Source organism: Phalacrocorax carbo, chromosome 1 (genome assembly GCF_963921805.1).
Source record: "Phalacrocorax carbo chromosome 1, bPhaCar2.1, whole genome shotgun sequence".
Taxonomy (NCBI): Eukaryota; Metazoa; Chordata; class Aves; order Suliformes; family Phalacrocoracidae; genus Phalacrocorax; species Phalacrocorax carbo.
The window spans coordinates 142,308,296-142,370,904 of record NC_087513.1 but is presented as its reverse complement, the minus strand read 5'-3'; the positions used below and the strand labels follow the sequence as shown (position 1 = coordinate 142,370,904).

Here is a 62,609-nt window from a genome sequence, read left to right as displayed (position 1 = left end):
ACAAGTTGCTCCTGGACAAAAACACAAAAAGAAAGCAAGGGTGGAAGCAAGGGCAGGTACCCTGGGAGGAATACAGAAAAATTGTCCAAGCAGCCAGGGATCAGGTTAGGAAAGCTAAAGCCCTGACAGAATTAAATCTGGCCAGGGATGTCAAGGGCAACGAGAAAAGCTTCTATACGTACATCGGTGATAAAACAAAGACAAGAGAAAATGTGGGCCCTCTGCAGAAGTAAACCGTATCCTGGTTACCTGGGATATGGAGAAGCTGAGGTAGTCCGTGACGTTTTTGCCTCAGTCTTCACTGGCGAGTGCTCAAGCCACACCACCCAATTTGCAGAAGGCAAAGGCAGGGACTGGGATAATGAAGGACTGCCCATTGTAGGAGATCAGGTTCGAGACCATCTAAGGAACCTGAAGGTGCACAAGTCCATGGGACCTGATGAGATGCATCTGTGGGTCCCGAGGGAACTGGTGGATGAAGTTGCTAACCCACTATCCATCATATTTGAGAAGTCGTGGCAGTCCAGTGAAGTTCCCAGTGATCAGAAAAGGGGAAACATAACCCCCATTTTTAAAAAGGGAAAAAAGTAAGACCCAGGGAACTACAGGCCAGACAGTCTCACCTCTGTGCCTGGCAAAATCATGGAGCAGATCCTCCTGGAAACTACGCTAAGGCACATGGAAAATAAGGAAGTGATTGGTGACAGCCAACATGGCTTCACTAAGGGCAAATCATGCCTGACAAATTTGGTGGCCTTCTATGATGGGGTTACAGCATTGGTGGATAAGGGAAGCGGAACTGATGTCATCTACCTGGACTTGTGCAAAGCATTTGACAATGTCCCGCATGACATCCTTTTCTCTAAATTGGAGAGACATGAACTTGTTGGATGGACCACTCAATGGATAAGGAATTGGCTGGATGGCTGCACTCAAAGTGTTGTGGTCAATGGCGTGGTGTCCAAGTAGAGACCAGTATTGGGACCACTGCTGTGTGTCAGTGACATGGACAGTGGGATTGAGTGCACCCTCAGCATGTTTGCAGATGACACCAAGTTGTGTGGTATGGTCAACGTGCTGGAGGGAAGGGATGCCATCCAGAGGGACCTTGACAGGCTTGCAAGGTGTGCCTGTGTGAACCTCATGAAGTTCAACAAGGCCAAGTGCAAGGTCCTGCACCTGGGCTGGGGCAACCCCAAGCACAAATACAGGCTGGGCAGAGAATGGGGTTAGAGCAACCCTAAGAAGAAGGACTTGGGCATGTTAGTTGATGAGAGGCTCAACATGACCCAGCAATGTGCGCTTGCAGCCCAGAAGGCCAACTATATCCTGGGCTGCATCAAAAGAAGTGTGACCAGCATGTCAAGGGAGGTGATTCTGCCCCTCTACTCCACTCTGGTGAGACCCCACCTGGAGTACTCTGTCCAGCTCTGGGGCCTTCATCACAAGAAGGACATGGAACTGTTGCAGCGGGCCCAGAGGAGGGCCGCAAAAATGATCCGAGGGCTGGAGCACCTCTCCTATGAGGACAGGCTGAGAGAGTTGGGGTTGTTCAGGCTGGAGAAGAGAAGGCTGTGGGGAGACCTTATGGCAGCCTTCCAGTACCTGAATAAGGCCTATAAGGAAGCTGGAGAGGGGCTTTTTCACAAGGATGTGTAGTGATAGGATGAGGGGTAACAGTTTCAAACTGAAAGAGGGTAGATTTAGATTAGTTATCAGGAAGAAATCCTTCACTATGAGGGTGGTGAGGCACTGGAACAGTTTGCACAGAGAAGTTGCACATGCCCCATCCCCAGAAGCGTTCAAGGCCAGGTTGGATAAGTCTTTGTGCAACCTGGTCTAGTGAGAGGTGTCCCTGCTCATGGTAGGGGCATTGGAACTAGATGATCTTTAAGGTCTCTTCCAACCCAAACCATTCTATGATTCTATGAAAATTAGATTTTATTATGGGTAGCAGTGACTTGAGAGCAGAATTGAAAGTTTACCTTTAAAAACATTTTTGCTCAAATAATTAAAAAATACTAAGAACCTAGGGAAATTATACTAATTTGAAAATGGAAATAAAATACTTAAATACAACTGTGAATGTAGACAGCTCTCCCCAGCAAATCCATAATACTAAAATATTTCTGGGATAGCTGGAGAGCTAACTAGAAGGGCCTGTGTGAAACAGAGAGAGGACTAGTCTGTGCTTGTCGTAGAGCTTGTCAGAAAAAATTCACTGCTCTTCTTTCAGGGCTGTGAACTGGTACACTGCCTCTTATAAATAAGGAGGCTTGAAAGATACTACAGAAATGGAAACGAGTACCTTTCACAATATACTAATATAATTTTTGACTGAATAGAAGGACATGGATCTCATCAAGTAACAGAATCCTGTTTCCTGGCACACATAGAACAAAGATGCGGAGTAATTCCTCTTATATTGCATCCTTCCTCCTAATGTCTGCAAGTGTAACATAATTGTAGATCCTAGTATGTGTACATCTTCAATGTGACTGCAATACTAACCAAAGAAAAGGAAACTGCAATTGTATGAATGCTGCTAGAATTTGAGACACACTTATCCAGCGTTATCCTTCTATACTATGCCTTACTTTGTGTGGGGTATAAACAAGCTTGATAAACTAAATTCAGACACTCCAGAGGAGTAAGACTATAATGCAGAGTTTTCTATCTCTAACCAATGGGCCTGATATTCTTCTTTTTATCATTTTATTCAGTCTTTCAGTGTAGTTTCACTGGCATAAAAACAAAGCAATAAAGTTTTTACTCCAACCAAATGCATGTATATGTATAAAGAACAGTCTTGACACAAAAGAATGCCTTCTGTTCCTGCCAGCTTGTTTTGATAGACAATAACAGAACACATATCTGTCTCTAGTCATCTGCAGAGGCTGTAGAGATTCATGCAGCATAACTCATCTTTCTTACGTGCAGCGTCCCATTAACTCCAGAGTAAGACAAGTACGACTTGCCTCCCTTGGCTGAATTCTGCTTGTATACTGCTCCTCTGATTTGCACAACAGGCTTTTTGAAGGTAAAGTAAATAAATAAATAAAATATGTGGAATTTCTATAGATTCTTTTCTGTGAAAGATCAGACAATTTCCAAAATCAGACATCACTGAAAGAATTTTTTATGTGAAGAAAATGAGATGTGGCTTTGTTGTTATTATTTTTAAGGAGTGGTAATTACTAAATTTGTTATTCTGGTCAACTTACATGACACAGAGTGATTTAGTTTATTTAAAAGACAAAACCATAAAGCTGTTGAAATATATGTTTTCATTTACCTTTATCTTATTTATGCTGGTCTAAATGTCAATCCAAAGAACCCTCTAAGAAAAGCTAAACCACATCATGTAAGCTACCACAGTTGGGAGAGGTCTGGCAAGTAATCGTTATTACATGCTGTCTTGCAGCCTTCCAAGAGTCAGGCAGAACGAGTGTGAGGCTGCAGTGAGCTGACCGAGGTGAAGATCAATGACACCAGCAGTTATCAGAAAAGTTTCTGTCTTGGCTGACTATGCTAGTCAAAGATTAGCTTGTCCAAGGTTGGTTATGAAACTGTTGACTTTTTCACATACCCAGGGTATTTTGAACAAAGGCAAAATAGCAGTTAGAGCTCTGAACTGCAGAAACCTTTCCTCGATATTTTTGTTCTGGACTTCTCTGCTTCTGTGCCGATGTATTTATGCTATGGCCATCACAGTAATACCTTCAAGCATGTAAAGAACACAATGATAATAAATTTTTTGTGCCTCTCTTCATGTATATCACAGAGAGTGTATGTATTTCAAACTGGATGCATTATTTGGCTGAGTCACATGTGCAAGCACAAGATCAACTTGTTTGGGGAGCAATGCATTTCCACTGAGAAGAAGTTAGAGTATTCTAGGGACGTTGCAATGAAGGGAATGAATGTTTTGCCTTTCACAAGGCAGCTTGGCATTTCTAGGATAACCTCATTAATTCCGAGAGCTCAGAGTTAGGTCTTTCAAGGAGCCTCTTTCTGCCATTGAAATCCTTGCCATAGTCCAATGGGTCTCCACAGTTCATGAAGTAATTAACATCTCTTTTTTCTCTTACTATAGGGAAAAAAAATTAGTGATTTAAAGATGGGTTCTGTTTCATCAGATAATCATCAGGGTCTCTCCTCTGTTTAAAAACATTGTTGTACCATTCAACATTACCTATATTTAACATGCTATGTTTTATTTTTATATTTATATTATATTTATATAATATATATTTATATATTTTTATTTTTATTTTTATAGCTAGCAGTCTTCTGAGCAAAGAGTTGCCCAGTTCGTAAGACAGAATGTTGTCTATCTCCTTGATCTGTTAAAATTGCTTTACCCATTCAACAAGGTTTTTGGGTTTTTGAGTTTTGAAGGGGTATTCTAGATTTTTTTAATAAATTCAGATCCTTGTAAGTTGTATGAAACAGAAGTACATATTGGCTCTCAGATTATTTTGTCATTGTTTCTTAAAAACTAGTGCTGAAGTTTTACTGGAAATTTGTAAGACTTTCAAGTGCCATTTTTCCAGACTCAGGAAGTGCTTTCGGAATGGGTACCCTAGGTTTCTTTCACCAATCTTATTGTTTAGGTCTGTGTTCTCACCCTCCATTTTTAAGAATCCCTAACAATTCCATTTTCTTCAGTTCAGGTCTAAATGCTCCTTCCTCCTCTTCTATCCAGCTTGGAAGACCTGCAATAGCTCAGTGTGTCTACATGATCACTTCCCATAATTTCCTTTCTGTTGAAGTAGAGGGGTGTTACAAGCATATAGAGGTATTCCGGGGAAACCACAGGAAGCCAGATTAAATAAGATTTTAAGTTAAATGCGTGGGCTGTACAGTATGCAATGTCCCTGTAAATGTTTTTACATCTACTTCATTTGAAGATGCTTGTCCCACATAGCAATCAACTGACGTTATACCTTGCCTTGTGAGGAAGCTCCATAACTGCTGAGGGAGTGCGGTATATCTAGTACCAGAGGAATACCAGCCTGTCTCTCAGGCAGCATCATGTCCATCTCATGGGACAAGGAGAAGTAGCTACATCAAACATGGGTGTAGCAATGGCCGGGGGAGGATGTGGCCATTCACAAAGCATCTTTTAGCCACACAGAAATCGTTATCCAAGCCCTGGTGAAGCATCCTTGGCCAGCATAATTAAACAGTGTAAAGAGTTTCCTTCCAAGAACCATTAAAGAAGGGATGTCAGGGAGTCAGACTAACTGCTTTGCTTTTGGCCTCTGCCACAGAGGAGGTATTGCGAGGTGGAGAAGCCTAGAACCTTGAAGAAAATCTTGCTGTGAACACAACTAAATCCCAGTCAGAGTAGCAAAGCATGACAAGTTTTGTCCCTGTGTAATCCAGTGGGACGAGCTGCTAGGTCCACAGCAGCAACACAGGGCAGAAGAAAGAAAAGAACACTTCCTTCCCGCTAGTTTCTCTCTGATATCAAATGTGTGCTATAGCCCCTTCTGGGATGAAATGGTGTGCTGCAAGCACATCCCAATTTATGTGATATAGAAGCAGCATCACAGTTACATATGCTTCCAGCGCTGTCTTTCCCAGCTGTTGCCACATAGCGCATCTGCCGCTGAAAGCAGCTTCGGAGCTGCAGCTTGCTTTCCCTGTGCTGTTGCTTGAGGCCAACAATCAGCCTAGGAGGAGAAGACGGGACAGTGCCTAACAACCCTGTAGTCACTGGGGCAGGAGGGTAAGTGTTTGCTGACAGCATCCCTAGTTATCTGTGTGTTTGAGGGGTAGCAGATTATATCAAATCCCTAAGCCCCTCTCAAAGTCACATGGCTGGCATGTACTGCAGGGGTAGCTCCACCTCTACTCTCAGCATTGCCCCAGTCTCATGCCTGCAAACACTTACATTATATGTAGTGGAAAATAAATAGTACATCAGACTATAAAGACCACTGTTTCTGAATTGTTTAGATTTGAAAAACACATAAACAAGTTCATAAAATATTTTCAGAAAATGTGTGTGTGCATAATGGATATATTATATACACAACATGCAGATGCTGTATATGTGTATTTATATAAAACAGATGTACACTATATATATAATGTAAGGTACAAATACCTATTTGCCTAAGTATGAAAAGTCTTCCTTCTACTTGTACGGTATAATGCTCACTGCAAAGGCAACGGTATAAAGTTAGGGAAAATGAAGATAAGATGCAAAGAAGAGAACGTTTATTGGCTCAGGTGGAACCCAGCTCTTCCAGAAAATTACTTCCGAGGCTCCAAGGTTAAGAACGTTTGTGGAGCTCTTAAGAATATGTTCGTTATTGAAATCTCCACAAGAGGGCAGTGCATCCCATAGTTTTTCTACGTATTTCCTCGCTTTAAGTTTCAAGTAGCTATAGAGAGCTGCAGCTTCTAAGAACCAAAGACCACGCATCACAAACACTCGCAGCCTTGGTTTTCAGGATAAGGATTACTTTATATAACTGGGTATGCATGCATGTGTGTACAGAGGGACAGTCAGAGCTAGTGTCAATAGGTCTAGCAGTATCTCGAAAGAGATGCATTGGGATTGGACATATAAAGGGACATCATAAACACATTAATAGGTACTAAGATATGTTTGTAACAGAGCTTAAGGCCCCTCCAGCAAATTTACTTGGTTGTAAGAACAGGAATAATTCCATGCTGTGAACCAAATAACTTTACTGAATATGAAACGAAAACATTAAAGCAAATATTGTCAAGATTAAAGGCTTTATTTTTGTCTTCTATCTCCTCAATCTGATCAGGTTTATCAATTGAAGAGAAGTTATTTGCTGTACTTTATCTTATTTTTGTACTCCTTTAAGGGTTTAGTCTTAGCAGCAATATGTGGAAACACTTGCCTTGTTAAAAAAGCTCAAATATATTGACATTTTAGGTAAAAGTGTACAGAGTGGTTTGCATTATTCATCAGAATGGGGTGAGGTACTGATGTGTTCTGCATATACTATGGAAATCAAGGTGAAACAGGGAAAGGAAAAATGTCAGCCCGTGGACAATAATGAGGAACTGTAGAAACAGAACCATCAGTGTTGCAGTGCTGAAACTTTTTGAAGGAGAAAAAGTCATTGCACCTCCTTAGAGAGTTTCTAACTGAGAAGGTGGTACAGTCTCTTTGTAGAGGCAAATGATGGGAAGAGGCTTCCAGTCATTTAACTTACATATTTGCCCTTATTTTCTGAAGCCATGTGGGTTTGGGGAGGTGAGAAAGACCCACAGCTTATTTAAGTGTTTACTGAGGTCCCCAGGAATATTATTTCCCAGGTCGTGAGCTGACATGGACTTCCATCAGATGAACAAGCTGCTGTTACAAGCATGAAGATGGCACAATCCAAAGACAGCTGTCAAGAAGAAGGTGGTAAGAGTCCCGGGATACCAACATTGCTTTTGTTTTGTGGGTCTGTGGTAACACAGAAGTCTACCAATGCCTGGATGTCTGAATGCAACAACAGCCAACGCAGCTATCGTATGTTTTGGAAATGGAGGAGGCAGTCAACATGAATGAACAATAAGCAATAAGGTGTTTAGCACAACATTTAACATCTGCTTTTGATCAGATAAGTTGCACCTTTTGTGCCTGGAAAGCCCACATTTCCAGAGATCTGAGCCACTTTGAGATGTTTGCTCAGTATCTAGGTAGTGGTTTATTTGTCTGCTAATCACATTCCTTTCCTTACAGCAGAGATCTGGAGATTTTGCTGCTGCTTCCAGCTTTCACAATGAAAGGGCTCCATGTTTCTAAAACGAAACTGACTGTTTATAAAGAAAACTATTTACAGACATTCTCTAAATGAACTTGGCCTCTTGCAGAGACTAACTTTCTGGATCTTTTTCCAAACTCGCACTGACTGTATTCCTCCCCGCTGCTGCCACAGAGATTACTTCTTCAGCCTCTCTCCCATCTCTGTTTTGAATCTGTTTCTACCTCCCTTAGTCTGTTGTCCTTTTGTCTTTGACAAGGCTGCTCATTTATACAGCAGAGGAGCCAAACCTTTGAGTTTCCTCAGATTTAAGGCACTCAACAAAACACTTCCCCATTTTCCTAGTACCTCACTGTATCCAACAACAGCAGTTAAGGGTGTGGAAGACATTGGGGAAAGCTTCAAAGAACAATTGGCATCTCCCAGCAGGACAACATGTACACTTTTACTTTCTGCATCTGACTAATACCAGTGTCGTTGTTTAGCCCCAGTTAGCAACTGAACACCACACAGCCGCTCGCTCACTTCCCCCACCCCTGTGGGATGGGGGAGAGAATTGGAAGAGTAAAAGCAAAAAAAAACTTGTGGGTTGAGATAAGAACACTTTAATAATTAAAATAAAATAATAATGATAATAATTATTATTATTATAGTAATAACAATAATGATAATATAATAAAAAGGAAAACAGGGAAAAAGGGGAAAAAACAGAAAACACAAACAATACAACCGCTCACCACCTGCCGACCAATGCTGCCGGCCCCTGAGCTGCAATTGCTGCCTTCCTCCCCTGGCCAGCTTGTCCCAGTTAACATACTAGGCATGACATTACATGATATGGAATATCCTTTTGGCCAGTTTGAATTCGCTCTCTTAGCTGTGCCCCCTCCCCTCCCGGCTTCTTGTGTACCCGGCAGAGCATGGGAAGCTGGAAAAGTCCTTGACTGGTACAAGCACTACTTAGCAACAACCAAAACATGGGTGTGATAGCAACATTGTTTTCATACTAAGTCCAAAGCACAGCACTATGGCAGCTGCAGTGAAGAAAATTAACTCTATCCCAGCTAATACCATAACACCAGCAAGCCAGAGCCAGGTGATGTAGGCAGCGGTGCAGAAACTGGGGAAAGAGGACCATCAGTGTCCCCATGCTAAAAATTTCTGCAGAAGGAAAAGACTGACTGCAGGCCGTCATCATGAGCCAAGGTCAAGCAGTCAGCAGAGGTATTTATTTATGCTAAAAGCTAGAAATGTATTCTGTCTGGCAGCTCTGAACTTCTTATTTTATAATTAGAGAGGCATGAGAGTCTCCTCATTTGATAACATATGCCAGCTGTTTAGATTTTTAGGAAAAATACTAGAAGTCATTAGACTTGCAACCAAGTAATGAAAGACCAGGAGTTCAGTAGACCAGGAATTCAGTAGGAGTCCAGTCTTCAGACAGGCAGAGGTTTTTTTGTCAAATAAAAAAGCAAGCTTTACAAAAGATATTTCAAATAAATATTATGCTCTACTCTATTACACGGTCCATAATTACACTTCATAGGTTTGACAAAAGAACACTCACTTGCAAAAAAAAATAATTCCAGAATTAATGTAATGCAAATATATCAAGATGAAAAGTATGATTGAAATTTTGCTCTCAGTAATTCCTTTTAAGACTATGAACTGCAGCATAAATAAGGAATGACAAGATAAGATCTATTCCACTAAAGAGTTCCTCTTTTTTTCAGGATGGAATTACTAAGTACAATAACCAAGGCTTATATCCTAATTATTCTTGTGAGAGTCATTTTATATTAGAATTTTCACTTTGAGCACTTAAAAGGACTGTGGTTTTAGCTAAATCTGAAAAAATTGCCAATAAAACTGATTCTCCTACTGGACTTTGCCAGGACAAGATACTGTCAGAATATCTTAAATCAGCTTCTCTGGAGGAACTTGTCAGGTCTTTGAAAGAGACTAGTGTTACATGCTTCTTCAGCAAAAGGACACTAGAGGTCTTGCCTTGCCAGTGTATCTGTGACAGTTCACGCCAGGGAATCATACTCTCTGACTAATGCAGCTGTGACAGCTTTTAAGAGTAGACTAGGCTGCTACCTGAGAAGTTGAAAGAGAGCCAGCAACTGCAAATGGCCCTGCCCCAAGAAGACAATGAGGTCTGCTGCTAGTCAGCTCCAACAGCAGCAACCTTCAAGAGTCAGATGATGGAAAAATGAGAACAGAGGTGAGAAACGATGTTAGAAATGCAATTAATAATGAAATGCTTTGAAGAAAAAATGAGTTAATCATTACGAGCAGCCAGAGGGGTTTATTGAAGGATGATACATGAGTTTATCTTTACCTGAATGTGAGGGACTGCTTGATCAGAGAGGTTGGACAAAGTGACCTCCAGAGGTCTCTTCCAACCTCAACCATCCTGTGATTCTGTGACTTGTCAACAGGGCTAAGTTAAAGAGGGCCAAGCTTGTGCCCCAGGCTCCCCTGGAGTACTCTCTGCTCCCTTCCTGACTCTGGGATATCCTCTTCCAATACAGCAGGAGGCAAAGCTCCCTGCTGAATCCCCAGTAGGCAGGGTGGAAGAGGCCAGGCTCCAAGGCAGTTCTGGCAGGGCTTACATGGGACCATGAGACTGACTAGAGTGGGTCCAAAGGTCTGTCTAGCTTACAGTGTCATGCCTCAAGCACTGGCATTTCAAGAAAAGGAAGAACAGGGCAATCACATAATGTCACTTCCCCTTAATACTCCTCCAACCTCTGACCATTTTAACCTTAGGGGTTTTCCTGATTCTGTTGTTTGTCTGTTTAGGTAATCTACAGTGGATTTCTTTTTCAGGTGCTTTTCCAGTCTGTCTGTGGACGCATGTACTATGTTCATCCACAACATCCTTGGCAAGGTGTTCCCCGATTATACTATGTGTTTTCAGAAGTGATACTAACTTTTCCTGGTTTTGAGCCTAGATCTGATAAGTTTATGTATTGGGTTTGCATGGCAAAGATTTTGTAGTGAAGGGACTAGAGAGGTGGCTTCTTTGAGAATCTGCTAGAAGCTTCCTCCATGTCCAACAGAGCCCCCATGTCCAACAGAGCCGGCTCCAAGACAAACCTGCCACTGTCCAAGGCTGAGCCCATCAGCGATGGCGGTAGCACCTCTGGGATAAGGTATTTAAGAAGGAGGAAAAAAAAAACACAAAAAATTGTGCAATAGAAACTGCAGCCAGAGAGAGGAGTTAGAATATGTTAGAGAAACAACTCTGCAGACACCAAGATCAGTGAAGAACGAGGGGCAGGAGGCACCAGAGCAGAGATTCCCCTGCAGCCTGTGGTGAAGACCATGGCGAGCCAGGCTGTTCCCCTGCAGCCCATGGAGGTTAGTGATGAAGCAGATATCCACCTGCAGCCTGTGGAGGACCCCACGCCAGAGCAGGTAGATGTGTGAAGGAGAGGCTGTGACCCCCTGGGAAGCCCATGTTGGAGCAGGCTCTTGGCAGGACCTGTGGACCCATGGAGAGAGGAGCCCACGCTGGAGCAGGTTTGCTGGCAGGACCTGTGACCCCGTGGGGCATCCATGCTGGAGCAGTCTGTTCCTGAAGGGCTGCACCCCATGGAAGGGATGAACATTGGAGCAGTTCGTGAAGAACTGCAGCCCATGGGAAGGACCCAAGTTGGAGGAGTTTGTGGAGGACTCTTTCCCATGGGAGGGACCCACACTGGAGCTGGAGAAGAGTATGAGGAGTCCTCCTGAGGAGCAAGGAGTGGCCAAGAGAACCTGTGATGAGCGGACAGCAACTCCCATTCCCCATCCCCCCTGCCACTGTGAGGGAGGAGGTAGAGTATTCAGGTAAGCCCAGGAAGAGGGGAGGGTTGGGGGGAAGGTGTTTTAAGATTTAGTTTATATTTCTGATTATCCTACTCTGACTTGATTAGTAATAAATTAAACAGATTTCCCCAAGTTGACTGTTTTGCCTGTGACAGTAACTGCTGAGTGATCTCTCCCTGTCCTTATCTCGACCCACAAGTCTTTCACTATGCTTTTTCTCTCCCCTGTCCAGCTGAGGAGGGGAGTGATAGAGCAGCTTGGGTGGGCACCTGGTGTCCAGCCAGCGTCAACCCACCACAGCTTAATATGTGATTCCCCAGTTCTTGCTTGGGCAAAGGCAGTGAAACTCATCACTATCAGCTTCTGCATTCCACTGAGGATTTTGTAGACTTCTTTCCTACCTACCTTACCTTGTCTCTTTTCTCAGCTCAAGAGTCCTAAGCTATTTAACTTATTGGGTTTTAAATTCATACCTTAGCTCATCTCACACGACTTTCTCTTGACCTTTTCCAGTTCCTGTAGATCCTATCTGTGATGAAGAGACAAGAAATGCATGAAGTAAGCAAGGTCTGGATGAACCATGGATTTCTACAATGCTGAGTTGATGCAGGGAATTATGTATTACGATGCGTAGTGGTCACTGCCAAGCAACATCATTTTGTACACAAAGCTATGACTGGATTTCCCCCATGTGTGTTCACACTTAGCAACGCTGAATTTCACCCTCAAACATTCATGCTATCATGCACACCCTTGGGATGTAACATATACCCTAAGCATCTCCTTAGAGAAACACCGCTCTGGTGGGTATCAGTGTAGACCTCATGTTATTTTAAACACTTTGAACTGGAAAAAATGACCAAAAAATTATGAGTGACTTTAGGATGATCTCTGGCCCTCTCATGAATCAGCGTAGATGTAGCCAAACAATGAATTGAAAATGGAGCATACTCGGTCTAGGGCCCCCCGCCAGGGCCACCAGCCCCTGCCTGCCCCAGCGACGCCGCAGCAGGGCCGGCCTCCAGCTCCCCACAGCCCCGCCGAGCCGGGCCCACCCGCGGGCCCACGGCCTGGCCCGGCCCCATCCCGTCCCCGTCCCCAGGGAGGTGTCCAGTGGCGGGGCCGGGGCTGCCCCGGTGCCCCCCGGCTGCCCCGCATCTGGCTGGGCTCGGACAGGCCCAGGCTGCCAGTCCCCTTCAGAAATCCATTGAAATTTTAAAAAATATGCAATTGGTGCACCTATTGGGCAAGAAGAAGTATTCCAAATTAGCCAACATCTCATTCAAATATTGCTGCTTTTAAAATTTGTGTGAAGGGGATATGCCAATGCGAGCTTCTAAGATACATACGAAAAAAGAGGAAAAGGAACAAGTATGCAAAGAAAAAAAGATCGATCTTCAAAACACTTGGGAAAAATAAGAGACAAAACAATACAGAAATCTAAAAAAAGCACAATAGCAATGGGAAATGGATTAATTATATTTCATGACTTGGTTTCCCTACCCTCTTCTAAGCTTGCAAGTTTCTCACACATGGTAGGTGCAAACAAATGAAAGAATCTTAAATCATGTCATTTTTATGGGTTTTTTATTATTATTTATACAAAAAATATAAGCACATTCCTAGATTAAAATGCTAAACAATAATTAAAAAAATAAACCACAAAAAGCCAAAAGTCAAAACCAAACAGAAGCCTATACATTCCTGTCATCTCAGTAAATTTACATTAACCACAGAGGCAATCAAGTAAGCATGTTGCCCAGGACCCGTATTCCCCAAAACAAAGGCAATATAGGCATGAACTTCTTAATAACCTCTCAAAATGCAATCTGTATTTATGTGTATATATTTAGATATTTATATATATATATATATGTTTGTGTGCGTCAACTCACACCCACTGACCAAGGAGGGTAGAAGTCTCGCTGCTTGTCCTTCTGGGGCACCAGAAGAACATGTTTCCAGTGTCAAAGAACAGTATGTTGGTCCATTTCAATGATTTCTTCTCCTCCTCTCTAAATGCCCTCCCCCTGCCAAAACTTCACAGTATACACTATCAAACTCAAAAGATTGCAGTTGTTGGGAACAATCCTGCTGATCCAAATAGGAATTTTGCCTAATCTGACCTATTTAGGGACTAGTTAGTAAAATGGCATGAAGAGCTATCTGAAGGAGGCATCCTTCTTGTTCCTTTTTAGACAGTGTTAGAAGAGGGATGAAAGGCTATAAAGAGCTGCATGAGGCTGGAGAGGAGAACATTTTCAGTCATTTGTGAGCACCTTTTCTCTCTTGCAAAAGGAGCAATTTGGTATTTCTGAAAATATAGAAGTTGATGTCCAAAGTGCAAAGTTTCTGCCCTTTGGGCTCTCTTTGGTGTCAGTTACAGTTCAGGCACATTGCAGCACATTTTAGCAGGCACCAAGATCTTGAGGATCAGGTTCAAGATAAAACAGAGTGAAAACCTGCATTAGAACTACGAAAAGTAATGGTTTTCATTGTAAAAATCCTTGCAAGTTTAAAAAAAAAAAGGAAAGAGCTTTCAGTATAACGTCCAAAAAAGTTTCTGCCACAGTAAAATGCTGAAAACAGTTTTGGTAGTGAGAAATCTGGAATTCTGTGAAGGTAGGTGGTGAAGGGACTTGAACTGCAAGGTGAAGCCATGTACTGCTAAATTAATATGCAGGTTTGCAAAACATAAGTAAACTAAATGAGTTTCTACCTGATGCATGTGGGACAGCTTAGGAAGAACCGTCATTCTTTCTTTGGAGGTCCTGGCACAAACAGGTATTTTGGAGCATGTGCTAGAGCTGACACAGGAGCTCAGAGCCCCGGACTCACACAGGAAAATATTCAGTGGGCTCCTCTCTTTCGGCACACACAAGGTGATTTAAAGCAGCAAGCCCATCTCACAACACATATGCATGCAGCATGCAGGCTGGTAATACAGGGTAGCTTCCAGGCAAATTGATGGGGAGGCTTGGATGGGTTATGTATCACTAAGCTTGGCCTTGGGGGCAGAAAATGTGCAGGTTAATTAAAACTAACACTGTGAAATGCCACAAAACACTTCAGATGGCTTTTGAAAAATAGAACTAGGTCCACTCACATTTATCCTGCTCCAATAACTGACGATACTTCAGCAGAAGATAGGACATACAAATATCTCACAGCCAATTTCATGGTTATCCAGCCTCAATTGTGAAGAAATTTGTGGTGATTAGTGGTGGAAAATTGTGTTTTAATCATGTCATACACAAAGAAAAAAAGCACATTTTTAAGGGCCTTGGGTGTTGTCTTTTACTTAGGCTCAGGAGCTCAGAAATCAGTATAGCATGAGGTATCTGAACCAACCATCCACAATTTCAAAGAAAGCATCCTACTCCTTTTTGGATGGACTCGCAGTGCAGCAAAAGGATACCATATAGCTTTGCTTGCTTGTAGAGGAAACTTGCCTGGCTCTGCCAGGTGGTTTTTGGCTCTTCATTGTCAATGAGGGTAAAAGGTAGGTAAAAAGCTGTGAATACTAACAGTAAAACCTTGCCTATGTCTGACCCCAGTACATATTCTGTAGCAGTTGTCTTTCCAAGCACAAAGGCAATTGTTGAGATGTGAGAATAATTAAAACATGACACAGCATATGCAAACGAGCTAGAGAAGGATATTTCAGAGAGGAGCCCCAAACATGGGACTTCACAATCAACTTGACGTAACCTGTTTCCAGCTTATTTGGTACATCTCCCATTCTCAAGCCTTGCTTTTATTATTTTTGTTTTCTTTCTCTTTGCCTGCTTGAAAGAAGTACATTTCTGACATCTGGCCATAGGGACAGATTTTCAGCTGGTTTCTGCTGGCACAGAATCACTCCAGCCTGTGGTTGAATTCTCATATATCCAGCTGAAAATGTGGTAAATAATCCACACTATCACCACAAGGAAGATAAGATCACTGTCTGTGCACTGTATAAAGCTAAATTCTCTGCTGAGGGGGATGGTGCTTCTGCATATAGCCTACAGTGAATTGAAAAGGACTTGTTGATACCAATCACATATGAGCAGCAGCATTATTACTGTAGTAGGTCAATGTGAGAAAATCTGTTTTCTTAAATCATCTGCTCCCCACTGTCCTGAGACATTAATAACTTCAAGAAATGAAAATATGATCCACTCAGCAGCTGAAGTAGTCTCAAACATTGTTAGTTTCAGCTCTCCTTTCTTTGTATGAGATATTTTGCCATATAATATTGAAATAAATAATATAAGTCAACCTAACCTTTTCAAAGGTTAGTGTGGTTTGATTCTGATAAACAGTTGGATGAGTGTTATGGTGACTTCACAGTGGTTATGCATTATGTATTAATGGTAAAATGACAAGCTATTTTTACTCATTCTTTAATAGAAATACAACAAGAAAAAAAGCAATACATTCAAAACAAAACCAAACTAAAAACTCGGCACATTGCTTAGAGGAATAACTCCCCTACCCCAAATCTAACTTCAGTTTATGCTCTGATTGATATGCAATAATATTTCACATTCACTAAGAATCACAAGGGTTTGGTTAAACACTGAGTTCATAAAACCTGAAAGTAATTTTTGTTCTAAACTTATCCCTTAGTTTCATGCAGCAGGACTAGTTCCATTTCAACCCCTAATTATCAATATCGGGTTTGCTTCAGTGCCTTCTTGAATAAACTCAGTTCCTTTAATGCTTTCTTACCAGAAAACACTGAAGTAGGATGTGCAGTATAAGTATGGCCTGAGCTCTGTCACTGGAGCAAGGTATTTTGAGGGTAGCCATTCAAAAAGAAACGTCTTCTGTGTCTACTCAAGGATCTCACAGGTGCCTTTTTTTCTGGGGGTGTCTAAGGCTAAAAAACACTTTCCTGTCTTTGCAAAGAGACCTTTACTCCCTCTAACCCATCCATAGGTCCGCTTGACATCGACCTGGCTGACATGGTCCTGCCAGAGAATAAGCTTTCCCTTCTGTTTTCCAAACTATCGTTGATCGGTACCTTAAGGCGAAACACTTGCATGGATTTCTGGTAAAATTCTTTGCATGCAAAATAATAAATGAAGGGATCTATGCAGTTGTTGAGGCAACTGAGGCACAAGGTGAGCTTGTAGGCAGGGTACAAACTCCTGTCATAAAATAGGCGGATGATCACATGCACCAGTAGGATAAAGTTATTGGGGGCGAAGCAAGTGATGAATACCAAAAGGACTATTATCGCCAGGTATATGGATCTAGTCTTCTGCTTGTTACCGTATCTGTTCGACGTCTGAATAAGCTTCCGAATGATGCCAATATAGCATCCAACTGTTATAACAAAAGGGATCAGGAAGAGCACGACAAATAGCGTGAGGAGAAAGGCTACCCAGGCTGCGAAGCTGGGCAGCATATTCCATTTGAGGACGTCAAAACAGGTTATAATCCCCAATTCTTTCACTTCATAGGTCAGATCTGTGCTTTCAAGTGGGTATAAGGCTATTAATATGAAAATCCACATACCTAGGCAGGCAGCCAGGGCATATCTTTTTCTTCTCCATTTGATCAACTTCATGGGATGTACCACACCCATGTACCGCTCGATGCTGATACAGGTCATTGTCAGTATGGAAGAATACATATTGGAGTAGAACATCACAGTCACGAGGCTGCAGAGAGTCTTGCTAAAATTCCAGTGATTGCTATGGACGTGATAATAAATCTGGAAGGGAAAGCAGCTGGCCAGCATGAGATCTGTGACGCTTAGGTTGATCATGAAGATAACAGAAGGTGTTTTGGGTTTGATGTGCCAGCAGAGTACCCAAAGGGAGAACAAGTTGCCAGGGATACTGATCATCGCCACCAATGAATACACAACTGGGAGGGTGATGGAGATAGCTTTATTCTGGAGCATTGCCAGCGTTTCAACATCCAGGTGGGATCTGTTTTCAATCATTATTCACAAGGGGGTTGTAGATCCCTATAAGCCAGCTGGATCATATCATGAACACTTGGTTTAAAAACCTAGAGAAGAAATGTCAAGAGAGAAAAGTGATATGTCAAAACAGAAATTAAGAACATACTTCTTCTATTAATCAAACTAAAAAAAAAGCCCTATACAGTTTGACAGATTATCTCTGAATGAACTGAATCCATTAAAATTATCTCCTGCAAATTCTCTCTGCCCTTAGAATCATGGTAATATTTTACCAGTCTCACTTTTTCCTAGGTTTGAGTAGCTACTTTTTCCCTTCTGAATGGCTTTCTGATACTTTTTGCAGTCTACATGTTATCACACCTCTTATGTTATAGTAACATAAAGAAAATCACATCACAAATTGAAATTAAATTGATGTCTGCTTGAGAACACGATGCCATAGGATGTCCATAAGCTAAATCCACCCTATCTACTCTGGATGTCATGACCTTGCTTCTTGTATTACACAGTATTTTCTGCCTTTTTTCATCCAACTAAACAATGATCTGTTCCAAGTAAGTGCTGGATTTTTTGTTTGTTTATTTTTTGTTTTCATTTGGGGAAAGGAGAACATGCAATCAATTATTCTTGGTATATTCATGATATAAACAGAATATAAGGAAAACACCATGTAAAATCAAGAACAAGGGAGAGATTGCAGTTTTTTGGACTGGTATACAGGCTGAAAGGACTAGGCTAAAGAAATAAGGACTCCTCTTCTAACAAAAAAAAAAAGCTATTGAGTTTCAATTTCTGCAAGATATCAGCTATTAAAAATGTTCTTGTTTGCAGCTGTCTTATTCGCATCACCTGTAATTCTGCAAAATTGGTTTCGGTTTTGCAGTCTGCAAAGCAAATCCATGCTTTCAGTGTCTGGCCTATATAGATCTGTCTTGGCAGACACAACAGTGTATAGTTTAGCTTATTTACTTTATCCAGCATAGCTATATTGAGCAGCTGCAAACAAGAATTCATGCCTCAATGTGCTACATGCATGCATGCTTACTTTCATTATGCTGCAAGTACAGGGACACAGTTTCACAAAAGTACAGGGTTGAAAAAGTGAAGAAATGGCAATGAATGACCAGAAAGGCAGAGGATAGAGCAACAGTAAGTTCTGTGAAGAGTGGCAGTAGGGGCCAGAAAAGGATGCTAGCCCAAGCCAACCGATAACTCTGGGCCTATCTATGCTGCTTAATAAAAGAGGGTCAGAGAGTGGATTCAGGCAGACACACCTACTTGTGAACTCTGATCACCTGCACTGTTTAATTGAAGCATCTCTTTGCAAGGCACACCTCCTGTAGGAGGTTAGATTTAAAAAAACCTAGGTGCCAGTCCGTTGGTGTCACTTAACCTCAGATCTAGTTAAATAAGACCTTTAATTTAACTGTGTGGCCATAGCCCCTGAGCACTGTAACAGGTCAGTCCCTCAGAGAGGTCAGCCCTCGGTGCTGGGTAGCTCTAGCTGGAAATAACCATTCTGACAAAAACTGTGATTTCTGACAGAGGCTCTTACTGAATAACTTTCTAGACTTTTCACAAAATAACTGTTGGTGGTTCCTGAGACCTGGCAAAAGTGAAGTCTCCACTGAAAGCTGTAGTGCAGTAGAGAGATACTCAACTCTAAAAATAAAATGAGTGTAGATCTAGAAAAAAGACAGCTACAGCAACAAGAAGCTCAGTGGGGGCTTATTTCTGTTTTTCTGTTGTTTCTTGATTTGATCAATTTGACATAGGGCTTCAAATGTCAGCTAAAAGTATTCAGAAATAATGAGAATCAGTATCAAACAAGTGATGTTAACTCATGTTGCCAGTCGTTCAGGAGCTTCTAGCTGAGCTGTTGGAAGCCCAGAAACAGGCACAAGAAACTAGGAATTGCAAAGAAGTCAGAGATGTGTTCCTAATATATCATGCACATGACACAGAGCAAACATGTTCCAAGTAACGACCACATCACATGATCACAACTGCAAAAAACCCTTTGAGCCAAATCCATTGCAGATTAAATTCTGTTCTTGTTGGTGAAGCTATATCAAGAATGAAACCACCTCTTCAGTTTTCAGGGGAACTTGAAAAGTACTCACTGACACAAAGCTCTTGAAAAAAAAGCTTAATGCTATCTATTTCAGCTCTTCTATCTGTGCTTGCCACAGTAAATACCTATTCATGAACTGTATTGCCTCAAAAATCCTTCTCGAGTGGCACCCCTTTGTGCCTAACAACCCTAAACTTCCCAAAACAAACAGAAAATTTTTATCGATACCAACGTATCTACAGAGCTCTAATAATAAGCCTTTGCAAGTGAAAGATATTTGCTCTCACAGTCTAAGGGATCTCACCCTTAAATACGATTCCTATAGAAATTGTATGTACTTGGGAGGTAGGAGCATAGGTGAAAATTTCTGTTAAATCTGTCATACTGGTAATAAAGCTATTGAATACCTCTTACACTCGGTTTTGTGTTAGGGCTAATCACAAACGTATTTTCTTCTAAACTTGCTTTTTCTGACAGCACATGCTGATAAGAAGGATATAAAAAATGCATGCATAGATGCTGCGGTACGCAAAACAGTGTCAGGATTCGTGGCCTGGCTAACGGCAAATTTTATGCACTTGTGGAACACTACTGTCAGTAAAATATAAGTGCCTCCCAAATCTAGGCATCTCTTGAATAGGGGTTGAAAGGCACCAGACTTTGTGGTTAGGTGCCTACAAGAGCTCTCCAAAAATGCTAGGTCCCCTTGGCACGGTTCTCAGTAAGGAAGATGTCCATCACAACAAGCAAAAGAAGAACAATGCAATGGTTCCCTAGTGTATTCTGCAGGGAAAGGGGGGGGATCCAAAGCACACAAGGCTGTTGTTGCAAGTCATTCTCGAGGGCAAATAGCCTCTTGGGGAAATGTGGAGTACATAAAATCCTCCTTCCAACTTTGCCTTTCCTTTTGCCAAATTCTTCTGGGGTTCTAATCCTGACTTCCTTGTTCAGGAAAGCCTGGGCTAGCAGAAATTCCTGCTCTGAGTCACCCTTACATGTGATGCTTTGCTTTTTAAATGCCCAAGTTAAGTTGCTGGACCACAGTGTAGCATTGCAATATACTTTACTTCTCAATTATTGCATCTATTTGGGTTTAGTTAACACTCTATTTGTATTTTCATCCTGTTCAGGGTAGGTTTATGTTCTTCCCCCACTGCAACCACAGTGTTTGTCTCTTGTGGTTTAACTTGAAAATGTCATATATCAATTGAGAAAGTTATCTTTATGAGGATTAGAATTAGATTCCCCTTACATTTTATGACTTGCTTCCTTTCAATTTCAGGTTCCCAACACAACTCAAATCAGCGGAGCTTGCATGGATTCTCTGCAAGAGAAATTTTGCTGCAGGGTAATTTTAAAGCATCAACCCTCAGCTAAGGTTTCATATGTATAATCTCTAAAAATACAGATCTGTTACATAAATATCCCCGTTAGAAAGAGATGGATTTGCTTTTATTTTGGGGAAAGCTATAGTTAAACTACGACAGACAAATGGACATACAGGTAGACTGAAACAAAAACTTGGTAAGGATTCTTCAAGGAAGAAGATCCAGTCATTTCCGTTTACATCAGTCTTCAAGCTTCTGACAAAGAAAGAGAAATGTTAGGCTTTTCTGCTTGCCTCATTTCTGAAACATTTAGTGGATGGATGTATTTCAGTTTTCTGTTAGGTACTAATTGCACCTACAGCCTCTGGAGTAACCCTCACTAAATCCAGGCAGGGTTTTTTTGTTTTTTTTTTTTTTTTTTGCTTCTCTTCATATTCACTGGCTTACGGCGCTCTGGACAGAAAGCTCACTTGGAAATTCAGTAAGGCCAAGTTTTCATCTGAGCTGTAACCATAACCAAAGGTGACAGCTGCTTAGTGCCTTTTTGTCAGGAAGGGTGATTCTTTTCCCTTCAGCTGGCAACAGATAACAAATAAAACATTAAAGAGTATACTGAAAATCAAAGAGTAAAAAGTCATAAGAGAACTGTGTTATTTCTTTGCCATGGAAGAGTAACGGTAGAGATGTGTCTCCTTTCTTTTTAGGGGGCTACTAAATAAAACGGATGTGTTCCCTCTCTTACATTTATTCTCTTCCTGTTGTTGATGTCAAGTGCACCTGTGAAAAAGACTGAAAAGCCTGTGAACCAAAGAAAACCAGAATTGCCGTTTATAAAATGTTTCGTGATTTTTTTTGTGATTTGAAATGGAAAAATAAATCTCAGAACATATCATGCAGCAGAAAGCCTTCCAAAACCTATTCTGTTTCATAAGTTTTGGTTTAGTACCTGTCAAAGCACTATTGTGTAGAATAAAGACTTCTTCTTTCATAAATTCTTTGAGACTGATACACTTTTGGAAAGACACCCTTCCAGATGAAGAATGTAGGATGACATGTTTCAGAATACAGCAAAAACAAACTGAAATGCAATTTCAACTCAATTGCAAACATTCAGAATGAAGCAAAATGAAAGCACAGATTTTATTGTAAGCACTTAGAGAAATCAAATTAATAGTTTTTAATCAATGCAAATGTGGCTGAAGAATGTATTTTGTTTTTTCTCAGAAGACTTCGTTTTTTGAAAAAAAATTTTTTTTCTTTTTTACTTGCTCATTTTAATACTATTACAAAGCCATTACAAGAGTTAAAGGTTTAGGATAGTTTATGTCTTCCTAAATGTAGCTAAAACTGGTGAAAACAGGGGTTCTCAGTGTGCAGTGTTCCTGCTGGACTGTCTGAATTGCTAGTGAGATGAAAGAATATTAGACAAGAAAACAGATACTTAATTTCTATAGTAGACTGAGTATGGGGAGAAGAAGGAGCCAGAAAGGCAAGGAGTCAGGAGCCAGTCATCTTGAATTGTGGGAAAAGTGACGGACACTTTGATATTTAGAGAGAGTAAGGGGTCTTAATATGAGGAACAAGAAAAAAAAAGTGCCCTTTTGTAACACATCTTAGTTATTGTTCCTAAAGCATCATTGATGGGATTCAGAGAAACACTTCTGCGAATGTTCGAGTTCACCAAACTGAGGAATGTAAATGAGTGCACCTCTGGTTGTGTGTTCCTTAAACTGAACACGGGCTTTACTGAAAGAGGCTGCAGGTTTTGTCTGGATGGTTCTTTCTCACCGTTGCAATGAACTTCCATGCAAATTTTAGCTTTTAGGGTTACATTTCTACATCTCTAAAAGCCAGGCGTTTGGTTCACTCAGTCAAGATCTGAACCTAAGTCTTCTAAGAAAATTCTTTGTATTGGGCCTTCCCTGTTCTTTCTGCTGATTTTTTTATTTGTTTCTGTTGTTTTGTTCTGAGTATCGTTATTGCAAAGATCAGAACCTGTTGCTGAGCCTGTAGTTATGTTATCAAAAAGGCATTTCACACTAGGCTTTAGCTTATCTCCGTTTAAGAATAAATACATTTGCGAAATGAGACTTCTGACCTCTGTGCACTTGTGTGACAAGTATTTCTGAGCAAATTAAACAAAACTGAAAACATCTAACTTGCTGCAATACACCTGACGTTCTAAGTCATTTAGCTTTAGAAAAATTGTTCTTTATTTCTTATTTTTCACCAAAGATTATTCAGATAAAGGACACAAGAAAACTATATTTATGCCTTAATTGCAAAAGGTGGCGTATTTTTTACAGTGAAAGCGTTACTTTATAATCACTATATTAATCAAAAACTCTTGCGGAGACAAACTTCAGTCTTTATCTTAGCACAACTAGTCAAAGTAAACCCTATGGTGGTTATAGCTCTGACCTCAAGTAGTTAGGGCAAGGTAAAGCAAGAGTGTCTGGTCTCCACAAGGATTTCACATTGAGAAGTAAAAAATCCCTCTATTTTTTCAGTAAGAAAATGTAGAAGCATTACCAGCTTTAGTGTAGTGGAGGGGTACGTGTCTGTTGAACTTGTTAGCTATATCAATCTAGACGAAAGCAGCTTCATTCAAAAGTGAAGAAAAGTAATGCTGTCATTTCTGCCTCTTAGAGAGTGCTTCTCTTCTCCGGCCTGAGAGGGTGCAAGTGGGCAGTTTCCAATTCAGCCAAAGAAGTCTTACTAAGCATGAAATCTAAATATACAGGTAAGAGGCAAATAAACATCACAAGAAAATACTGTACTGATTCTGCAGACTTGCTAAGTAGTAAAATTAATGGTACATAGCTAGCTTTACGTTTCCTGTGTCTGTCCTGGACTAGGCAGTTTACTGTCAGTTGAATTTTAGTTCACTTGAACCTTCACCTTTGCTAACCATAAATTAGCAAAATGAGGATTCTGTGCTGGTGTTAGCAATGTTTGTTCTAATTTACATAAGGTTTGCATAAATCCAGCCACTATCATCTGTGTCAAGAAACCTGTTCAGAGTGAAACTGGTCAATGTGGTCTTTAAAAAGTTCATTTGTGCAGTAGTCAGGTTTATGGAAATAGAAAGGCTGTGGGCCAGTATTGACAGAAACCTCTCAGCATCTGAAGCATGATTTATGACTCTAAGTGCTGGTTACACTACTAAATGAAACAGTTTGGACTTTTCTTTATTGATGTGCAACATAGTCAGCTTTTAAAAACTCCATGAGCAAAACATCAGGTCAATTGAAGCCCAACTTGTGTAACTCCACTGATAGATTTTGTAGACTGGTTTAAATTTCAGCCAGAGTGAGCATCCTGAACTGGATTTAAAGAAGTTCCAGTTTATGGGCTAATAGCTAGAATATTATATATTTGTTGGTCTTTCCTACACACACAGACTGTAAGCTCATTTTTTTCCAAGCCTGATATTTTTAAAAGGATTAGCAAAGCTATGGCAACCCCTTCTAAGAATTCAACATAACAGCCCAGGAAATCATTCTGCAGGACTTGTACTCCTCTGTGGCTGAAGTGCGTGCTCTTATTTCCCAACAGCACAAGGTAACTTGCCTCTTGGTGGAATAATGCTGTGTTGCACTTACCATGGAGGAAGAGTGTGTATGCAAGCAGTTACTGAAATATTGCTGATGCCTGGTGGGGAACCTTGACTTCGTTTGACCACAGTTTTTGTCAGATGGTGCATGGCCATGGACAAACGGCTCATGAAGTGCCTTTTAAAAACTCTGATGGGCATCCTGGGTAGTGTGAAGTTATCCTGTGCCAGAAGGCCCTCCTGCAGGTAGCTTGCCCCTAATCTATTATTACACAATATTGATTTATATGGCGTTGATGAAGATTTATATTTTTGTAGAACTTTGGCCATAGAAAGTGCCCGATCAAGTCTAAATTTAAATAACATATGAACTGATTTCCTTTATAGCTTTAAATCTTTCAAATATTGTCTATGCCCAGGATTGACAGACAACAGCCTCTGGTCTGCAATTACTTCCTACTACAAGTAACTGCCTCACATAGCTGTTGTGAAAGTCAGAGGAAAAAAGTTGTTGATCATTTCCCTTCAGACCTCAAATGCCGGGAATTTTTTACTTCTTAGCAACAGCTTGTTGGCACAAGGTACTTGTGGTAGACAATGACAGATTCCAAACAGATAATCTCTCAATATTCAGAAAACTGTATGGTCTTACATTGAATCTGTATGGTCTGATTGTTATTTTACAGCAAACATATATATATGCGCATACACACATAAACATGTATATGTATATATCCTACTTAAAATCTGTACTTTCTATCTTTTCATCTCTATTTTCTGTGAAACTCTTTTTGAATGTTTCCTCTCCTGTTCAGTCCACAAAGGAATTGAGGTAGAGCTGCATGTGTGTTTTTGAAGATTATCTTTAGAGATAAAGCAAAAAAAAAGAAAAAGAAAAAAGCTCTCACATTGCTTTTTCATGCACTAAGGATTTGACAGTCTGTAGCTGTTGATTGATTTAACATATGATGGAGTCCATAAACAGGACAGTCAACCAAGTTTTGCAGGTGTAGCTGAAAGGATAATTTGGCATGGTATTTGGGAAATGTTTTGAGAAAATAATGTAGGACAATTCTAACATTCATGTAACATACTGCGGTCAGAAATTGGAAAGAGTATTGTTAGGAGTGAATCAAAGAACTTGGCTGAGCATGTAGGCCGTCTTCAGATAGGCCTTCTTCCACTACTTCCAACAGTTGGTCTCAGTATGTACAAACCCCTTACTGCCTCCAAGATAAACAGTCATGTCCCAAAAAGTTCAAGCTGGATCCATAACAACTGGTGTCTTGTGAATACCAGCTGAATTATTGTTCCTCCTGTTAAGTAAGATCTATATGAATATGCTACTCTTTTTCCAGAGTGGTAGCATTAAGTAGCAGGATTTGGATATAGCCAGTACCTTTCTTGCCTCATCTTTGCTACAGTCATGGATTTAGCATCCATGGAAATCTAAGTGTCTGGTTAGGGCGAGTTGGAAAGTGTGGATGCGACTGACTGTACTGGGTGTATCTCCCCCAACTGTAACAGGCTTATATGTAGTCTCTTCCATTGTAAATGCAGGTGTCTGAAGCTGAATCCAGCCCACTTTAAACATCCCGTTGATACAGATCTTGGTTTCCTGGAGGCCCGTAATTGCCTGGATTCTGTCAAAATCGGAACTAGTCCACTAAAACATAATTGTCCCATTTCATACTTGTACAGTTCGGCTGCCACTTTAAAATGACCAGGCCATCTTCCATGTGAAAATGAATTGGCATGGAATAGGGCCAAATGCATGATTTTACCTGTACCTGTCTTCTTCTACCTGTGTGTCAAAACCTACAGTCAGTCTTACGTGGTAGTAACTGTTTGTGTAGTAAAGATACCCCAGTTGGGGCTCAGAATAAAAATTATTTTGTCTTCTGTTTGTTCTGTGCTGCACTTGCTCAGCACATCTCATTTAGCCTTTATTGACAGCCCACCTACAGAACAACTGCTCTGCTCTCTCCCCAGATGCCTTCTGCAACGTGCTGGCAGAGAACTCCTGGCAGACTGGGTGTTGTCCTGGCTCACATATCAGTTAGAAGTGATTCTCACATCAGCACTAGTGAAGACCAACATTTTTCTTGGCTGAAAAATGCATGAGACTAGGGGCTCCATAAGAGATAAACTGACACACACTTGGCAGCTTTGTCACATACCTGATTCTCTGCTCTGAAAAAGCAAGAAGAGCTAGATGTACAGGAAGAATACATTTTGCTTCCTGTCAAACTGTGCCTCTTACTGGAAGGCTTTGTTACAAAAAATGGGCTGCTGGAAGATTTTTTGTATGGCTGGAACTGATATTGTGTCCACTCATTCCCCTGGACCCCCTGTCAATACCCGCTGAAAACAGGGGACGACAGGTATTTCAGCAAGAGGTGTGCCTGGGCTGACGAAGGGCCAGTAGGCAGCAATGTATGCAGTCCAACACAGTGGGAAAAGTGTGAGCTTTGTTGTCTCCTCATTTTCTAGCACTTTGGACAATGCTTCTCAGACTTGCCTGAAGGCAGCGGTGGTTGGGGCTCAGCTTGGGCGATCTGCATGAGAAACCTCGCACTGCCACAAAACTTTCCTTTGCACGGTTTCTCTTACTGCCTCTTGTCACAGCTCAGAGTGCAAACCCTGAATTATATCTGTACTACTGAGCTATATATCACTGCATTTTTCCTGAGTGACGTTCAGTTGCCCATGTATATGGCCTTACAATTGGTTGTGATCCTCTGCTAGAGAAAGTTTCTTCATTTTTTTCAATGTTACCCTCAGCAGTCAATAGTATTCAAGCTACAACCATGTGGTACCCTGCCTGATTCCGCCTTTTAATTATGATTATGCCATGATCAGGGCATGTGTCACTAGGACAGCCATGTACTGCTTGCATCTACCTTCAGAGGAGAAATTTAGAGCCCATGCAGTACCTCTATGGAGCCCTGATGGCATGACCAGGATTCATTTTTCTTGGGACCCGTCCTGCATGTCTGGTATTCATGTAACTCCCGGTGAAGTCTGAGGCAGCTCTGTGTGCTGTGTGCAACAGCACCTCAGAGCTCCTTGCTTAGTAGGTAGAAGCCAGCTCACCCTGTCCAAGCTTGCGCAACCTCATGTCATTCACACGCTGAAAGAACTGAAAGTTGGCTTCTCTGCAAAAGCTCACCACTTAAGTTGAGCATCGATAACTGCAGCTGTGCTGCTTGTGGCTGACACAGGACACAGTAAAAATTCACACGTTGGACGGTTGGACTTGATGATCCTAGAGGTCTTTTCCAACCTTAATGATTCTATGATTTTATGATTCTATGTGCCTGAACAGTGCTGAGCAGGTGTACCCAAAGGCACAGTACACAGGTAACAGGAATCTCAGAAAGAGCTAACTACAGGAGCAGAAATACTGTATGACCTAGTTTTAAAAGCAGCGTTACCTATGCACACAAAGGAAAAAGAGCCAACTTTATTATTATTTTCCCCCTGACTTATGATTTAACACTTTTTTCCTGACTTCTCTTCAGTTTGGCAACCTAATACCAGTTAGAGGTATGACAGGTAACATATAAGAAGTGGGGATTATAAAATGGGAAAAAAAGAAAAAGATTTCTAACAAAAGCTTCTCCTCTTGTTCGGTTTCTTTGTGGCTGCTTGAGCTATCACAGTAATACAAAGAGATACAACAGGAATAGCACCCTGAAACCACATCTTCTATTGTTTCATTCTTCTGAAAGTCCTCGAGTGCAGGTTAGACAGCAGGTCAATGTTCAGCTCTTCACCTGAACTGAACTGCAGGTGCCCTTGTATTCAGGCTTTGGTCTCCCTCTCAAGTCCTCATGGCACTTTGGTAACTTAAATGCATAAATAAGACAAAAATTGGATTCTTTCCTTAACATATTCCTTCTGCATTGAGAAGTATATAAGTGCCCTAATTATAGTCAAGATATATGCTGATATATTATTACATGAATGTTACCTATGAAATAATCACAGGCAGAAGTCAAAGGTGTTCTGCAGCTGGTTTTGTTGGGGGAGCTAGTCTCTGCTCTTATCAACAGGCAATACATTGGAACAGGTTGTTATTGGCTTTACTTGAGTTCCTCTTTATCACTAGCCAAATGCCCTGAGATATCTGTGCTTTGAAGGGTGTTATTTATTGACCTGTGCACTAAAAATTAGTGTCTTAACTATAATTTTTATGACCTTGGCATTTAGCTCCGATTTAATAGAGCTAATTCTGGGTGTTGTATTTGTGAACAGTCTATATCTCAATATCTACTCTACTATATATATATCTGTGGTCTGTTATTTTTAAGCGTATGGGAAGGCAAACACATTCTTCTTGCAATGTTAGTAAAGGTGTGCATCCATATCTCATCAGCCACTCCATGTATTTGACCTCACTCATACAGACACAGGAGGTTGCTTATCCCTCTGGGATAAATTTTTTAAAACAGATCCAGGTTACCATGTGAGAAAGTGTATTCATTACTATACAATAGGATATATTACACTACAGCCTATATACTGTCACCTTATGTCCTACTTTGTCTCTGCCATGAGTTGTCTGCTTGCTCACATGCTTAAGGTAAATAAACACAGCTGAGATATTTTAAATAGTGACCACATGCGAGCAGCACAGGCTGGTATGGGGTGACAGCAACCTAAGTGTGATTCTGATGCAGGCAGCACCTCAGGACAGGGTATACCAGCAAAGTAAAGGAGGGCTGGGAAGCCATCATGAGGACAGGTAAGCGTTCTTATTTATTCATCTGATAAAATGAACATTATGTATGAAAAACTAATATGATAATACAGTGATATTATATATTAAATATTAAATATTAAAATAATGTATATTATATATGTGTATATATATACATATATATATATTTCACTGGTACTATGAACTAAAATACCTATAATCCCCATGATCAACACCCCAAGTGCTAGAATTTCTTTCTTTTTTATCAGATGATGTTTTAGCCTGTGTTATTGATTCATCATATATATGTGTGTTTGTGTACATATATATGTGCATATTATATATCTTATGATATTATATTGTATGATCATATATAATAATATATGATGTTATTTTCTTGTTTCATAGTATAGCTACAGTCGATAACTCTTCTGGTTTTAAACTTTTTTTTGTGACTACAAGAGAAATTTCATCTCTTTGGATATTAAGTGTTAAAAGAAAAGCAATCCTACAGTAGAGGAGCTCCAAGTCCTAACGTAAAAAGCACTCAGACTAAATTTAAAGTTTGAATTTCACTAGGTCCAAAACACTAGAGAGAAAAATGTGGGCTCCAGAGGTCATCCAGTCTTGAAAAGAATTTCTTTCTAAGGTGACACCTAAAATACAACCACCTGGAAAAGTATACTAAGTCTGTGAAATGCAGTGACAAGGACAAATACACAAAACTGCATTAGTTTTTTTTTTAAATTTTCTTAGCTTAACCCCTAGACTGGAGAACTTAGAAGTTTTAAAGTTTTATGATAAAACAAATCCATATATTCTAAATGCAAGCTTTAGGTGATTCCAAATGTAGCTATATACATAAGGTCTGGTGTGACTCAGTCTTCAGTGAGGTGACACACACTGTGGCAGCTAATTGCCCTTAATTAATCATCTCCTGGCTGTGGATCCAACTACTGAGGTTTAGATGAGGTCTAGCTGAGGCTGGGGTCTAACCTCAAGTGAAATATATGGCTTTGTCAGAGCATGAAGGGGGACCCTGGGCAGCATGAGCTCTCCAAATGAGTCTCCAGGACAGAGGGGAACTTGACTGTGGTGGGAATTCAGGTGTGGGGAAAGAAAACACAATATTTCTACCCTCTGGCACTTGAAAATGACAAAACAAACATCCTTCCCTTCACTCAAATAGTTTAAAAGGAAAATGAAATTAAACTCCTCATGTTCTGCTAAAAACTGCTATCACAATAAAACAAATGCAGTAATCTGGCAGGAAAGAAATACGCTGAAGAAACTTGCAAGCACACCATAAAGGAACATGCCCACCACAGACAAGGGGTCCCTGCCTTTCTGAGGAGAACGGACATTTCCCAACAGCGGAACAGCAAACTGGAGAAAAAGCTCCTACAGATGGGAGGTCCTTCAGTGGCACAGATTTAAATATCACCTGATCAAAAAGAGAGAAATTCTAGCCCCTGGGGAGCTGATTATGGGCTTTATAAATACTTCAGTTTGTGTGGAAACTGCCTGCTGTGGGTGAAGACTGTGAAACTCATGGGATATGTAAAGACAAACTCTAAGGTAGTTTTGAAGACTGGTACAGTTATGCTCCCATAAGATACTAATAACAATAGAGCAGTAGGAGACAGTTCTTTTGAGGCAAAATTTGGGTTGTTAGGAGCCCATGAGACCTCTAAGTGACGCGCTCTGAAATATTACTGCATTCCTGCAGCTTCAGTGTGTGACTTGAAAATAGATGCGTAGCAAAATGATATAAATGTACTAAGAATAAAGGAAATGTTTGGTGCAGATGGTGCCTATTCAGGAAGATATGGTTTAACCTAAACCAAGACAGGGCAAGGCTTCTGTTACTAAAAGTCAGGGTTATAGTTTTTAAACTAAAGACTAGAGAAAGCCAACTGGCACAGAAAAGCATAATGTTCAGGATGACACATGCTTAGGGGTGGAATGTTATTAAATCCTCTGTATTCTTAGAAGAAAGGGCAGGAAAAGGAATTAATAAAGTCCAGGAAGGAACCAGACAAACAGTTTTTACGTGAAAAGTGTATGAAGCAGATCACGTAAAAGGGTCAGCCAGAAAAAACAGAACCAGGTATTTGTGTCTCTACAGCTATGTAAAAAGTGTAAAAATGCTGAGGCTGATTGCCCTGGTTTTCAGCTAGGAATCTGACCTAATTTAGGTATCTAAGAAATCTGATGAAAGAAAGTAACTGTTAAAAATGGTATGGCCAGGGCACACGCTGATACAGCCCTGCTAAAATAGGCCATGTCACTGAAGGATTGGTACTATTGTATTACAGGAAACTTTGTGTCACATCCAGTAAACAGTTCAGCTGCATCAACAAATGAGACAGAATTTCCATGGGCTGAAGGCTGTAACTGCAGGACTGTATCATCAATCACATAACGGGGATGGTAAACGTGGCAGCGATGTGCTGGGATAGAAGAATGGTTGTGAGAGCAAACAATATGGAAATAACAAAACACTTCAAGTACCCTTAAGCGAAGTGGGCAAATGTACCGAGGCGCGATGTGTGTATTCAGGCACCACCAGCGTGACTCCTCGTGGAAACCACCTGTTCAAGATTCAGAGGGGAGTTCCTCACAAAACAAAGAGAAGCAGCTCTTGACTCAGGCCTCTGTCATCCTGAGCCTTCTTAGTGGCAGGAGCACTGACCTGGGGTCTCCTGCTCACCCATCAGGACACCCAAGAGATTTGGCCTGTAGCCTATTGAAAATAGATTTTTACAACTTCAGCTGCTTAATTTAAGAATTAATATTCTATATCTGTGTGTGAGGTTTTGACCCTACCTGTGTTTAGTGGTTATGACTAAGGAGACAGACCTTCTCCTTGTTTTTTTCTTTTTTCCTTTTTCCTTTTTAGTTTGCTCCTTTTTTTGGACCCTTAAAGTGCTCGGCTGGAAGATACACACCAGGTTGTCCCTGCTGTCGATTTGGGATGTTGAAAGAAGCAGCGCTGGGTAATGGCAAAGTCTAGCACAGAGGGGAGCCTACGGGTGAGCCTGGCCCTTTGCTACACAGGGACAGAATTAGGTCTTGGAGACATACCAAAGGAAATTCTAATATCACTGAAAAATCCCTTTTCTTCTTAAAAACACCTTCTCTTGTCCCCAGAAGAGCAGCTGCTCTGACTGAAGGTAAAGAGAACCCTTAGTTGGTACTTTGAGTGTTGCTTGGTACTAATAAACCACATGCACTTGGTGCCGTTCTCTGCTGTGGAGGTCAGCTGGCCAGGGACAGTTTCTGCCCATGCTATGAGGCTTCTTCAGCAGGGAAATGGCATGCAGCCTGTGTACTCGCAATGGTCCTGGCTGCTGAACCATGTTTGGGAGCCAGTGGGGAGAAATCAGCTGGCACAAACCAAATCTGTACCAGGGAGCCTTCTTGTGAGCTAACAGTGCAGAGAAGCATGTTCCGGTAACCAAAAACTTTCCCTGGAGGTGATTAATCTATTAGCATTGATATACATAAAAATACAACTTGTTGGCCCCAAAGAAATGCGTAATACATGGAAATATCTGGTGAGAAATGAGACTTGGTAGAAAATAGCAAGCTTGAAACCTGGGCTCTCGTGAGGGCTTCCCTACTGAAAGGTTTTGGTTCCCTTTTTCACTCTCTTGCAGTGCCATAGATCTCAAAGGAGAATTGCTGCTGGGAGCTCCTTCACTGGCAGGCACCTGATGCTTTGGCAATGGCTGAAATGCGATCGCAGCCCCCACAGCAGCCACCTTCTCTTCTGAAACCCCAAGGATGCCCTCAGCTTTCTGGGAGTAGAGATGGGACAGTGCTTTTGAAGACACATCCTGCACCCCTGTCTGCTTTGAAGGAAGATCAGCACCAACTACTTTCTCGCTTCTCTTTCTGAGAATAGTGGAGGTCATTTAAATTTTGCTGCTACTTAGTTCCCAGCTCTGTTTTGGGACCCATGGCTTGTGCTTGCTCACGGGAAGTTCAGGGGCTTGGGGCCATCTCAGGGTTTCCCCACAAACCTGCCAAGCCTATTAGTTCCCCAGCCCTGCTGAAATCACTTGGGGCCGGGGCATGGTTTCTGCATGTGTGCGTGCCTGCCAGCCTGCCTCTGCGTGCGGCATCAGCCAGGCAGCAGAGAGGTCCGGTGGGGCGTGCGAGATGGAGTCACCGATGCCTGTGACGGTCGCTTAGCATTATAGCCTGCGGGGGGTTTAATGTGGTTTGGCAAGCAAGCAATGGAAAAAGCCAGAGTTTTGGAACTCAGTCAGGGAACTGAGGGAAACAGCTTCAAGCCCTTCTTATTTTAATATCTCAGCAAGTCTTTTAGAAAAACATGAAGGCAATGTAAATTCCAGGAGAGCAGCTTTAATAACCTTTCTTTTTCTGTTTCTCTTGCTCCGCTGCACTGTCATACACTTATACAGAGAGGGAGAGAGGAAGAAAAGGAAAGCAGAGTTTTAAGCTTTAAAATAAATAATTTTTCTTGAGGATTGGGATTTAGTATGGTTGTGCATTACATTTTCATAAAAGAGCCGGGAAAGGCAAAATAAACTCTCACAACCCCTTCTAGCACCATCCATCCAGCCATGCAGGTGAGCAAAGCCATAGTGCTCTACCATGTCAGATACCAAAGATAAGAGTGCAGTGATAAAAGATGTTTCATCACATAGTGTGGGGAAAGTTTTGTACAAGTTAGGACTAGCTGCTCAGCGCAGGTTCCTCTTTCAATTCTCTGAAACTCTTAAAAAAAAATTACACACAGAAAAAAACAAATTTCAAAAGCGGTTTCCTCAGTTCAAACTTCCCACCACTCCCACACGATCTCGATAGATGTTACCTCTAAGACATACTATAAATTACATTTAAAACTTACTGTGTTTGCACTGCATAGACTTACAGTTTTTAGAGCATTCTGTTACATCACATTATAAACTACCCTACACAAAAAAATGAGGCTTGTTATTTAGTTTTGTTTACCTGTTTCTTTAATGTAAAAGAGATCTACCCTTTTTCTACCAAGACTAGTAGAAAGAGAAGACACCTAGAAATTCATCAGCTAAAACCTATCATCCTTTCTTTTCAAAGGTTATACAATCACAACAGGAAATATTTTGAAATGGTCACACTAATCACAAGACAGACTACTTTTTAGGCTGAACATGTGTTTATACTAGTCTGCTATTTTTAGGTCACATCACATGCCGACTCCTTGCTACTTCCATTTGTATTTTAATTACAGATGAAATAATAACTTTTGCAGTCTTCAAGGATAATAGGATCATACTTCATTCTTGCTTTGTTCATACTTGCTATACTCAATAATCTGACAGAAGCAAAGGGTGACAACTAGCTAGTTTACATTTAATTAAATGGCTGGCTTTAGTTTGCCTCTTAGTTATCACACTTTTTTTCTTCTTTCTTTAAGCACCTGCTGCAACACAGTATTTGGGAAAGATGCTAATTTTGGCCTAAGTCTTCAAAAAGAATTAGGCGTCCAAATATTATTGAGGAATCAGTCCTTAGCAGGAGCATTCCTGACTGGTTTCCATGCACCTTTCTGCAGAAACAAAAGCAAATGCAAGCTTGTCTCTTGATGCCAAAACTGTCAATGGAAAAGTAGCATCAATACTTTGACCAGGAGATCAGTAGGTTGGTGATATCTCTGCAATGCCATGATAACCAAAACACTATGACTTCCTAGATTAGAGTAAGAATCCACCTTACTGAACAAGCCTGTGTAAAAGGATGGCTCTGGCACTCCAAGAGCACTTCCAAAGTGGGCTGAGGACAACACCCACAACGAGCTTCCTCATTACCACTCCCGCAGAAAGCTGTGTCAATAAGGAGGTGAAAATGTTATCGACTTCTCTACACCTTTTTGTGAAAAGCCTCCTTGCAATAACAAGAGATGTTTAAGAAGGAGGACTCTTCTGAGAGTTGGCAAGACTGGAAGTGTGTTCTTGAGGATAATCAGATCGTCCCCAGTTGCAGTGCTCTCTCTTTCACTTGCTCGATGCCTTTTAAAAAGTCACTTTCCTACTCTGATTTAATTTTCTTTTTTTTATAATACTAATATTTTTTAATAATACTAATATATTTGCACTCCTCATTTACCTTGCTGATGAAGGTTTGCAAATGCTCCAAGTATTGTAAGGAGAACAAGTAGCTTTTGAAATTGCTGTCGCAGCACCTGCTTTTATTTAACTGAGAAGCAATCTGTAAAAGCCGTACTTTCATGCTTACTCTAAGATGAAAACTGTTGCTGTAATACACTACCCATTTACTTAGAAGATTTTCCATTCTTTTCTAGAATGTCCTGAAGAACATAGATATGTTCTGTATTCAGTTTTACAGTATCCATCCAATTATTTAACATTATTTTACTGGAGTCCTTGGACTTGTTCTCATGATTTATAACTACATTTTTTCCAGACAAGGCATCAAGATCTCTTATGCTATAATCTCTGCAAACCTTTCAGTGACTTCTTAAAACAATGCAGAAAGCTTGATGAAATAATTCAAAAGTTATGACAGAAAGCTCTTGAATGAGTGAAGTTTTGTGGCATCTTTTTCAATGTCCAGTTCAAGACATATTCAAGGGACTGCATTTGTCAAAACTGTGTTCAGATACTTTTGTTTTTAAATTGAGCATTTCTTATATCTTAAGCTATGATACACAAATAATGAAACTTCCCGAATCAACCAGCAAAATAGAAAGTTCTTTCTTTACAGGTATTTTTTTTCTGCCCAAATTATAACAATGAAATAATATCCTAAGGGGAAAAATCTCCACACCCTGCAAGGTACAATAGGATTTTCTTGTTCTCATATGTCTGAATACTTCATAATACAAAAGACAGGGTATGCGTTTGTACTGGATTACTGATGCCTTGTTCTTGTCACTAGTCAAGCTCAAGATAGCCACAGTTCAGCTGAAAACCAGTTAAAAGAGTTTCTTTAGAAACTGTGTATAAAAAGACATTGTGGTTAGTTTTGCTCAATCACACACAAAAAAAAGAGAGAGACACAGGAAAGCAACAAGTACCTAGAGGGAGTTAATACAGAATGCACATCCACAGGGAGAGCCTAGAGCACCCACCATGCACATATCCTCTACCCTGGGTTGTAGAGTCATGACTAGACAGAGGCATCTGCCATGGCCCCAGCTGAGAGGCCCCATATGTTGTCAGTGCACAATTAGTGTTTTTCGAATGAGTTCCAGAAAACCAGGACACTGAGCAGCAAGCAAGCTAGACAACAGGAAACACCTTGGTCCCTGAGAAACCTGCACCTTTTGACATTTTGCTGAGAGTCTCAAGGAGACCTCTAGCTACAACCATGTATTAAAACTGAAATTTCTCCTGGAGTGAGATGCTTGCATCGGTCTTATCTCACAAAAAATGGAAGGATCCAAACCAGCAACAACAGTACTGTTCACATTTTTGAAATATCACTCAATGGGGATGTGGAAGATACGAATTAATGTCTCTCTTCAGAGTGATGAGATTTGAATCTACACCTCCCACCAAGCATTATGTTTTTGTATTATTCACTTAATGTAAAACATATAAATTACATTGAAATAGGAACTGCAGTTTGGAAATTTTCTCCTTCAGGTACTGAACAAAACACTGCAGACTTTTCTTCTCACCCATGGACTTATATCCCAGTTGCACTATGCAAACTGGAACGAATTCAAGTGCAGAGTAAAGATAAATTATAGATAAATAACTTTAACATGGTGGTTAATGCATTTCTGCAAGAAAGGTTGGTTCCAATCAGTTTAGGTAAACATCCCTAGTATGTAGAGAGTGCTCTAAGCATCCACAAAATTAAAAGGTACATGGCATTGCCACCTTTATTCTGGCTGTATTCCATGCAGGATCTACTCCAGTAAGTCTCCAGCAAGTGCTTTGACTATTTATGGTATACTGGGTCCTCAAAATGATGCCGTGCAAGGAACAGTGTTTCCCCACACCACAGCTGTGGATCATTTCAGGCCTTCAGTCTGAGTTGGGTATTAGGATACACATGCTTCTGAGCACTTAGTGACTGGGCTTCGTAGTTTTGATATTGGGCACCCTTAGCAAAAGCTGAGCAGCTGGAGACCTTGGTCTTGAGTTTTAGCACTTACAGTGATGCCAAGAGATTATTTAGGCTCCTAAAGCCTTTTTCAATGCTAGCATTAAGGTTGGATATTGGAAATTCCACCTGTGAAGAAATATTTTCTTCTTTATTGTGGGGTTGGGGTGAATGCCAGCAGGGAGGTCAAGCATATGAACATGCAGCGGCCTGGTGTTGGGCATATAATGTGAGCCACAAATGCACATTTGCCTTGCTCTGCCTTCTGGGACTGTGCCCCTTTTGCAGAAGAATCTCCTTGGCTTGTACAGCTAAATCATGCGTTGGTGAGCATAGTCCCACCCTGGATGGATTGCACTGTCTGATGTAAGCCTCAGTGGCAGTCAAGTAAAAGTACATGCCTTTCCTGCTTTTGTGGCAGTCCCAATGGCTTTTCTCTAGGTGAGAAATCCTGGCAGGAATTCCATACCATACTGCCACTCAGTCAGCTAACCAGTCCTCCCAGTTCATGGTATGGCCCCAGACATTTTAACTTTTCCCTTGCCAAACTCCTTGAGAACAGATAACCTGTCCGTATATTCTGTCCCAGCAGACTAGGAAAGGCGTTCAGCAGAGAAAATGTACCTGGCTCAACTATGCATTTTTATAGCATTCTCCCAGACAGAGTAGTCTGGATATAAGGGACTTGTGGGGGTTGGATGAGGGTGGGTCTGACACGTGGGTATGGTACTTTCACTGCAAATCGCCAGGCCGACTGCTTGTATTTCTTTCCCTCCTGACAGGCAGGAGTAAAGTAGGGCTGTTCATTGTTGCATGAACATACCTGATTTCCTGGGTTGTTTAGAGAAGGATGATGAGCCTCCGTTCACAGGGGTATAGGCATCTACTTGCTCTACCTCTTGCTGAGGTCCTTTACATATCAAGCCCCCAGCCCCCCAGGCTGGGATGGGAGAAGAGCAATATAAAGATCCTATACTTACACTGACTACGTTTACCTACTAAGAGGGGCAATTACACAGGGAGATACCGAGGAAGCTGTTTTCCCCACTTTAAGGACACAGAAAAGGACTTGAGTAAAAATGAAAGGTGGGCACAGAGTTACAACGTGGGGGAGGTTGGTCTCAGAGTGGACACTAACCTAATGCTTTTTTAACAGAACTAGGCTCACAGGGCATACATGGAGTAGTTTACATGCACCTCCTCACCCCAGCACAAGACCTCAGCTATCTCTTGCGACATCCTGTCATTGCTGGTATGACTAACTCGTATTAGTGGGTATGTGGATGCATCACTGTGAAAGGCAGGGTTTGAGAAAAGTAGCAAATGATCAAGTCATTTTTAGCGTTGTGTGGTGGCAGATCACAAGCAATCCTGATAGTTCTGGTGCAATGTGTGATGTAGGCTTGGCAAAATAAAACACTATTAGAAGGATGAATGAGAAGACCATAAGATTCTTGGTGGTAAAAGTCTGACAAAACCCCACTCCCACCAAACTGTAGTCACCTTTTCAACCCTGTCTTTTTTTTTTTTTTCTGTTGAGAAGCTACCTGAAAATTTGCTTGGCTTTCATACTCCCAGTTGGTTGGGAAGATGCATAGATCAAGTTATTCACAGACTGTAAATGAAGAAGAAAAGCATGAGTATCTAAGAGATTGTATATTAAAGAGTTAAGAGGAAGGGAGGAGAAATAAGGAAGTAGTGGTTGAAACAATCTGCTTTTAAGCATACAAAAAGTTAAAAGACTTGATAACATTTTAAACAGAGTATATAAACAACACAGAAGAGCCCCAAATTAGGTGTTTTTCTAGGGGGTGGGGGCATTCAGAACTAGTGGAAACTATAATGGGGGCATTCAGAACTAGTGGAAACTATAATGAGAACTTCAGAAATGGAAGCTCTGCACTTTCAGCCAAAGAACAAGCACAGGTTTCTCACCAACCCGGACTGAAGCATGAAGTGAAGGGACTATTTCTAATAATGAGAAAAGAGGTTGTTTTCCAAACCCTTCCAGTGTAGGGTAGCACCCTTTTTTCTACCCAGTTATTTAATTTGAGATGTATTAGATCAAAAGTATATAAAACAGAGCAAGTGCAGTAAAATACTTTACCTTGGGGTTTGCCACTAAGAACAGCTGGACTGTCAGTGTCAAAAAGACAAATACAAACCAATTTGCAAAGAACATTTACATGATCTGTAATTCTGATCTAAGAATGCTATGCTGGCATATTGAACATTATATTATATTTGGCTCTCTCTCCCCTGGGGAAATACTCTTGTCATTTGTCATCATTGACAGTAGTGATTCAGCAGCAGTACAATCTTTGTAGCCCTAACACAGAAAAAAGTTCTACCACTAAAGTCACTGTGTCTTGCAGATGTGTGTTCAAAAAAGTGCTGTCATTTGCAACTGTCTGTGTGTAGGGCATTGTCAAAATCCATGGCACCATATTTCACCAGTGTGAGTGGTCATGGAAAAGGACTTAGGTTAGGGTTGGTTTAAGATTAATTTATTTCATAAGTGAAATAAATGTGAATAAAATTGAAAATATTTCATCTTGATCTTCAGAGATATTTAGTAGTTTAATTGCTGCAAACTTAACTTTCTACTTCTATATAACCCCATCTAACACTCGTGCATGAAGGAATAAGACAGCACATAACAGCCTGTAAGATTTTTATTTACCAGCATCACTGTGAGTTGTCTATCTTCACTGCCTTTGATGGCTACACATCAAGGGAATCAAGCTTCTGCTCAGATCTTGAAAAAGGAAATATGCACCCACAAGACAGTCTCTACAGCACATTTCTCCTCCGGAGGAGGAGAGCATTGAGGCATTAATGTTGACACAGAAAGCACAGACAAATCTGTTTCAGGAGAAGCTTGGATGTTTGTCTTCTTCCCAGAAGAAAGTGAAAGGGCACAACAGCACTGAGATGCAGAAATGGAAGGCGAGGGCCAAGAGTCTGTGGGCCACGAAACTGTGCGCCAAGATGTTGGGCCAGGCAATGATTTCTATGAGCCAGTCAATAAACACTGTTCACGGAAACAGTGTAGGCTGCTTGGACTTGAAAGTGAAAGACTTTTTTCAGCACACCTTCTTACCTGACAATTGAGGTTTGTGGGTGGGCATGCGGCCTCATCTGCAGGGGAAGGATGTGATGTGGGAGAATCCTGAAGGGGATGTGGGAGTCCTGGGTTACTGTCAGCCAAAGCAGGCATCAAACACTTCCACTTGTTCACTTTATCATTAATTTAGAAGCAAAAATGTAAACAAATCCCAAACAACTTCTGAGCCCAGCTGCTGTTCAGCTTTGTTTGAAAAAGATCTTTGGTCTATCTTTACAAGTCTGTATTTCCCCTCTCTCCCTCAAAAAATGTTAATTCTAGCCAAATTTGATAAAGGGTATAGGTCCCAAGATTAACTAAGCTTCTGTGCATCGCATAAAAATATTTTGCCAATTGGATGAAAGCCTGGGATTCAGACATTTATAATTCCACCTAAAGTTTTTTTGTTCCTTTCCCTGATTTCTGCAGCTGCATATGGTTTCCTGTGTGTCATGGCTGTAATAATGCAGAAGGTTGTAGACGTGTGCAATGACAATAATGACAGTCTTCACTATATAGTAATCCACTGTAAGGCACAGAATTGTAGGAAGAAAATAGGCTAGCATTTTCTACTGCCCACAGAGCCACTGGAGACCTTGTTGGTGTTATCTCCACTTTTGGGAGAGTGTCACTGTGAGTCTCATGCTAACAGCTCAGAATGCCTTTTGCCCATCCCTTTTTCAGCCTGGGATCAATGCAATAGAATTATAGCTTGGAATAAATGTCAGAGTATTTCATCTGGTTACAAAAACCGGCCTGCAAATCCTACCCCAAATCCTGCTTGACTTAACACATGACAGACCCAATTCATGAATGGGCTGGGCCAAGACCCAGTGAATACATTTACCTTCCACTGAAGGCAACAAGGAATGACAGCATTTGGTTCTCTTGGGCCCACAACTGGACACAAAAATATCTTTGATATAGAAGCGTGACTTGAATTCTAACTTTAAACTTCTGGCCAGTCCTCTGTGAACAAACCCCTACTTGAACTGTTTTTTTCAGATTTACTAGAAAAGTTTAAGCTGATAATATATGGAAGGTGAGAACTTTTTTCTTTGCTGGGACAGGTGGGGGTAGAGGAGCATTTATAGCTCCTGTAGCATGTTAGTCTGAACCATGAAATTGTTGGCAATGGCAAGCTGCAACATGACATTTTTTATTTCAAACATGAGGAAGTCAAATCCCCAGGTGCCCCCATGCTCTTTAGAAGTAGGCAAAGGTATTTCTGACCACCTTTTTTTCCTTCTACACTCATGACTACATTAGTCCCTGAAGCAATTAGAGCAGCCAGAGTAGCAACCAAAGGAGACAATATTTCTGCAGTACAATTTCTCTCTCTCTGCTCTCCTACTTCTAGATGGCATAGAAATAATCTTTCTACATGCTGGTGTTCCCTGTATAACAAAGTGATCCCCAGGCACTGCTGTGAGAGACTTCAAAGATCGCTTTGTAGCACTGCAGCAGCAAAAACTGGGAGGTGCTGAGAATCCACCCAATTCAGTGAAAACATTTTCAAGCAAAGGGTAGACCGACCATCTGTGTTATTGATATCCAGATCAGTTATGATCTCTGCCTCTCTCATGTGGGGGTAATCATGTACTCATGTAAGACAGCCCACAAACGTTAGCAGGAATAGACACGTAAGTCGAGCAAACCTATCAGCCTGCTGTAACATGTAAAACCGCACCATGTCCTGTTAGTTTCTCTGAGAAGTGTTGTTGGAAAACTTTTTATTAAAAAAGCTAAAAAAAAGGTTTCACAAGTATATGCAATTTAAACATTTAACAAATGCTGAACCTGAAACATACCAGTGGTGAGTTTGTGAGGCTATTTTATTCACCAAGACCAGATTTTAAGGTTGTGTATCTACACTGCAGATAATTGCTGAGATCACAAAAACCAGACACCTATCAGGAAACTTAATTTTTCATCCTTTTAGAGGCGCTAACGATATCGTTATGACCCACAGGAGAAATGTGTGACTGAGAAGTCACGTCTTCATGTGAAAGAGTGGGTTCCAGATATTTTCTTTGCAAGCATGTACAGATTTAGGTCACAAATTGGGCTGATAAAGAGACGTTGTATGCTATGTGCAAAACAGTGTTTAGTTCAGCTTAAAGGTTTGATCTTGTTCCTGCTTAACTCAGTTCCACATTCTTGTACTAGCAGTCAACTTCTGTTAGCTGCAATCATGGATAAGCTACAGACTTTTGGACTATGTATTTCTAATGTCCACAACAGCTCTGATTACTGCATTGATTATTTAAGCGCTGTGTAACTGCGATCATCAGCTTTGCAGAGTCCTGGGATTGAGGGGAGGGAAAGGTGTCCCTTATGAAAATGTCTTGTCTTTTCCTCCTTTGTCAAAATACAATGCTCATATACCTCAGGAAGGTTACTGCTCTATCAGCCTGGACAAATAAACAGCTGAAGAGCCTGGGAGACAGAATTTCATCAGCAGGTTCACCTGGTTGCTTTGCAATTTAATGATCCTACTAGCGAAAAGCTGGAAGTCAAGGAGATGAAGCGAGGCAGTCAGCCCAGCTGCCAAGAAACTTTACAAGTCAGCTGGCTGGAAAATGGACAAGTTTAAGCCTGCCCATTTCCATTTGATCTTTGTTGGAACCAATGCCCTCCCAGCAATTTTCCAAAGGCAAAATACCCCATCAGACAGACTTAGGCTTTCCTCTTCTCGTTGTTCAATGTGTGTCACTATGCCCTATGTACAGTGCACTGTTCAAACTTTCATCCTCAATACCAAATAAATAATTTACTTATGGGCATTTCTGTGGCATCCGGTTTTGTAGCATCAAAGTGCTTCAAAAAGGCCCGCAAATTTCTTCTTTGCAGCCTTCCACTAATATGAAGATTATTTACCTCTGTATTACAAAGTGAGGAATGCAGGCCCTGAGTTGGCTAGGACCTGATTTCTAAGAGCATTTGGCATTACATAAAATGTTACTGTTTCAAAGCCACATTTTTATTTACTATATCTGGATCTGTGAGTACTCAATACTTCTGCAAGTCAGACCCAGGTGTCTTTTAATAAGCATTTGAAAATGAGGAACTCAGAGTTGGTGCCTGTTTCTGACAGCTTAACCCCTTGAAGCCAGATCTGAAATGGGATTTCAGGCTAAGATGAGCATCTCATGGGTGGAAAGTTTAAGGCACCAATGAAGACTTAGGCGTCTCAGAATGGGATCTGAAATAGTCTGCAAAATTATGAGGAAAAGCATGAAGTCAGCCCTCTTCACATGCCACACATAAGTCATCTGGAGGAACCTATGGGTGAGCCTTGGAAACAAGAAAACTTGGAAAAAAAACCTTAGTGAGTCTCACAACATGCTTTCTCTCACAGGAAAACTACTGGGAGACCTGAACCTTCAACCGTTTTGTGAAGGTTCCTTTTATGAAAATTCCCTGTTGCCTTTTCTTTCTGGGGACTGAATAAGATTTGCTACAATCTTTTAAGATGGTTGATAGAAGAGAAACACTTCCCTTCCCTGTCTAAATGATAGAGTAGTGGTTAAGGTCAGGAAATAGATGCCTCAAGTTGCCTCCCAAGTCTGACCATGGGACTTATTATGTGAGCAGGAGGTTGTTTTAACCACAAAGCTGCTGGGTACTGATCATATTTCATATCAAAGATGCGCAATAAAAAAATTATTGATATGACAACTCAGGGAAGGTGAAAATGCCATGCAGAAGGGCAAGAGATTCTCTAGCCTAGTGACAGGGGCAGTCATATGTAAGGTAGTGGACATGGCCTGGTACCTACTCTTTAGATTGGCCTTTGGGGTTATCCAGTGACTGCTTAATATGAAACAGTGTCTTTGAAGACGAGAGTAAAGATGAAGTCTTTTGCCTTCTAGCTGCATCTGTTCCTCTTTTGTCCAATGACCACTGCTTGCTTTTCCAGCTTCAACTGGCCAGGTCCAAATCAGCCCAGATCTGTAGCTAGCATACTATCTAGTTAGGAAGGAAGGAGGCAGGTAAGGCTTTAAATACTTTCCAAAGAGAGCGTTGAACCTGCATGCTCTTTTTCCTAAAAGAGTGCTCATGGGGAGGAGTTACTCTATTTCCTACTCCTTGACTGTGTTTGAAAAGTAAGCACTTGTATTTCTAAAGAAGAAACATAGTCTTACTGATGTGCTTTAAGCATGTTCCTTAATGGCACTATGCTAGCTCTCTCAGTCCTGTCAAAATCCAATTGCTCTATAATTGCAAAGGGACATCTGCTCTATATTTGTCCTTAAGTACTGCTATCTTATGTTAGAAGCAACTACTAGGGTATAATTCCACAATCAGAGGCTGTTTGACAATTGTCCCCACTTGGAGATGAAGCTCTGAAGTTCTACCCCAGCTCCGTTTCAGGCATTTCTCATGTATCCTTTTCTTACAGAGGTGCACTTGTCTCAGCATCACACAAGACTTTCAGGCAGAATCAGTGGCTGAATCTTGTTTCCCAGGACATCAGCCAGTCACTAAAATCACAAGGCTACTTTGCCTTTTCCCATAGTCCTGCCTCTCAGTCAGCATGGATCCTCCAGCAGCAAGTAGATGAGCGCTTATCAAGGAGACAGGCAATGGTCTCCTTCTGAATGGGCTCTCGATAGATTTTTTTTGTGCTGAAGTATTCTTTTGTAATATTTACACTTAGGAGACTGAGGACTATACCACATGCACAAGGGAGACATTACTACATGAAGGGTATGTCAATATTAGTAAACTAAACACTGTCAGAACCTGGGCGCAGGGCATGAAATTCAATTGCTTGGGCTGTTACAGTTCTGTCACAGTTTTGTTTCACACCAACTAATGCTCCCTCAAACAACTCTGGGCCCCACACAACCGTCTTGTGTAGTTTAGGAATTATCATAGACCAAAGACCATTCCCAAAAAGGTGTTTGGATGTAGCCATCATGTTTCGTAGGGTAAGAACAGTTATTACAGACATGTCAAATAAGCTAAAGACCAGGGTATGATTGGTCAATAAATAGCCTCATCTAGGCCCCCTTTCCCACAATGATCTTTTGAGGTCCCTTCCAACCTGGGCTGTTTTATGATTCTACGGTCCCAGCAAATGGATGTAGTGCAAAATTACTATTGGGTAAAAGCATATTTTCAGTCTAGACCACTAGAGGGTGCAGACAAACCTGCTTTGCCTTGAAGATTTATTTTTAGGTTACTGAGACCCGGATATTTCAGGTTTTCCTCCAGAGTATTTCAGGAAAAAAGCTGAAAGGATCATGCCTTGCTGTTCTCTACAAACCCACTTACATCATCTGTAGCATGTATCCCGAAGTCTGTCTTTCTCCTGTTAACTTTGTCCAGACACCACCCTTTGCCCTCATTGACCTTGATTTCATACTATAAGATTTCCTCTTCTCTTTTTTTGTCTGTTTCCCTCATCATTTCTGTTCCTGCTTATCCACAGTTTCCTATCCTACCTTTCACCATTCCCTGTGCTCCAGGAGGATTTCCCTTTGGTCCCTACACTGCTTGACTGTTACAAGGTGAAATAACAAAAGTATGAAAGTCTCATTCTCCCAGCCTTCAGCCTCTGAACCATTGTAGCCCAGAAGTGGGGTCTACTCAGTATACCCAGAATCCTGGGAGAACAGGATTTTGATCTGGCTTGATTTAGAGAGTCTCAAAGACTAATTATACATTTGAGAAGTTGTGGAGGAAAAGAAAAAAGGTCTTTACAAGATGATTCCTTTCTTTGTGCTTACTCACCTACTCAAAGAGGAGGTTTGTGTTCCTGAATATTCCCTTATTGCCTCAGCAATTGCCTCATACAGCTAAACTCTGCGTGCAACATCCTGCCAAAGAAAATGCAGAACTTTTCATCTTAAATGTTGATCAGACTTACAGGCAGCTCCCTAAGGAATTTGTCTCGCCGTGGTCACCGCTGATGTTTCCGTGCTGTAGCAGATCAGATTTCCTCTATGAGTAAGAGCTGCAGAAAGGACCAAAGAAAAAATCTTTTAAGAATCAGTTGTTATCAAAAACTTTTTTATAAAAAGAGCACACTTAAAGATGTGACAACAAAGAGACAAGCGCTGATAACACAGCCTTTCATAGCTTTAAAACATAGCTCACTTGCTGTAAAATGTGCCCGTGCACGATTAGTAAAGATGCATAATATCCACGTCTGAAGATGAAAAGCACATACTTTGGGGTGACTTGATATTTTCCCTTATATTTGCAGATCTGAATCAGCTGCAGTGTATCTGGTAGTAGGTAACCCTAGCTGCTCCACCATGACTGTACCGGTTCATAATTTCTGTTATTTCAAGACTTAATCAGAAGTTGGGAGAGTAAGGATGTGAGGGTAAAATTATTTTCAATTCGCCAGCTGCTGAGCCTGATTTCCTCATGCAGTAATGTGAAAATGTGACAAAAATAAGCAGTGTCTTGATGAACAAGTTTATAGATGCCTTGCTCCAGCCTGAACAACTCTTGGGCCCTTATCGGTTTGTGCAGAAGGCGAAATCTCTCCGTTACAATACTAATGACAGCTAAAATCCAGCGTTAAAAAAAATTTGAGCGGTTGCATGAAGCATGTAATGATATAACTGTCTGTTTCTCTGTATGAGTATTTAGCTTTAGTTAAATACTCAATGACACTGAAAAGTAAGACTACAAATGGAACATTTCAGTAAGAATGGAAGGCTTCCAATCAAAATACATTAAAAAAGACCAGATCAAACTGACACTACCAGATTCAAATTATGTAGGCAATGAACGCTGTGGGATATTTGTCATTGATTATCACCTGAATTTAGACAAAAATTGGATTATACTACCCATTTTAAACTTATTTTAAAATAACAACCTTAACTCTGAGGCTAACAGTCGCTCTCAGGTTTCCTGCGTATAAATAGTAAGCCCAGGGGGAACACCAACTTGACCTTCCCATTTGAGAGCTGGCAGCAAGAGTAAACAAGCACGAACAACAATCCCAAAGACATTTACTTATTAAATGAGCTAATTTCATTCCGGAATTTTTGAGGCAGTAGTCAAGGGCCAAATGCTCCTATTTCTATAACATAATTTTTCAGAGAAGAGCTCCATTTTCAAGCTCATTTTGCATGCTGTGAAAAACATGAGAACAGTGTCAAGAGATATGCCTGATATGAAAAACAACCCTCTGTCTAGTTGGAGACTTTGCAAACGTTAGTTGTCAGCAACGAAGCTCCCTGGACTTCTGCTTCAAAACAACTTTTTATCTGGAAACTATGTGAATATGAAGTAAAGTTGTTAGGTGGCAATACAAGTGCAAAACACCATCACGTCTTTTCAATACGTCAAGAAATAGTATTGGTGACTCTTCATTTTTGAGGAGGACAGAGGGAGCCCACCACAGGATAACGTCTTGAGGCTGAGTTGTGGGATGCTGGGTTTCTCCCCTCTAGCCACTCAACCAGAACACAGCAATTTCAGGGGAAGACCACATTTACCATGTAAGGAATGGCTTTTCTAGGGTTTGTTTCTTTTCCATCCTATTATGCCACTACATATAACATACGCCTCCCTCCGACAGAGACCTGAGGAGTATACCCTTTCCCCATGCCAAAGATACTAATACTGAAAGAAAGCACTGAGACTAAATATTTTAAATCATCTAAGCTGGCCTTTTCTGCACTTACAGTCATCAGAGAGAGCAAAACTGTCTTCAGGCAGATGCATCTGAGTTGAACCAATACCCACCCTGAAAGACAGAAGGTGAATACATATGTTCAATAAATATACCTGAAGGGATGTTAAAAACTGAAGGCAGAAGCAGTGGGTAAGATGCTGGCTGGCGACAGGGGAAGCCTGCGTTCAGTTGCTCTTCCCACACAAAGCTGCTGAGTACTTTCCCTTGAGCTGTTCCTATGCAGTAACTGGGCAATGTGACTGCAGGATGTGTACGTACATCTCAGACAGCTTTCATCTAGCAAGCTGTAGCATAGGCTGCAAGTATTTAGCAGCTAATGCCATACAGAGCTGTAAGGAACAGCAAATCGTTTAGCATCGATACTCAAACCGAGAAGACTAAGCTGATGCAAATGCTTCTACCCATGTCATAGCCTTTTCCCTAGCAGAATGGTGACATGCTCTCTGGTTGTGTATAAACTGACGTACAGCTGTCTGCAAGGGAAGACCTGGGCTTCTTGATCAGACCACCTGCACTGGGGACCTGCGAAAACCAAGGCACAAGTCTGGCATTAACTGGGATTCATCCAAGTTCCCCATTTGTAGATGACAGTGACAAAACTTTGGTGGCTCATAGAGTCTGTTAAGGGTGAAATTCATTACAGAGATCCAAGTGCTACCGTAGTAGCGATCTCACAAGTACCATGGAGGTGATTTAGGAATGCAGTCCAAACATTGATGGGACTTGCGTGTCTGATCAAATGAATAATTTTGAAAACCCTAGCTAGATTCTCCTGACCGCTATGTATAAAATTCAGAAAGTGTTTATACTAAACACTGTGCAGAGTCATGGAGCCAATGTCCAAACATTGAAACTGATTACAAGCAAAGACTTTAAAAAAAGCAAATGCCAAAAACCTGAATCCCCAGTCTATGACTTCACCCAGGGATCCTCACGACATGTACAATTTCACTTTCTGTAGGGTGACCTGGTGACAGCACGTTATTACAATAACTGCCCTACAGATGGCTATTTTATGCTTGTTTCTGAACTATTAAAAAAACCTTCACGCAAATAGTCTCTCTCCCTGTCTATTAAGAGACAACAAATGCAGTATGCAAGAGTGCACTGTGTTACGAGACTTCCTTCTGGTGCCTGCCTGTCTGAGTTCAGTTTTTATGCATCAAAAGACCCCGATGAAATTATATCATTTAATGATATGGTTCCACAGTCACTTCTGTGTGTATGTTTGGTTGCTGCAAACCTCAGGAACAGTCTCAGGATGACTACAATACGTGACTCTGCAATAGCTAAAGATAGATATCAGGTCCAGATTTACAAATAAAACTGGTCCAAAATTATCTGATTTTGTTTTTCTCCCCCAGTACGTAGAAGCTCATTCTTCCTCCTTTTAAAAATACCGTTGAAGACACAGTGTGATTTTTACTACTCTCCTTACTAAAGCAAACCATACACCTGAGTACCCCTTACTTTGACAGTGATTTGTGCAGAGTGAACTCCTTAAAACTGGCGGTAAGTTTTCTTTCTCTTTTACTGCAGTATTTGCTGTAATAATTCTGACTTCTGACTATGTGTAACATAACTTCTTCATTATCATTGCTCTATTATTAACCCATACAGTTCTTTATTTCTCCAGCTCAGTCATCTGGCACAAAGACACACATGTACTTCTTGGATTGCAATGAACTTTGTTCTCCCTTCGGATGTAAATAATAGGAGGGAGAACAGACCAGTCTTGACTGAGTCTGACTCCACTGAAACACAATTCTGAATAAACAATTAAGAAGTGAAAAGCTGTACTCCTTACCTGGTCTGGGGTGTACAGTGCACCTTGAAAGCCTCTTAAATGGCAGAGGAGAATTAGAAATAGTTGAAAGTTTGTACTCATCCAACCACAGGGCTCAGGAAATGACCGCGTATTTTGCAACGATTAACTCCTTCCTCACTTCTAATGTCTTCTCTTTTTCAAGTACTGTAAAAAGATCCATCTTACCCTTCCTCTCCAGTTTGGTAACTAATGCCATGCCCTACACCTGATTTCCATTTCACACTGAGAATGTGCAGGTGGCCAGAGGGGATGACTCTGATCACCTCCATGGAAGAGAGAATTTGCAGTGTCTTCTGCATAACTGTGACGAAGTACATTTTACTGTTGAGTGAAGCTTATGTGATGAAGTGTAGAAATGACTAAGTAATAGCTTGAGCACCTAGCTCTCATCTCTCATTTTCAGAAGAGGCTTAGAGCAACATTTTCAACGTGACTTCAGTGTTGTGGTGCCCAACAGAGGGAAAAAAAAAAAAAAACCAACAACAAAAAATGTTATTTAAAGGAACATCATCCATTGCAGTCCGGGCAGGCATTTGAGGTACTTATGGTGTATGATTACTTTTATGGACAGGGGTTCTCTAGGTGAAAGTCAGATATGCTGGAACATCAGGAGTCAAGTCCTCAGCACATAAAGACTCTTCTGCCCCTAAAAGCCTGTTTCCCTTGGCTGAACATACCTGTTAAAGTGAAAGGCGTTACTGAGCCTGAGCACTATATAAAACCATTATCCTGAAAGCTAGTAAAGGTCAGTTCCACACAAGAGCACAGGCAGCAGCACAGGCTGCCTTTGGAGAGTAAGCACCTCCATGCTGAACCCCAGGTGTCACCTGCGTGCAGGTGCAGTGGGGATCGGCACCCCAAAGTGGATTCCCCCTTCCAAAACAGCAGGCTGAGAAAGAAAACACTTCTAACAATGCAGACTGTAACACTGAAAACAGATCTGTGTTTTGCACCCTTCTTTTTTTATGATTTAGAAAACAAGCCCTGGACATATGTGCATCCATGTTCTTTGCACAGCCTTGACGTCTCTTCGCCTAGGCATGTGTGTGCTTTATTTTAGAAACTGTATGGGGGAGGGAAGTGTCACTCCCTGCATTTGGGATGTTGGTAGAGGAAGAGAGAAATGTCACCAACATGCACTTTCATACAACAGTTTCATAGCTCAAGCACCCAGCTATGATGGCTTGGATTTAGTCTCCTCTTTGAGAAGGGCTAAATCTGTGTTTTGGGCATAATGCATGCCAAAGGTCCAGAGAAGTTAGAAGAGGTAGGGATCTAGTCCATTCTTATCAGCAAAGCTGAACCTGCGAAGCAGGACTTGATGAGTAAGCAGGCCTGTGCTCCACAGACTTTTCCATGGGAGAGGCTTTGTATGACCTACATAAACAATTTTAGTAACAAGGACCAGGGCTCAGCATTGTCCAGCTCTCGGTGGATGGTGGGTTTCAGGAGGTCTCTTCTTAGATTATTACTACTTACAAGATGTCATCACTCAGATCTTGGATTCATCTCAGCAGAGTGGTCCAGCTTCACCAAAAGGACTGGGAAGGGTACACATCTGAGCCATGTGCTTAGGCAATTATCCCAGAAAGTGGGAATAGGGAGCCTGAACCTGCCCAGATGGAAGGGTCTTCCACTGTCTGGGCTAGTATTCTGGATAACTGCCCTGAGGGTGGCTAGGACTGTCCTTCCCAGCACTGCTCACAGCCACCCTGCCTAGTGCAGAGAGCACTGCTGCACCTGTGCTGGGCAGGGTTCAGGTTCCTCCAGGCTGGAACATGACACCACGGGGTGCCTCCTACCTCCCTGGGATGACAGCAGATCTGGCACCTCAGCCTGCAGCCTGCAGAACTTCTGAGCCTGTGGAAAGACCTCGTGCTTGGGTTATCTGAGCCAAGGGTGGGGTTGTGTCACCTAGCTCTGGGTGTTTGCACTACAGACATCTACAAGAGAGCTAGTCATTCAAGGCATTCTTGAATACAGGCAATGGAGGGAAACATACCTTTGCAGGGTTCTTTATCTGGGAGTTTTAACAGCCAAGTAAGGGTTCTTTTATATATAATAGATATGTATATATTATATATGTATATATAAACATATTATATACATTGTATATGTATAATTTTTTATGCAATCAAGATTTTATAAAAACAACAAATAAAATCCTTATTCTCTTGAATTGAAGTCCTTCCATCTACTTCCTAGGGATTATTTCCAGTAATAATGACTCCTGAGGCATGCTCCTGTAAGACACTGAGGAGTATGATCTGCACTTGATGTTCATCCTTTCACAGTCTACCACAAAAATAACAGAGATACTCAGGATCCTCGGTGTAAGTGAGTGGTTTGTTGCTTTTTTTTGAATAGAGATCAAAACATTTGGGACATTCCTCAAGCTCGGGCTATTTATCATATAGCTTCATATGCAGAAGCATCAGGGACTTTTACATTAAATGTGGTTGCAGGACAGAGGCTCAAGGTCTTGCCTTGACTCGTCTCACTTTCATATACAAAAACCGAATCAACTGTCAGTCCTTGTCAGCTGCCAGACTTGCTTCTCACCATGAGCCTCCAGGTAAACAGGAAGAAGTTTCAGTCTCACAACCTCAAAGCATGCAAAAAACATTGAATCAGACCTCCTAAAAACTCATGAGATTTGGTTTGCTTCCTAGGTTGTTATTTTTTTAACAACAGTCTTTCAGTTCAAATATAGCAGGTTAGAAATTGAGCTTTTTCCACTTTTTGATCCTTAAGGCTACAAAGATTTAAAATATTACAACTTTTATTCACTGCCATTGTTAAAGAACCTTTTCCCTCTATAACTGGGGAAAGGAACTTTCAGAACAAAAAAATCAGCATCTACTTTTGGTAAAAAAACCATGAAATTTGATATAATGAGTGTAAGCAGCAATTAATGCTGCTGTACAATATACTATGGTATATTGTAACATAACATAATGAAAAGAAAGATATTTAATAATTAAATTACTACTACTCCTACTCCTACTACTATTACTACAAGGTAATCAATTTGATGGGACTCATTTGGCTATACTAAAATTTTCTCAGAAATTTATTAGGTGCTGAGAAAGCATTACTCTGAAGACTAATCGTGTTTTTCAGAATGATTATGAGCAATGCTGTGAATTTTTATAGATCGGTTTCCTTTGGGTGAAGTTCTAGCCCTCTGGAAGTCCATAGTCAGCTGCTTACCGAGCACAGAAGGGTCAGGAGTTCATCTTGCAAGTCCTCCTTGGAGCCATCTCAAGCAGTCTATGAGTATTTGGGTTCCTGCTTTTGCTGGTAAGAATCTGCACTTTATGTTTTCCTGGGAGACAGAGACATGACTTTTGTGTCATTTTAGACTACTCTGGTAATATTTTAGACCTTTTTTTTTTTTTTTAAAGTGGTGTGAGAAAGCTCCTCAATATATCTCCAGTGCAGAGATCTTCCTCTAGGGTGAATCTGCACCAGCCTTGAGGGCAACCTGAATGCGGCTCTGGCTCCTGGTGCCCGGAGGAAGCAGATGCAGACAGGGATCTGATTTGCACAAGGCCCTGAGGGCTTCCTAGACTCAGGTTATACCAACCCCTTGCATAAAAATAGAGGAAAAATAAATGGTCTTCAGGAGCTGTACTAAAGCTAAATGTTCTTATTTATTAACAGCAATGTTAATCCCACAAGAAGCAAACACTAGCTTCTCTTCTGCAGCTGAGGAGGGTCTGGGGTACTGCACAATTGCAGGCTAAATACAGGACCTGCTTTGGGTCTCTCTGATAGACCCAGCCTGGCGGTCAATGAACAGAAGAAGGTCTAACCACTGGAGAGCATGGCATGATGTTGGCTGTGACACGAAAACAAGCAAGAGAGGCAAGCTGTCACTGCACCCTTCCTAAAGGGTTCTTCATCTTGGCTTGACGTGCATTGGGAGGCAAAGAGAGCTTGCACAGGTGGTGGTGTGTGCGGGGTGTGTCTGTAAGCACAGCGATATGGGAGCGTGAACAGGGTGCTGGAGGGTGGGCAACCTCAAAAATGCAGTCCTGTGCTTTGGGAGTGAGAAGATGGAAGGGTAACTCTGTACAGAAAGGAGGAGCTGGGAGGGTTGGAGAAGTGAGGGAAGGTGGTAGAAGTGAGGGAGTCTGAGAGAACAAGTCCCAGGACTGTGTTAGAAGGGCAAGAGGAATGGAGGGGAGGAAAGAGGGGCTGGTGGTGTCCATCCTGTAGCATAGCAGAAGGGGAGGAAAGGAGAATAGTATTCTGGGAGAATTCTGCTTCTCTGTCATCCAGCACCAGGAGGTCTTCGGCAAGTCTCCAGGGCTCAGGCACTTCGTCCATTCTAGGCAGGCAAGATCACCATGGCATGAAGTGTCCCACCGCTTTGCACCCAAAGGTGAGCTTTGCAGAGGGATGGAGGGAAGGCAGACAACCAGTGAAAAGAAAGAGGAGATCCCTGTGTCACAGTCAACTCGATATCTCCCAGCTCCCTAACACCCACCCACCTCCAGAGCTCAGAACTGAGTTGTGATGCCAACAGTGACAAGGACAGACAGAATACATTACTTCAGCGCTCATTGTCCAGGTGGCAAAACTCATTTTTGTCCATGTTGTTGATCTGGCTGTGCTATGATGCCATTACACATCTGATGAAACTTCAGACCTCAGGTATGACTGATTGGCCTTTTCAGTGCTAACATGCAACCACCTGTGGAGCTCTCCAGAAAGAAGACATTCCTCTTAACTCTCCAGGGAATAAGTGGACAATCTTGGCTGATTACTTCTAAAGTTAGATTCAGTATCCAGATGTCCTAGGCCCATGAATGGGTGGTATGGTGAGAAATAAAACCTACCTAACAGTTTTTTCTTGCACAAGTAGGTGTGACCTGTTTTTGCCTATGACAAAATGAAGGGGAAATCCTCAAAGCCAAAAAGATTCATTTCAATGTTCTCAAACTGTTATATTTTCATTTCAGCATACTGAATGAGTGCTGCCTAATTTGGTGGCAATGGTAGTAGTACATGATATGGGTGTTTGCTTTGCTTGAGATAGGCCTTCATTTCCTTGGGGACCATTTCAGTCACTGGACTGCAGCACAGTTTGGGGTCAGGATCTCTCCAAATAGATCTGTTCCATCACATCCAGGGAAACTTCCTACTTTTTACATTGAGGCGAGTGTCCTGGTAACACCCCAGAACCGAACTGCCTCAGGACTTTAAGACTCTCAACATCCCCTCCCCCTCCAAACACTCTCACACATGCACCTTAGTTTCTATGCAAAACTGGAGACATTCTCCAAACAAGACTCCTGGCATGTGTTTTTCTTGCAGTCTGAGCAAGGGTTCTTGTGCTGTGTGGATGCAAAGTAGGAACAGGTGAGTGAGAACTTGTTGCAAGCAAGGGTTGCAGAAAAATCTGGGAAGAGAGAGGGAGAGAGATGACAGATGGCAGAGGGGAGTGAATACACCATGATGTGCAAGGGGGAGGGAGAAGCAGAGGAGCAGGGAAAGGGGAAAAGAACCCTTAGGTAGGAGTAGGTGGGGGGCACGGCCTGCAAATCAGGAATAACCAGGCTCATCAGATGCACTGTGACGTGCATCAAAGTGCAAGTCCAGATGCAGAATTTTCTTTCCTGTTCCATGTTTTATAATAATTGAACTCCCCTCTGTGCAGAATGAATCTGCAGACTGGTGACTGGTGACTGTTCCTGGGTGGGAGGTGATGCTTGGGTTGAAAACCAAGAGATGCCTCAGTTTCCTGCAGCTGAAACTAAAGCCCACTTTGTGAAGCACCAGATCTCTGTTTCCAGGTCTGTAGCTGCTTCCTCGCAGAACCCCTGTGAAACTAGCACTGACATTTTTGAAAAAAAAAAAATCCCAAATGAAAAGACGTATTCGGGCTGTAAATAAAATTTTCATCAGCTCAAAATAAAACACACATTTCTTGATTCATTGAAAATTCTTGAAATTTTTATCCCCGATCCTCAGTATGAAAGGTTTTTAAGGTTTTGACCACCCTGTCACTGCCTCCATTGCAGACTGCAGTGAGGTGCAGCAGTACACAAGCTCACTCTGAATAAAACCACCTGCACAGCACAACGTGGCTAGAGCCTTAGCTTGAATTGACTCATCTTTGAGAAAACTATTAACTGCTTTTGAAACCATTTAGAAAACCGTGTGTTTGCTGACTAATCGCTGGTCTGACAAACCCCTAGTAGACAGATTTCAGTTTGATAATCCCGCTACTCAGTTAGACTTTAAAAGTGACTTCCCCTTGGTATTATTTCTATTTCATAATGTGATCCCCACATAAGTAGGTCTCCCTTAATTTTCCCAGGCAGTATAAAGGGTCCATTAAATAGAAAAAAAAAAAGAAAAAAGAAATAAAGCAGGGATCACAATTTCTTCCTTTGTATCTAATTATTGGAGGTATTTTTCCACCAGTCATATAAAGCCCAGTTCTGTTTGTGATTTGTCTCTGTTAAAGATATATTTTGGCCTAAGGGCTAGACTCAGGACTGAGCACCTCGAGTGTATTTCTGTGGGAGAAGGGTTGGGAGGAGGCAGGATCCAGTCCTCAGTCCATCAGGTTACTGCATTTTGCAGAGGGAACTTCCTTTCAGACAGAGACAAGCAGAATGATCAGAAGCTCAGGTAACTTGGGCTGGAGGAAAATGCACTCACTTGTTGCCATTTTCAGGCACCTGCTTGAGCTGGGCCCACACACGATTAGGCAGACACAATGGTCTCTGCTGACATGGCCACACACCTGTTTCTCCGAAGGCCTCCAAAAGCGTGGGTCTGCTCAAGAGACAAGTATCTATGGTTCTGCAGAAGGCAGTGGTCTGGTGATCCCTTTGCACTCTCATGGTTGAAGCAACTGAGTGTTGCCCTGGAACAGAACTCTATCTTGGTCCTCTGCCCTGTAGTTCCTAGGAGATGCTAGTGAGATCACTTCAACCAAAGTTTTCACAAAGTGGACATATTCTTGGGTCTCAATTTCTGGGAGCATGCTTTGAAAACACCTGGGGACTGACCAACTGAAGTCAGTAGGGGCAAGGCTTTGGTCAAAAACTGTGTTACTATTGTCATATTGATTTCAGCAAAATTTCTGCTGGTGGTCATCAAGGTTGTTTGGTTACCTTAGCCACAAGCAAGGCTTGTTTTCTGCCAGACCTCAGCCAACCCAGACACTTGAGTGACTGGTGGGCAGGCTGTCAGGAAACCAATGCTTCCTGTCTGCCTGTTCCCTGATTCACCAAGCTCATGGATATATCACAGAATGGTTTGGGTTGGAAGGGACCTTTAAAGATCATCTAGTCCAACATCAAATGAAGGATGCATGAGTGGAAAAGCTTTTCTTCAGGCTGCCCAGCTTCCTTGCTCCTTGTAACCATGCTCTCTAACTCTTGGACAAAACAGGCAGGAAAATTGCCAGATCCTGCAAGAGTCAATACACTCATCTTACATAAGCAAAGCATTTTTCTGTGGTTAAAAATAATATTCTTTAAATGCTTTTGGTTTGTTTTTGCTTTTTGTTTTTAACAACTAAAGTGTTTCAGTTTTGTTTTGCACCTATTTGGAAAGTGGTTTGGTTTTTTTTGTTTTTTATTCCAGGGATAGGACGTGACAAATTGGAATATGCTGAGTAGAAGTTTTGGAGCAGCCATCAGCTCTAGAGCAGCAGGTGCTGAAAAACGAGGCTGTGGCTGTTTCATACAGGAGGGTGGGTTCCCTGCAGGCTTTTTTTCCTCTGTCCCCTTCTTGCATCACACAGCTGCTGGGAAAATATGTTCACCCATGTTTGGGTAAGCAGGTGCTGTCAGGTCTTTACTGCCAGCAAAAATCCTTTGAAGACACCTTTACTTCTACCCCCAACCCTAGGTGTGCAAGAAACAAGCCTGCCTACTGAACAAGAAGGGAAAACAAAAGGTGATAAAGTTATCAGCTGGCCAGTACCAGCAGTTCCACCTGCAGAGGGATGGGGACTGTCATCCAGGCCTTTAAGAGGACTCAGGATTAGGCCCATCTGGGAGATGGGAGAGCATCTTTCTTTCTTGTTTTCTTTTTTTTTTTTTGTTACTGTAAAAAGGTTGTTTTTCAGACATTATGTAAGATGCCCTATTTATTTCTAACTTCTCACTGATTACAAACGGATTACAGGAAGGAAGCACTCCACCCAGTTTCTTAATTTATCATGCACCGTTGCTTAAAGGTGTCATCTGTGTCTCAACAGAAATCTGCTTTTCCCCTACTTTTTAAGAAAAAAGGGGGGAAAAAAGGCAGATTATCTAAGTGCTCATTAATTATTAATTGTACGGCAGTTACACCCAGAAAAGCTTTTGGTTTTTCTAGCCACACATTTGCTAAGAAAGCCTTTTAGCAAAATAATAATTAAAAAAATTTACTGTTATTTCTTGCAGAAAGGAAATGGCGTAAGAGATAAGTTAGGTGGTACATATTTCCAAAGGGTTCCATATTGCAGCTCAGATCAGAAATGTGGATCCTACTCCTATGATACAAGCATCAGCGAGTACTTTCAATCCTGTAATCATTCCTGCTGACCATCAGAGTGAGGGTCAAATTGCGTTCCCAGTTCTGCCAAGGTGCGAGTAAAACCAATGCAGCTCCTGGAATGATTTCACACTGACTGCCGTCCTCATGGGGTGAGGATGAGCTTTGCTCCTTAGATCCCCGTTTGTTTTGCTTGCAAAGCTGTGCATGCAAAACACCCCCACTCAGGGCATGGTAGGTACATCAGGGTGACTCAGGGAAGAATCCAGTCCATGCATGGCTCTTGGGATGCTCAGGGGGTGCAGGGAGCCAGCTAAGAAGGAGTGCAAGGGGTGCAGCACCTCTGGATGTGCAGTGAGTACCAAGGGCAGTGGGGAGGTGAAAGAAGCAAAGAAGGAAGCAAGATGGCTCAGGAAGCCTTTATAGGAGTGCCCGGGCAGCCGGGGAGAAAAGCCACCCAGAGCACTTGCTGCAGCAGGTGTCCTCTCAGCTGCAGCTTTCCAGAAGACCAGCGGCCTCACATGCAAACCTGCTGGCTTGGATGCCTGCACCACTCCATCAGCGGCACGACTCAGGCTCCCACGGGGTGCAGCTGAGTGGACACAGACCTAGGGCCAAACTTTGGGCAGCAGGTGAGGCTGTAAGGCCAGTGCCTGGAAGGAGGAGAGATGCAAAGCACCAGGTTGATTTTCTGCTATGTTATGCTTTGCCATATACTTCAGATACTAGGGGCTATGTAACATGATGGGCCATGCCCATAAACAGCTAATAAAAGCACTGACACCATTAGAAAATGTACATACAACGTGTTAACACTGAATGTATCAACAATGCAAATACTGATTGCAAAGAGGAAGCAAAATTTACGTAGGCAGATTAAAGATAATCTGTTGGTCTTTTTGCCATTCAGTTTTTAACTGAAGGCTCTGTCAACTCATCTGTACTTACCCTTGACCCAGGCAACAATGAGTTTGCTCTCAGTCCAGATATTTCTTTGCTGCGTGACTGAATGTTTATTGTATTGTCTTCAGTCATTTCCTTTAACGAATGGGAAAGAAGCTTTAGAAGAATTTTTTTAAGCCCAAGAAACATAGTCCAGCCCCTGCATTAATGTATACCTTGGATTTCTAATTCAGAGGCATTCGTATACTGGAGTATTCTGATGCCAAGGAAGATCAGTTCCTTTCTTGCTATTCACACTGAGCTGTATTTAGTGCCAATAATTGTCTCCCAAAGAAGTTGCAATCATGTTCTCGCAGAGAACAGCATGCACTCCTCTGTGGTTTTTGCAACCTGAGCTCTAAAATAGCAGTCTTTTCAGGTCCCAGATAAAACTGTAATGTGTATCTATTCCAGATTAAATATCTTTTCAGTTCTGCAATTCTTCTCTCAGGAAGTTCTTAGCGTATCTTCATTTCCATTGCATGTCCCAGGAATGCATCTGCAGATCTTCATTTGTGCCTTTGTGGAAACTCTTTGCAGCGCAATAATAAGCAACGGGATCAAAGCGGAGACTGTTTAATGCCAGCGAAAGCTTATATAACCCCAAACAAACTCTTCAGTTTGGCAATACAGGCTAACTGGATTACTGTTATCACTGTATCAAGCACATAGCACATCATAAAAGTCTTAAACAAAACAAACTTGAAAGTACTAGTGTGCTTTTTGGTTTCCCCAAAGTGTATATGAGGGGAAGTAAGAAGTTTTCAGTAAGAAGTTTTTGATTAATTGTGATACCATTGCTACTGAGGGTGGAGAAAGCACAAAAAGACCTGGAGCCAAAGCAGCGTCTCTAAGGTAAGCAGCGCTTCTTAAGGAAAACATAGTTCTGGGCAACAAACACATCAAAGTGAGCTGCTGTCTGCCATTCCTGCGCTGACAAGCGCGGTGAATCTTCCTGAGTGGAAATAAAGAGTTGAAGAAGACGCGCGCCAGAGGAGCAGCCTTGAACATCTCAGATGTTTGCTGCGTTAAGTGACCAGGTCCTGGGCAGCGCCTCAGGCTGCCGCATGTGGCCCGAACTGGAGCGTTGCCTCTTCCTGCAGGAGGCAACAGCCGCAGGGTGACCGACAGCAGGGCCAAGGAGCCGGCTGTTTCCTGGAGACAGCAGGCAACGTAGGCTCTCGTGCTATATATACATCGAAGCGCTGCTGGTCAGGTGAAGGGGGAATTCCACAGAGGGAGCCCAAGGCATCCAGCAGCTACCGGAGACCTGCTAGGGGCCTGGGCTGACAGGGAAGCAGAGGGCTGGCAGGGCAGCGTGCAGCCTTCGCTCTTGGGCATCTCCCCTGTTCTGTTAGCTAGTGCTGCCACAGTGGTAGGATGGATTTGGTGCTCTCTTCTGAAATTACTCTTCTAGATAAGAATAGAAGACCTTTTTTATGAAAGAAGGCCAATGGGCAAAGAATAAACCCATTTGATTTCTTTTTATATTTATATATTATATATATTTAAGCAGCAAGTTCCCTTACATGTTAGAAACCTTTTAAGGTCTTTATTTTCTTCTCAGTAAATACTATGCATTTTCATCTCTAAATACATTTTTTTTTAAGTTACTTTCTGCAGTGTTTACCATGTTTCCCAGCTGCAATAACAATTTAGGCATTCGTACATAATGCATCAGGAAAGAATGTTCTCTTAGGTACTCTGAATAGCTGTTCCACCAAATAAATATTTCCATTAGTGTACATTTTTATCCCCACCCAACTACTATTCCTCTCTATTCTCCCAGTCCCATCTTCTCTTGTCACCCCAGATTTAATCCAGTTCTTGCCAACAGGATTCTGGTTAGAAGGTGTGCTACATGTTTAGATTTCTTAAATTTAGTGGGATTTAAACCTATGCTTTTTTTTTTTTTTGGGGGGGGTGGGGGGTGGGGGTGGGTTAGACATATTGCCCAAAATGGGGGTAAAAACCTGGTGGTTTATACAGGAAGGGATGCACTTCATGGGTCCTGGTTTACATCACCAGGCACCAGTGATGCAGGCAGTACTGCAAGGCACCTTTTCTCCCTCTCTCCTACCTGTGATCAGAGCATTTGCAGCTTGCAAAATGTGTGGTGGCAGGGGGGAAACATGCAGCCCCAGCACCAGCCTGTTCTGGGGTCTTCCAGTTAATGTGCTGGTGGGGAAGCACTTGGTAACACAGCTGCTAGGAATACCTTTGCAGCATCTACCTTGCTTTATGCTAGAGGTGAGCAATCAGCATAAAGACAACATCTGCTTTTATCCCACCCAGCTGCTCATTTTCAGCCTCATTGATTCCTGTCACCCCCATGAAGGTGGGGGCATCACTGCTTGCTGCTCCCCACCCCACAGCCTGCCACGACAACAGCTAGAGGAGAGGGGTGGGAGGAATTTGGAGGCTGAAACACACCTTTCTTTCATGAATTCAGTGAAAGTTCCACCCTCCCTCCATGGGTTTCCTCCCTATGCATTATATGGGATTTCAAATTTTTGTCCCTCCTCCCAAGAGGACCCACTCACCACCTCAGAAAATCTAATTTTGCACCTGCCATGGCTCCTGCTGCTGGAAAGTTAATGAGGTGTGAAGTGAGTCTCAGGCCAGCATGAAAGCAGACGGGTGCCTCCTGGGGACTTCTGCCATGATGCCAAGCTCTTGAAGCAAGGAACACAGGTGTCCTCACTTACTTGATGGGCACAGAAATCCTCCTGCAGTCTGTAGGCTGTCACAGACAAGTATTGTAGGCATGACGGCAGCAGCCAAATGCCAGCTTAAACTCCCTTCCCCCTTCACTGAAGACAAGGATCCTGGTTGCTGAGTGGGGCTTGCAGCTCCTTGACTGGTGGCAAGTGTGGGAGCATTTACTATAGCTGCAGTAAAATACACCCATGAGTAAGCAAATGAATCTGAAGACTTTTGGAGGAAGGCTCCAGCATATTTTTGTAGCTCTAATGGAGACACTGAAAGCAGCAATAACTATCCCAGTTGAGGCGGCCAACTTCTGGACAGCTATGGGCTGCTGCTTCTCCTATATGACCTAGACTACTTTGGGGAAGCTGGTTCCAGTGGCAAACAAGCCTGTTTGGCTGACTGAAAGTGACAATTCAGTCCAAAAGCATCTGTAGCAGCATTTTCCTTGGTCCTCACTAACAAATTCAGCACAGAACAAACTTGTAAGAAGCAGTTAGGAGCCAAATGAGAAAAGGGAAAATTTTTAAAAAAAAAATATTCTAGGAATTTTTTGTTTCCTATGTATCCGGCACTATGGCTTCGTGAAAAGGAAAGGCCCCT

General features: G+C 41.8%; 1 protein-coding gene across 1 annotated transcript; it reads right to left on the bottom strand.

Annotated features, from left to right (window-relative positions):
- Window positions 1-15,939: 15,939 nt before the first annotated feature.
- P2RY8 (P2Y receptor family member 8) lies at window positions 15,940-50,707 on the bottom strand. The gene is made up of 4 exons (XM_064437672.1): window positions 49,827-50,707; window positions 48,009-48,070; window positions 46,229-46,315; window positions 15,940-17,576 (listed from the first exon to the last, which is right to left on the bottom strand). The coding sequence occupies exon 4, from the start codon at window positions 17,506-17,508 to the stop codon at window positions 16,435-16,437; it is 1,074 nt and encodes a 357-aa protein (XP_064293742.1). The 5' UTR covers window positions 17,509-17,576; window positions 46,229-46,315; window positions 48,009-48,070; window positions 49,827-50,707; the 3' UTR covers window positions 15,940-16,434.
- Window positions 50,708-62,609: the final 11,902 nt, after the last annotated feature.

Bases quoted from the DNA above. Each gene is read 5' to 3' on its own strand.
- P2RY8 (XM_064437672.1), bottom strand. From the start codon at position 17,508: ATGATTGAAAACAGATCCCACCTGGATGTTGAAACGCTGGCAATGCTC.